This window comes from Triticum aestivum, chromosome 6B, assembly GCF_018294505.1.
Source record: "Triticum aestivum cultivar Chinese Spring chromosome 6B, IWGSC CS RefSeq v2.1, whole genome shotgun sequence".
NCBI lineage: Eukaryota > Viridiplantae > Streptophyta > Magnoliopsida > Poales > Poaceae > Triticum > Triticum aestivum.
The window spans coordinates 282,359,984-282,432,072 of record NC_057810.1 but is presented as its reverse complement, the minus strand read 5'-3'; the positions used below and the strand labels follow the sequence as shown (position 1 = coordinate 282,432,072).

Here is a 72,089-nt window from a genome sequence, read left to right as displayed (position 1 = left end):
CGCACTCACACGCACGCATCGTGCCTGAGAGCTCAGAGGAACTTCCCGCAACCGATGCCCCCGACCCGTCGCGCGCCATCGCCGCCACCGCGAGTTTCCCCTCCACCGTCACGTCTCCTTCCGCCCGTCGCCGTCTTCCCTGCTCCGTCGAGGCCGCCAACCACCGGCACCGAAGGCCGGCCCCACTCACGGCCTCCTCATCGCGGCTCCTCTTCCTCCGCACCTCTGCTTCATCCTCGCGCCTGCCGGCCCGTCCGGCCACCGGACCTCGTCGGCAGGGTCCCGCCGGCCCCGCCCCGAGTGGATCTGGATCGGGGGCAACCGATGCCCCCGACCCGTCACGCGCCATCGCCCCACCACCCCCGACGCCGACGTCTCGGAGCACCTTCGCCGGACCTCCCCGCCGGCCTGCTTCCCCTCCGCCGCATCGTCTCCGTCCTCCTCCTCGCCCCCCCGTTGCCCTGGACCCTACGCGCCCCCCGTGAGCACCTCTCCTCCTCCTTCCCCTGGTTCCCGCTCGACGACCGCGGCCATAGCCGTCGTGCGCACGCGCGCTCGCACTCCCGCCGCGTGCCTCGCCTCACCTCCCCTCCCTGTGAGCTGCTTCGGCCAGCCCCGCCACTACCTCCACCACCGCGCCACCCGCGGCCCTCCGCCGCCTCTCCTGGCCGACGTCGTGGGTGCCGGCGGCTTCGTCCATGGCCTCGCCCGAGCAGCCTCTGGGCTCGCCTCGCGCCAGGCGCCCCTGCGCCCGTTAGCCCGCACGCCCGCAAGCCCTTGCGCCCGCTTAGGCCCCTGGGGCCAATGACAGTCGGGGCCCAAACCCCCCCCCAGAACGATTTTTATATAAAAAAGAATAAAAAATGATAATAAGTAATTAAAATTATTAATTAATCAATTAGTTAATTAAATTAATTAACTTAATTAATTAGGTTTAATTAAACTAATTAAAATCTATTACCCTAATAACCTAGTTAGACTAAATTAACTAGTTAGTTAATGTAACAGCCAATGACAGGGGGCCCCACCCCTTGTTGACCAGTCAAATGTTGACTGGTCAACTGGGACCCCTGGCCCACCTGTCAGCCTCTGGTACACTTCTGTGTACGCAGAGCTGGGTACACCTAGCATTTAGCTATTTAATTTGAATTAATAATGATTTTGGAATATTGCTTAAACTTGGAAAAATCATAATAAATAAATCGTAGCTCGGATGGAAAAACTTTCTACATGAAAGTTGCTTAGAACGACGAGACGAATTCGGATACGCAGTCCGTTCGCCCGCCTCACATCCCTAGCATAGAAAACCTGCAACATTTCACCACCGGTTCATCTGTCCGAAAATGCGAAATGTCGGGAATACTTTCCCGGATGTTTCCCCCTTCGCCGGTATCACCTAATACCACGTTAGGTCACCCCTAGCACCGCATATTGCCGCATCTTGCTTTGTGTTACATTTGATTGCTCTGTTATTTATTGTGTTCCCCCTTCGTTACTTCTTTCCGATAGACTCTGAGACCGGTGCCGATGTACATGTGTTCGACTACACCGAAGATGACCCCTCCTTGCCAGAGCAACCAAGCAAGCCCTCCACCCACCTTGATCACCAGATATCACCTATTCTTCTCTATACTGCTTGCATTAGAGTAGTGTAGCATGTTACTGTTCGGTTACTCCTATTCTGTTGCATAGCCTGACATTGTTGCTACATCTGTTGATACCTTACCTGCAATCCTAAATACTTAGTATAGGATGCTAGTTTATCATCATTGGCCCTACATTCTTGTCAGTCTGCCTTGCTATACTATTGGGCCGTGATCACTTGGGAGGTGATCACGGGTATATACTATACATACATACATACTATACAGATGGTGACTAAAGTCGGGTCAGCTCGTTGAGTACCCGCAAGTGATTCCGATGTGGGGGCTGAAAGGACAGGTGGCTCCATCCCGGTAGAGGTGGGCCTGGGTTCCCGACGGCCCCCGACTGTTACTTTGTGGCGGAGCGACAGGGCAGGTTGAGACCGCCTAGGAGAGAGGTGGGCCTGGCCCTGGTCGGCGTTCGCGGATACTTAACACGCTTAACGAGATCTTGGTATTTGATCTGAGTCTGGCCATTGGTCTATACGCACTAACCATCTACGCGGGAGTAGTTATGGGTATCCGCGTCGTGGTATCAGCCGAAGCCTTCTTGACGTCAGCGACGGAGCGGCGCGCGCCGGATTGGACCGGAACGCTACTCTTGTATAAGAGAGGCTAGGTCTGCTTCCGGCCGCCCTCGCAACGTGCAGGTGTGCAATGGGCGATGGGCCCAGACCCCTGCGCGCATAGGATTTAGACCGGCGGGCTGACCTCTCTGTTGTGCCTAGGTGGGGCTGCGACGTGTTGATCTTCCGAGGCCGGGCATGACCCAGGAAAGTGTGTCCGGCCAAATGGGATCGAGCGTGTTGGGTTATGTGGTGCACCCCTGCAGGGAAGTTAATCTATTCGAATAGCCGTGATCTTCGGTAACAGGACGACTTGGAGTTGTACCTTGACCTTATGACAACTAGAACCGGATACTTAATAAAACACACCCTTCCAAGTCCACAGACAACCCGGTGATCGCTTTTCCACAAGGCGACGAGGGGAGGATCGCCGGGTAGGATTATGCTATGCGATGCTACTGGAGATGCTACTTGGAGATGCTACTTGGAGGACTTCAGTCTACTCTCTTCTACATGCTGCAAGACGGAGGCTGCCAGAAGCGTAGTATTCGATAGGACTAGCTATCCCCCTCTTATTCTGGCATTCTGCAGTTCAGTCCACCGATATGGCCTCCTTACACATATACCCATGCATATGTAGTGTAGTTCCTTGCTTGTGAGTACTTTGGATGAGTACTCACGGTTGCTTTCTCCCCCCTTTTCCCCCTTTCCTTTCTTTTTGGTTGTCGCAACCAGATGCTGGAGTCCAGGAGCCAGACGCCACCTGTCGACGACGACCCCTACTACACCAGAGGTGCCTACTACTACGTGCAGCCCGCTGACGACGACCAGGAGTAGTTAGGAGGATCCCAGGCAGGAGGCCTGCGCCTCTTTGATCTGTATCGCAGTTTGTGCTAGCCTTCTTAAGGCAAACTTGTTTAACTTATGTTGTACTCAGATATTGTTGCTTCCGCTGACTCGTCTATGATCGAGCACTTGTATTCGAGCCCTCGAGGCCCCTGGCTTGTATTATGATGCTTGTATGACTTATTTATGTTTTTAGAGTTGTGTTGTGATATCTTCCCGTGAGACCCTGATCTTGATCGTACACGTTTGCGTGCATGATTAGTGTACGATTGAATCGGGGGCGTCACACTATACTTTGTGTGATAAACACGGTGTACGTATGGAACATGGTTTAGATTATGAATATATAGTTAGTACATCAAATGTACTATTATTTGGAATGAACATCAAGTGTATTCAAAAAATAGAATTCGAGTTCATGTAGTACACATAGTTCATATCTATCTCTATAGTAATCATGTGGTGTGTTATTAAGGTAATACACGAATGATGGTTGAAGTTGGCAATAATCATGATTGTAGATTCTTATTGAAATAGAGAAACGAATTCAAATTTGGTTCGAATTGCAGTGGTAGTATAGACATTTGGAATGCACTAAAATGTTGGTATGAGTAGGTCGTTACATGCATTATACAACAAGCAAAAAATAATAATTGGACATAACATGAATGCATACTCCCTCCTTCCATCTATATAGGGCGTAATGAGATTTTTAAGACCGCCTTTGACTATTGACAAGGTTAATAGTACTCCCTCCGTTCCTAAAGATTTGTCTTTCTAGAGATTTTAACAAGTGACTACATACAGAGCAAAATGAGTGAATCTATACTCTAAAATATGTCTATATACATCCGTATGTGATAGTCCATTTGAAATCTCTGAAAAGACAAATATTTAGGAACGGAGGGAGTACATGACATGCACAGTGTGAAAATTATATCATTGAAAGAACCTTTCACAGACGAATTTAACAGTGTGCTTTATGTAAGTTGCATGTCATATATTATTGCCCTAATATTTGGTCAAAGTTAGCATCAAAAAACACATTAGGCCCTATATAGATGGAAGGAGGGAGTAGCTTTGAATAGCATTTGTATAGTAAAACGGGGCAAGACTCTCTCTTTGTGTGGTGTGAATAGTTTTATTTTTTCGTTTTCTTTTTGGTTGAGGGAAGTGCGAATTGATTTGGTACGTATAAGTACAATATTACTACACGTTAGGCTTGTCCCTAAAATTCAACCCGCGGCTTGTTATATCCCGAAAATTCAGATATCGTGCTCCCAAAACTAGTGCCTTCACAACCCGCGCCTTGCTATCCCGAAATTACAACGCGCGCGAAAAATCCCTCCAGCTGCCAAATCCCGACACGTGAAATCCCCCTTCTAACCCTGAGCCGACAGGGCTGCTAGTTCAAATCGGTGGGGGTACTTTTGTAACACACCCTACATTTTGGACAAGCGCGTCCCTAAGTCATGCTTCACCCCCTCCCATCGCCCCCTTTTCGCCATTCGAAATCCCAGGCCGCCATAACCTCTCCGCTCTAGCCACGAAACCCCACCCTCCTCCGTCCGCCACCTCACCGCTGCCCAGCCGGAGCCTCTTCCCTGACAACATCGTCCACCGCAACAACTCGACGTCCCTCATCCACCTCCCCGGGTGAGGATCCATCGTCCATTTTGTCGTTCCGCCGGTTCAGCCGCCCCGTCCTCCACCTCCAAGGAGCTTCTCTGACGATTGCCTCATCTATCACGGCTGCTCCATCCCCACAGTGCCGCCTTAGCTTGCTCCACCGGAACCGCAACATCCTCATCGACTCCTCGGACGAAGCCGAGGCCTACTCGGCGCCACCAAAGAGGTTGTACACTCATCGCATTGCACCTTCTCCTTAACTCGACCTCCCAGCGCCAACGGTGCTCCATCCTGCACCCCCATGGAGCGGCTACCTTGAAGCCGGCGCCGTGGGCGACATCTCCATGGCGGCTCTCCCCCAGTGCGAGGCCCCTTCGGCGGTGGCATCCATACCAGCCGGATCTGCTGCTGCTACTCCGGCTCTCGCTCGCTCGCGCTGCTGCTGCTGCTTCGGCTCTCGCTCGATCGCTCGCTCGCCCAGCTGCTCTCCCCCTTGCTCATGCTGCTGCTCTGCTCCAATTTAGCCACACTTCAGTCGACTGAATCAACTTTTGGGTCAGTCAATTTTCAGGGGTTGGGAGGCTCGCCGGAGTTAAGAAAGAACCACCCGCAGCGGGGCGAGGGCTCACCGGAGAGGTACCCTACTATCTATCTTAGGGTTCAGGGTGGGGGAGCGGGGAGCCTAGAGGGCTGGCCGGGGCGGCAGTGGGGAGTTATTTCAGGGCGGCGAGGTGGCGTTGGGGCCGGCGGTTCGGCCGGTGGTGGCTGGCGGCTCAGGGGGGCAGGTTGAAGATGAACTGCAGGCCCTCCCTAAACTACATGTCAAGTGCCTCTCTGCTACCAGTGCGTTCATTTTCAACATTAGCGTTCAGATTCTGCAGTAAATTTCAGTTTCGACAGTTAAGTTCAGAGTCAACAGTTTTTACCTCATCTGTTGTAGTCAGGTGGTTTTTGGTGATGTAGATTTTACATCTATTTTACATCATCTATTGGAGATTCTATTAGAATCCCACTTTAGATTGACGATGTTTTCTTGTGCTGCTTCAGCCTTGACGTCTTACGGCTCACCAGAGCTGCACCAACGACAAAACGATCCATCACAACAGAGCAGTGCCCTGGACGCTGTCTACAGATTCCTTAGATCTTCCTCCACACCTCTGACAGCCACCTCTGCCTCAACTGCTTCAGTGACCAACCCAATGATGCTGAGGTCTACACGGCTACGGCAAAGAGGTTGTACACTTGTTGCATCACTTATTACTACACATTCACGTCGATCCAGTAGGGCTATTTTGGTTCAACAGAAAAACATAGCAATAGGGAATTTTCCAATTGCACTCTACTATTCAATTATTCATGCATTTTGTTGAAAGGAATGAAGCAAAACATCCACCTGGACCTACTTTTCAAAATCCTATGCATGAAAACAAGACCAAGTGCATTAGTGTCAGAATAACATTCTACCTGTACACGCTTTCATATGGTTTCACTTTATTTTGGCCATGTTTCTTCGCATTTCTCTGCTCTTCCAATTCCTGTAAACCAAACACCCAAGTTGACAGAAATCCTGTGTTTACAAATGCTCTGATGTGCATTCCTATCCTATTCTGGTGTTTTTCCTATCCCTGCGTTTTTAGAATCATGCAAGCCAAATGAGCCCTTACAGAATTACTTGAGTTACAGGTAGGTGTCGAAGGGAACTTTGTGTGGTTTGTCCTGCTCCTGCCGCGACGTCGTCCACCTCACCTGAGCTGCTCCATCGACAAAACCATCCACCAAACCAGACATCACCACTCCTGACCGTCTTTCGCCGCCTCAGATCTCCTTCCGTGCCACCGGCACCTACCACAATGGCATCACCATCATCGACTCAGCAGATGAACCTGAGGAGTACACGGGTCCACAAGAGAGGAGGCACTCTTTTGTTTCTGCTTATGTTATGCATTGCTTAAAATTACCTGCTACTTTATCGTCCTGTTCAGCTCTTGGACTCCCAAGTCAGGTCCAAATTAATGTTCAAACTTGAGTTCTAAATTAGTTGTGGGGCACATATCGAGGCAGCAATGAATAGTACGTCTGTCTAATATCTGGTTCACCTAGGGTATGCCTATGTTGTTCATCTTGGGTGGGAAACAAATAGTAAAGCAATCATCATCTGTCTTTTTATTAAATTAAAGCAATCATCAGCCTGCTATCATTATTTTTGGATTCATCCACTGGTTGTTACCATCACTCTGAATTTCTGCATGCTCTCCTTACATAATCTCACCATATTTTTTTTCGTATGCATGTCAGATATTGTACACAGTCATGCTGAACATGTAGAGAAAAACAGAAGAGTTTTGCGCGGCAATACAATGTCATGCAGACATCGCTCCATGGTGGGTTCAATGGCAAACCCTCCCCACCCCTCTCCAGATTGTAATCCAGAGGAAGATATCTATTCCGAGGCGGATTCAGACGCCGCTGACCACTCCTATTTACCCCCCAAGGTGTTTGCTCTACCTTGGCATGATGATGTTAGTCATATCATGCATATGTTGCCTTGCAGTGCCTACTTTTGACATCATATATGTCATCTGCTTAGTTTAGACATGTTCTGTAATGCCACCTGTTTAGTTTCTATATCATATATGGGAATTATGCAATCTCATGTCTTTTAGCCAGCCATAATATATGTGAAATGTGCAATGCCATCCTGTTTAACCAGGCATCATATATTTGAATGATATCTTGCCCATCCTTTTCTTCATTACATTTCCATTTGTTGACAATGTTTGTACATTAAACTACTCTTTCTGTGAATCAGCCATTTGGGTGGGAGATGGAAAAATCTGGAGTGAAAACAAGGCCTTCAGAGCAGACAGTGCTACCTGTCGAAGCAGATCTCTTGTTGGGTCCCGATAGCTCCTCAGAGATGGATTCAGAGACAAATGATCAGTCCTATTCCCCCACTGAGGTGTATGCTCTAACTTGGCACGGTTATACTGCTCATATCATGCATATGGTGTCTTGCATTGCATAGTTTAGACATCATATACACAATATTCAACACCATGTTCTTAGTTCAGACATCATATCGAATGCCCTCTGTTTAGCATATAAATCACATATGTGAATTAAATGATGAGATCCTGATTACTTAGATAACATGTAGGTGAATTATGTCATGCAATCCTGTTTAGTTATTCATCATATCTTTGAATTATGTTATGCTATGCTATCTAGTTTAGATAGACATCATATATGTGAAATTATGTCATGCTATCCGTTTTAGTTAAACAATATACATGTCAACTATTTCATGCCCTCTTTTTTCCACACTATCTATTGCATCTGTCTCTCATACAACGTCTGTACATTCAACTATGTTTCCTATTTATCAGCCATTTGAATTGGAGCGGGTGATGCCAGTATCTAACATACTAAAAACACGGTCTTCAAATAAAACAGTGATACCTCTTGGTGGAGATAGCACCCCGGTTGTACATGCACAAGAACCAGCCCTACCACACATAACCCAAACTCTCGCAGATTGTACCCCTACTGCGATGGACAGAGAACCAGCTTCACCCAATCTAACCCCAACCCCAGCCGATAGTAACCCAGTTCCCGTTGACACAGCACCATCTCCACCACAGAGCTCCCAAACAAGAGCAGTTAGTAAGGCAGCTCTAGTGCCCAAGGGCCAATACTATCACGGCGAACCCCAACTCCACCAGTTAGTACTCCTATTCCTGTGGAGGAAGCACAACCAGCTAGTCGTAGTTTAGCATCTATCGCATTTGATGTTGTTAAATCATATGTGTGTATCTTCCCATCTTGGAAATATTATACTGAAGATGAAGGAAAATGCCAGTTGCAGGTGTTTGTCCAGGAGTTATGTGTAAGTAATGTTATTCATGGCAATTACTTTGCTTCGTCCCATACATCCTACCTCCATGATGGTTATAATATAGAAAATTTTCCCATTTTTATCTATAGAGAAGGACCGATTTGGAAACTCAGGATGAGGTAACCTGTGCTAATACCTCTGCTATCTTCAAGAATGCTTTGTGGCAGTATCGGAATTACCTGAAGAAAACGTACTTCACCGGCAAAGAAACTCATCAAATTCCCTTACGTTCTCCTGAGACACATTTACTGGACGATGACTGGGAACGCCTTGTTCTGTACTGGTCCCGAACCAAGAATGTGGTAAGGTCTATGAGCTCATTTTCTATTTTTAAGTATTATATTATTACGTCTTACTGTACTCTGTTCGTGTAGAACAAGTGCCTAAACCTGAAGAACAACTTTTCTAATTTAAGATTCCATTGCTATCATAGTTCAAAAAAGCGCTAGGCGTTAATTGTGCATTTTGCCACCGCCTTGCGCTTTACTGACCAAAGCGCATGCTTATGCGTAGTTACAGATTAAGCGTTGTTATGCGCAATGCATTTTGCCAACGCCTAGAGCCTAGGCGCGCTTAAGCGCTTGCTTAGGTGCACTTTTTTTAACTATGATTGCTTTGCTCTTGTATCACTGTATTTACTCATACAAACTTATTTTTAAATTGAAGGATCCAATCGAAACTTGAATGGCACAGCAGGTATGTTCACGCATGTTTCTTTAACAGGTTTGCTCTTATCAATAGCTCTGTTGAATTTGATTGTTTATATAGATGACTATCATATCATGCACATTACTAGCATCACAACAGGGCCAATAGTGTTGTTGTACATGTAGACCCGTGGTACCCATCTGAAATCTTGTTGTGCCATGTAGTTTCCCATGCTTTGTATTCTTTCACTGCTGCTTTGTCTTGAACTGATATGATTTGAATCGTGTCTCTATTTTGATTTGGCAAGACAATGTAGTGACCATAGGACATAGATATATGTTTGTTTGATGCTTTTATTATGTACTAGTACTTGGCAATAGAAGACTTGGTAGTTTAATCTTGTCCACCTTACTAATGAACTGGTTCACCGAAATGAGTTTCATATACTAGTACATGCTAAACTTTTTATGTGTCTGCTTGTTTCTTCTTTTAGAATGCTGACAGAATATTGGGGAAGAGTGCCTTATTAAGCAATGGTAAAGGAAGTAATGCAGATAAGGTTCAGGATAGTGACACATCCTTGTTGGTCTCCAACAAAGCTGATAAAACAGCTAAGGAAGACTATCTTGAAGACAGCGAGACAACCTCAAAGTCCTGTCTTGGTTTAGTGTTCGAGTTACTGGCCACTACCGCTTGCACAAGCTATTCAAACTCACTATCTAAATCAGTTCGATTTCTTGAGTCTCAACTACAAGCTGAAAGACATCGATCAGCTATGCTGCAACAAGAAGCAGAAGGACTGCAGAAGTCCCTGGAGCATTCAGATGCATACTTTCTGGTGCAACAACAAGCATTGGAGGATTTTAGCACAAAACAGGACAAAGCTAATAAACTTGCTAAGCTTATTGCCAGCATGGTGGATACCCAGGATAACGTTTCTTGAGCTCTTCTGAAGTTGTTTCAGTTATGCTCTTGTTTTGCTGCCGCGTTTATTTGCACTGGTGGCCAATTTTGACGGCCAGTGTATGTAATATGATGCTTTGTTCCCTATATTTGCACTAGTGGCAAACTTTGATGCCTAGTGGATGTAATATGTGTAATAGCGGTAATAGGCTAGCGTTAATTGCTTGCTTATTTATTTCCTTATTGTCTTGTTTAGTTGTTTGCTTGTGGTCATTGCAGTTCTTTTTCTGTGTTTTTCTAGTGGCCACAATAGCCTATTTTTGGTAACTAGGCCAAAATAATCATGGCAACACACGGACTATTGTAACCATGAGCCTCTTGCAGGCCATATGATCCATGGGCCTTCTATATGGGCCTTAGGATTCATGGGCCTTCTATGGGCCATAGGGTCCATGGGCCTTCTACCGGTCGTACGATCCACAGGCCTTCTATGGGGCATACGATCCATGGGCCTCATACGGGCTGTAGGATCCATGGGCCTTCTACGGGGCGTATCATCATTTCGCCAATCATGGGCCATACTATTCGTGGACCATAACGGGCCGTTAATAGGGCGTATTTGATAACTCTATGAAAACAGCACAACGGGTTTTTTTGACATGAAAACAGCCCAACGTATTAACGGTCCACAAACGGACCGACTGTAACGACGGGCTGAATTTAGCCCACAAGCAGAAAATGACAGTAACGGGCCGTATGTAACCGAATGCTGCAAATGAGCCCAAGAATCAATGGGCCCTGAGAAGGCCAAAAGATAACTTGGGCTGGAAACGGCCCAATGGAATAACGGGCCGTTAATAGGGTGATACAATGTTCATTACGGGCCAGTTTCACCACGGGCCGTTAATGGGCCAAGCGTTACAAAGGGCCTCATATGGGCCGAAAGAAGTCATGGGCCAGAAGTTAAAACGGGCTGGAATCATATTGGACGGCCCAGATGACGCTACAGGGCCTAAGTCAGAGAGGTCGTAATGGGCCCTGGGTTAGCGGGCTGTAAATGAGCTATATGCGAACAGGCCTTTAACAGGCTTTCCGTGGGCCGACCTGCCACCTTTTGACCAAGTCAAACGGGTCGGCCTTTTCACAGGAATGGGCCTTTGTTGGGCCGTGTCATGTGTCGCCGTATCATAGGCGCCTTCAGTCCAATGAGTGGATGACATATGTCCCAACGGTGAGCCGGCACGTGTTTCCTCCAGCCAATGATGATTTTACACGTGGAAAATCCCCATTGGTCGGGGCTGTTAATGGGTTATCGGATCCAAAACCGGACCCGATAGCTTAACGGCGTTCCGTTACGGTGGATGCCATGTGTCGGTCACCCTTGACGAAAGCACTTCTGTGACGCGCAATTTATCGGCATGGAAGTGGACACTTCCGTGATGATAATTTTGGTAATGTCATGGAACACTTCAACGACAGCACATGTATGACTATCTTGATTCTATCATAAAATCTTCATGGATGTACATGCATGACAAAAAACGTGACCTACTATGACAAACACGTATCATCATGTAAGTGTATTTTTTTGTAGTGGTCTCATCGTAATCAACCCCTTGAACTTGTCGAAAACCTTTTGCGACAAGTCGAGCTTTGTAGACAGTGACATTACCATCAGTGTCCGTCTTCTTGAAGATCCATTTATTCTCAATGGCTTGCCGATCATCAGGCAAGTCCACCAAAGTCGATACTTTGTTCTCATACATGGATCCTATCTCAGATTTCATGGCCTCAAGCCATTTATTGGAATCTAGGCTCATCATAGCTTCTTCATAGTTCGTAGGTTCACCGTGGTCTAATAACATGACTTCCAGGACAGGATTACCGTACCACCCTGGTGCAGAACATGTTCTGGTTGACCTATGAGGTTCAGTAGTAACTTGATCTGAAGTTTCATGATCATCATCATTAGCTTCCTCTCTAGTTTGCGTAGGCATCACGGGAATGATTTTCTCTGATGTGCTACTTTCCAATTCGAGAGAAGGTATAACTACCTCATCAAGTTCTACTTTGCACTCACTTATTTCGAGAGAAACTCCTTCTCTAGAAAGGACCCATTCTTGGTAACAAAGATCTTGCCTTCGGATCTGTGGTAGAAGGTGTACCCAATTGTTTCCTTCGGGTATCCTATGAAGATGCACTTCTCCGATTTCGGTTCGAGCTTATCAGGCTGAAGCCTTTTGACATAATTGTCGCATCCCCAAACTTTAAGAAACAACAACTTAGGTTTCTTTCCAAACCATAGTTCATACAGCCTCGTCTCAACGGATTTAGATGGTGCCCTATTTAACATGAATGCGTTTGTCTCTAATGCATAACCCCAAAATGATAAAGGCAAATCGGTAAGAGACATCATAGAACACACCATATCTAATAAAGTACGGTTAAGATGTTCGGACTCACCATTACGTTGTTGTGTTCTAGGTGGCGTGAGTTGTAAAACAACTCCACATTATTTTAAATGAAGGCCACACTCATAACTCAAATATTCACCTCCACGATCAGATTGAAGAAATTTTATTTTTCTTGTGACAATGATTCTCTACTTCACTCTGAAATTCTTTGAACTTTTCAAATGTTTCAGATTTGTGTTTCATTAAGTAGATATACCCATGCCTACTTAAATCATATGTAAAGGTTATAAAATAACGATACCCGCCGCGTGCCTCAACACTCATCGGACCGCATACATTGGTATCTATTATTTCCAATAAGTCATTAGCTTGCTCCATTGTTCCGGAGAACGGAGTTTTGGCCATCTTTCCCATGAGCATGGTTCGCAAGTATCAAATGATTCATAATCAAGTGATTCCAAAAGTCCATCCGCATGGAGTTTCTTCATGCGCTTTAGACCAATATGGCCTAAACGACAGTGCTACAAGTATGTTGCACTATCATTATCAACTTTGCATCTTTTGGCATCAAAATATGTGTATCAATGCGATCGAGATTCAACAAGAATAGACCATTCGTCAAAGGTGCATGACCATAAAAGATATTATTCATATAAATAGAACAACCATTATTCTCTGACTTAAATGAATATCTGTCTCGCATTAAACAAGATCCAGATATAATGTTCATGCTCAACACTGGCACTAAACAACAATTACTTAGGTCTAAAACAAATCCCGAAGGTAGATGTAGAGGTGCCGATGGCGATCACATCGACCTTGGAACCATTCTCGACGCGCATCGTCACCTCGTCCATAGCCAATCTTCGTTTATTCTGTAGCTCCTATTTCGAGTTACAGATATGAGCAACCGAACTAGTATCAAATACCCTGGCGCTACTACGAGCATTAGTAAGGTATACGTATCCGACGTATCTATAATTTATGAAGTATTCATGCCATGTTTACAACAATTTTATATGGCTTTGGTATGTTTGATTAGAACTAACCCGAACAAATGTTGTTTTCAGCAGAACTACCGTGGTATCATTTTTTGTGCAGAAATAAAAGTTCTCGGAATGGGATGAAAATTAATGATGATTTTTATGGACCAAAATAGACCCTCGAAGCACAAGAGTTGGGCCAGAAGAGTCCCGAGGCAATGACAAGGGTGGAGGGGGCGCCCCCTTTCTTGCCGCTGCCTCATGGACCCCCTTGACATGAGACTGACACCAAATATTCCTATAAATACCAAAACCCCCAGAAAGAAACCTAGATCAGAAGTTCCGCTGCCGCAAGCCTCTATAGCCATGGAAAATCAATCTAGGCCCTCTCCGGCACCCTGCCGGAGGGGGCCATCATCACCGGAGGCCATGGAGGAGGAAGCCGAAAGGGGCCATCATCACCATGGAGGCCAAGGACCAGAGGGAGAATCTCTCCCCATCTAGGGGGAGGCCATGAAGGAGGAAGCACAAGGGGGAGACCCCCTCCCCCCATCTCTCGGTGGCGCCGGAGTGCCGCCGGGGGAACCATCGCCATGATGATTGTATTCATCAACATCACTATCTTCATCACCTTCCTCATCACTTATAAGTGGTCCACTCTCCTGCACCCCGCTGTAATCCCCTACTTGAACATGGTGCTTTATGCCACATATTATGATCCAATGCTGTGTTTCCATCCTAAGATGTTTTGAGTAGATTTCTTTTGTCTTTGGGTTGATTGATGATCTAGATTGGTTTGAGTTGTATGTTTTATTTTGGTGATCTCCTATGGTGCGTCCCGTATCACACACACGTGAAGGATTCCCGCTGCAGGGTGTTGCAATATGTTCATGATTCACTTATAGTGGGTTGCTATAGTGACATAAGCTTAAACCCGAGTAAGGGGGTTGTTGCGAATGGGATAAAGGGGACTTGATACTTTAATGCTATGGTTGGGTTTTACCTTAATGATCTTTAGTAGTTGCGGATGGTTTCTAGAGTTCCAATCATAAGTGCATATGATCCAAGTAGAGAAAGTATGTTCGCTTATGCCTCTCCCTCATATAGAATTACAATAATGATTACCGATCTTGTTCAAAATTGCCTAGGATAATTCCGTACACCGATCCATCATTATTCCACACTCTTTATTTATAATACATAGTAATATATTCTAACCTTATGTTAATAGCACCTATTTTTATATTTTAGCTCTCCGATATCGTGCAAAGCTATCCTCTTCATACCCACAACGTAGTTTTATTTCTCGTTTCTAGATGGAAGCAAACGTTTGGTGTACGTAGAGTCGTATCAGTGGCAGATAGGAATTGAGAGAATATTGATCATACCTTTAGCTCCTTGAGGTTTTTACACTCCATACTTATCACTTCCACCTTTGGAAATTGCTACGATGATTCCTTGCACTTGGGGATTATCAAGCTCTTTTCTGGCGCCGTTGCCACGGAGCAATAGCATGGGGTTGATATTCTCGTGTGTGCTTGTTTCCTTTCTTCACTAAGTAGATTTTGTTTTCCCTTTTGTTTTTATTTTATTTACTTGCGGGTGAAACAAACATTTTTTTAAAAAAATAATACAAAATACAAAAAACACTTGCCTCTTATGCCTAAAAACTTTTTTCAAAAAGTGAGGTGATTGGAAGGTTATGCATTGGAAAAGTGAGGGTCGACCTTGAACACTTGTGTTCATTCTCATGGAAACAATGTAGAATTTTTCATGGAAGTTTCTCAAAAATAATTATCCCCTTGTATATATCCATTGTATTATAATGTTCCAAGTTTTGGCTTTAGGATGATTACATTGCTTGTTTGCTTTGTGCGGTGCAAAAACAGAAACTTTTTCTGTAGTAATTGAATTTACATTTTTTTACTAGAGCATGATAAAATCTTGAAAATTTTACACAACACTTCTATGCAAATTGTTTATCTCTTCCTAATTATTTATAAATTTTGGAGTTACAGAAGTATACGAAATTTCTAGATTGCTACAGACTGTCCTGTTTTTGACAGATTCTGTTTTCTATGTGTTCGCTTATTTTGATGAATCTATGGGTTGTATCAGGGGGTATGAACCATGGTGAAGTTGGAATATAATATATATAATGCTAATATAAAATTGGAATGAGTTTACAACGGTACCTAAAGGTAGTGATTTGCTTTATTATACTAACGGATCTCACAAAGTTTTTTTGTTAAGTTTTGTGTGGATGAAGTGTTCGAAGATTGATGAGTTATCGATATGAGAAGAATAAGGAGAGGCAAGACAGGCTTGGGGATGCCCAAGGCACCCCAAGTAAATATTTCTCAAGCATTGAAGCTTGGGGATGTCCCGGTTGGCATCCCATCTTTCTTCTTCAACAATTATCGGTATACCTCGGTTTTTCCTTTATTCACATGATATGCGTCTCTTATGTCTATTTTTCTTTTATTTTATTTTATGCACCATGCTAGTATAATATAGTCCTTCATAATTCTTCATGTGCTTCACTAAAATCTTTTGAGTATGGCTTTATAGAATGCTTCGTGTGCTTCACTTATATATTTTGAGCTTGGATATTGGTCAATCTATATTAACTGTAGAATGCTCTATGAACTTCACTTATATCTTTTAGAGTATGAATAAAATTATCATCGGAATTGGGCTTGGAAGAATATCATTAAAATATCATGCATAGCTAAAAAGGCATTAATAAAAAGCGCTTGTTGGGAGACAACCCAATATTTATCCCTACTGTTTTTTTGTGTTCTCATGATTATGATACTGTATTAATCATGTTTTATATCTTTTTTTTCAATAAAGTGCCAAGTAAGACCTTTGGGATGATCTATGGTGGTAGTTGATTTGATCTTGCTGAAAAACAGAAACTTTTGCGCTCATTGCAAGAATTTTAAAACATCACGGAAGCATGATTTGGATCTGAATTTTTCACACAAGATTCATATACAAATTTCCTAGGTTTTCCTAATTGTTTAGAATTTTTGGAGTAACATAAGTATGGTTGTTGTTCAGATCATTACAGACTGTTCTGTTTTTGACAGATTCTGTTTTCAATGCATAGTTTGCTTGTTTTATAGTTTTTATGCCTCATATTGCTCAATATAAATTGTATAAATGATTTGGTACAGTAGGCATTGTGTGAGAACAATTATGAATCTTATCTTTACAGTACCAAAGTGAATAATTTGTCTTTATCATACTAACCCATCTCATGAAGTTCCGTTAAGTTTTGTGTGATTGAAGTTTTCAAGTTTTGAGTGAGATGTCGATATGAGGAGAATAAGGAGTGGAAAAGCCTAAGCTTGGGGATGCCCAAGGCACCCCAAGGTAATATTCAAGTAAGACTCAAGTGCCTAAGCTTGGGGATGCCCCGGAAGGCATCCCCTCTTTTGTCTTCAAATCTATCGGTATACCTTACTCGGAGCTATATTTTTATTCGTCACATGATATGTGTTTTCCTTGGAGCATATTTCATTTTACTTGCTGTTTGAATATAATCATTGGATCTGAAATCTTCAATGAGATAGAGTCCTCCCATAGCTATTTAACTATTTGACTACTCATTGATCTTCACTTATATCTTTCTGGAGTAGTTTTGTCATTTACTCTCGTGGCTCACTTATATCCTATGAGTAAATGGTTAAATGAATTGAATACCATAAATCTAAAATTATATATGTTTTATATGCTTATCCCATGGGGAGTAATGACTTCACATATAAGAAGTATAGGTGGTAAATTTATTGAAAGTTAGCAAACACCGCATTGGTCACATGAACAATTCATGAAAGAATACTGAAGGAAGAGAGATTTCACATATAAATATACTATCTTGTACAACTTCTATGATTGTGAGCCCCACCAATTATTTTCAAACTTGAGAAAATTAGTTGAAATTGGACAAGGAAGACAACGTAATGAGTTATGTTTGGGTATATTTGTATATTTGTATAGAAGTTATATTGTTATGGATCCTCCAACATGTGGTGCTTGCTTAGGATCTTTTGCTAGACAAAAAATTGTACTAAGTAGAGATACTACTTGTGCTTCAAAAAACCCTTAAACCCTGTTTCTTGCCATGAGTGTCCACCATATCTACCTATGGATTGAATAATATCCTTCAAGTAAGTTGTCATTGGTGCAAAAGGCAATAAAAATTGCTCCTAAATATGTATGATCTTTTATTGTAAGGGAAAATAAGCATTGTACGAACTTGTGATGGTAAAGAAATAAAAGAGACGGACTGCATAATAAAGGTTGCTATCACAAAGGGAAATACAGACAGACATTCCTTTGCATTAAGGGTTTGCACATCCATAATTAAAAAGCGCATGACAACCTCTGCTTCCCTTTGTGAAGGGCCTATCTTTTACTTTCATGTATTTACTTTTATGCAAGAGTCAATAGTATTCTGTCCTATATCAACCTCAATTAGTTGGCAAACATCATGTGGTGGGGAAAGATCCAAGCATATATGGCCATTCAAATATATTTGCTCATGAATTATTATGTTGACAATTATCTATATGATAAACAAGTTGGGAAGCGAAACATTAAGCCCCTATCTTTCTCTGTGTTTGACGGATGCTATTTGTTCTAAAAATATGCTTTGAGTGTTAGCAATCATGGAAGACTATATGGTAGTTGAGTATGTGGAATTTGCTAAATCAATGCTCTTACATAGACCCTTCCTAAAAATAAGATGAATTGCAATTGTTTGGTGACTGAAAACATAGTTTGTTAGTTTTCAAAAAAGTTTATGGTCTGTACTTTAACATGTGAATATATTGCTACTTGATCATGAGAAGTTTTATGAGATGAGCTACTATTTATGATATATAATGATACTTTAGAAAGTGTTTGGGACTATCATTGATCAAATTTATGCACTATGCTAGCATTCACACTTGATAAATTATTTCTTTTATCATTTACCTACTCGAGGACGAGTAGGAATTAAGTTTGGGGATGCTGATACGTCTTTGATGTTTCTATAATTTATGAAGTATTCATGCCATGTTTACAATAATTTTATATGGTTTTGGCATGATTTGATTAGAACTAACCCGGACTGACGTTGTTTTCAGCAGAACTACCGTGGTGTCGTTTTTTGTGCAAAAATAAAAGTTCTCGGAATGGGCTGGAAATTTACGGTGATTTTTATGGACTAAAAGAGACCACATAAGCACAAGAGTTGGACCAGAAGAGTCCCGAGGCAACGACAAGGGTGGAGGGCGCGCCCCCCTGTCTTGCCGCTGCCTCGTGGACCCCCTTGATGTGAGACTGACGCCAAAAATTCCTATAAATACCAAAACCCCCAGAAAGAAACCTAGATTGGAAGTTCCGCCGCTGCAAGCCTCTGTAGCCACAAAATATCAATCTAGGCCCTCTCCGGTACCCTGCCGGAGGGGGCCATCATCACCGGAGGCCATGGAGGAGGAAGCTGGAATGGGCCATCATCACCATGGAGGCCAAGGACCAGAGGGAGAACCTCTCCCCATCTAGGGGGGGCATGGAGGAGGAAGCACAAGGGGGAGACCCTCTCCCGCCTCTCTCTCGGTGGCGCCGGGGGAACCATCGCCATGGTGATCGTCTTCATCAACATCACGATCTTCATCACTTTCCTCATCTCTTTCAAGCAGTCCACTCTCCCGCACCCCGTTGTAATCCCCTACTTGAACATGGTGCTTTATGCCACATATTATGATCGAATGATGTGTGGCCATCCTATGATTATTTGAGTAGAGTTCTTTTATCTTTGGGTTGATTGATGATCTAGATTGGTTTGAGTTGTATGTTTTATTTTGGTGCTGTCCTACTGTGCCTTCCGTACCGCGCACACGTGAAGGATTCCCGTTGTAGGGTGTTGCAATACATTCATGATTCGCTTATAGTGGGTTGCTAGAGTGACATAAGCTTAAACCCGAGTAAGGGGGTTGTTGCGTATGGGATAAAGGGGACTTGATACTTTAATGCTATGGTTGGGTTTTACCTTAATGATCTTTAGTAGTTGTGGATGCTTGCTAGAGTTCCAATTGTAAGTGCATATGATCCAAATAGAGAAAATTTGTTAGCTTATGCCTCTCCCTCATATATAATTGCAATAATGATTACCGATCTTGTTAACAATTGCCTAGGATAATTCCGCACACCGATCCATCATTATTCCACATTCGCTATTTATAATACATAGTAATATATTCTAACTTTATGGTAACAACACCTATTTTTATATTTTAGCTCTCCGATATCATGCAAAGCTATCCTCTTCATACCCACAACGTAGTTTTGTTTCTCGTTTCTAGATGGAAGCAAACGATCTGTGTACGTAGAGTCGTACCAGTGGCAGATAGGACTTGAGATAATTTGATCTTACCTTTAGCTCCTTGTGGGTTTGACACTCCATACTTATCACTTCCACCTTTGGAAATTGCTATGATGATTCCTTGCACTTGGGGATTATCAAAGGTACATATTATAACATGTATATTAAATATACCTTTGTTCACTTTGCCATCCTTCTTATCCACCAAGTATTTGGGTCAGTTCCGCTTCCAGTGACCATTTCCTTTGTTGTAGAAACATAGTTTCACGCTTGGGTCCAGCTTTGGGCTTCTTCACGGGAGTGGAAACTTGCTTGCCATTCTTCTTGAAGTTCCCTTTCTTTCCCTTGCCCTTTTTCTTGAAACTAGTGGTCTTGTTAACCATCAACACTTGATGCTCCTTCTTGATTTCTACCTCCGCAGCCTTAAGCATTGCGAAGAGCTCGGGAATTGTTTTTGTCACCCCTTGCATATTATAGTTCATCACGAAGCCTTTGTAACTTGGTGGCAGTGATTAAAGAACTCTGTCAATAACACTCTCAACTGGACGATCAATTCCCAGCTGAGTTAAGTGGTTATGATACCCAGATATTTTGAGTATGTGTTCACTGAGAAAACTGTTCTCCTCCATCTTGCAGCTATAGAACTTGTTGGAGGCTTCATATCTCTCAACCCGGGCATTAGCTTGAAATATCAACTTCAGCTCTTGGAACATCTCATATGCTCCGTGGCGTTCAAAACGTCTTTGAAGTCCTGGTTTTAAGCCGTAAAGCATGGCACACTGAACTATTGAGTAGTCGTCAGATCGTGCCTACCAGATGTTCATAACATCTACAGTAGCTCCTACAACAGGTCTGTCACCTAGCGGTGCATCAATGAGGATAATATCCTCAAGTTACGGACCCAGTCAGTGTAGTTGCTACCATCATCTTTCAACTTAGCTTTCTCTAGGAACGCATTAAAATTCAGGGGAACAGTAGCATGGGCCATTGATCTACAACATAGATATACAAAACAATTAAGACCAAGTTAATGATAAATTAAGTTCAATTAATCAAATTGCTAATGAACTCCCACTTAAATTAACATCCCTCAACTTATCTAAGTGTTTACATGATCCAAATCAACTAACCCATGTCCGATCATCACGTGAGATGGGGTAGTCATCAATGGTGAACATCTCTATGTGGATCATATCTACTACATGACTCACGTTCGACCTTTCGGTCTGCTCTGAGACCATGTCTGTACATGCTATGCTAGTCAAGTTTAACCAAAGTATTCTGCATGTGCAAAACTATCTTACACCTGTTGTATGTGAACGTAGAGTCTATCACACCCGATCATCATGAGGTGCTTCGAAACAATGAACTTTGGCAACGATGCATACTCGGGGAGAACACTTTTATCTTAAAATTTAGTGAAGGGATCATCTTATAATGCTACTGTTGTTCTAAGAAAAATAAGATGCATAAAGGATAAACATCACATGCAATCAAAATATGTGACATGATATGGCCATCATCATCTTGTGCTTTTGATCTCCATCTCCAAAGCATCATCATGATCTCCATCATCACCGGCTCGACACCTTGATCTCCATCGTTGCGTCACGGTCGTCTCGCCAACTATTGCTAACGCATAGCAATAAAGTAAAGTAATTACATGGCGCTTGGATTTCATACAATCATTAAGAGACAACCCTAAGGCTCCTGCCGATTGTCGATATTACAAAACATGATCATCTCATACAACAACGTATATCACAACACATCTTGACCATATGACATCACAACATACCCTACAAAAACAAGTTAGACGTCCTCTACTTTGTTGTTGCAAGTTTCACGTGGCTGCAATGGGCAACTAGCAAGAACCGTTCTTACCTACGGAAAACCACAATGGTGATAATCAAGTTTTCTGTTTTAACCTTCTTCAAGGACCGGCTGTAGTCAATTTTGATTCAACTAAAGTAGGAGAAACAGACACCCGCCAGCCACCTTTATGCAAAACAAGTTGCATGTCAGTCGGTGGAACTGGTCTCATGTGCGTGGACATGTAAGGTTGGTCCGAGCCGCTTCATCCCACAATATCGCCGAATTAAAATAAGGCATTGGTGGTAAGCAATGTGACCATCACCGCCCACAACTCCTTTGTGTTCTACTCGTGCATATCATCTACGCATAGACCTGGCTCGGATGCCACTGTTGGGGAACGTTGCATGGAAAACAAAAAAAATTCTACACACACGCAAGATCTATCCATGAAGATGCATAGCTACGAGAGGGGAGAGTGTGTCTACGTACCCTCATAGACTATTAAGCGGAAGCATTTATCAACGTGGTTGATGTAGTCATACTCCTTCACGATCCACCCGATCAAGTACCGAACGTACGTCACCTCCGTGTTCAGCACATGTTAAGCTTGATGACATCATCGCCTTCTTGACCCAGCAAGACGGGTGAAGTAGTAGATGAGTTATGGCAGCATGACGGCGTCATGACTGTGGTAATGCAACTATCTCCGCAGGGCTTCGCCGAGGACTACAAAAATATGATCGAGGATGAAGTACAAGAAGAGGGGCGCCGCACACGGCTTCGGGATCATGGTGTGTGTTGCCCCTCTCCCTCCACACATATATATATATATATATATATATATATATATATATATATATATATAGGTGGGGGGAGGAGGGAATGCAGCCTAGGGTTCCCCCAAGGGGGTTGGCGGTCACCCTTGGCCCCTGCCCTAGCCGCGCCCCCTTGCCTTCTTAGGCACGCGGGGGGAAGGCGGGAGGGCCCCCCGCCTTTTTTTTCTCCCATGTGGAGGGGAAGGCAGGAGGGGCTAGTCCTCCCCTTTCCTTCCCTAGGGCCGGCGTCTAGGGAGAGGGTGCGCCAGCCCCTTGTGGGCTAGTGTGTGCCTCCCCTTGGCCCATTAGGCCCATATACTCCCCATAGGTCTCCTGGAACCCCTTCCGGCACTCCGATGAATACCAGGTACATCCCGAAACCTTTCCGGTGACCAAATAGCATCATCCTATAGATCAATATTTACCTCTGGACCATTCTGGAGCTCATCGACATGTCTGTGAGGGACTTCGAACAACATTCGGTCATCAACTCACATAACTCATATAATACTATATCGTCAATGAACGTTAAGCGTGCGGACACTACGGGTTCAAGAATGATGTGGACATGACCGAGAAGCCTCTCCGTTCAATAACCAATAGTGGAACCTGGATGACCATATTGGTTCCTACATATTCTACGAAGATCTTTATCAGTCGAACCTTTATGACAACATACGCAATTCCCTTTGTCTATCGGTATGTTACTTGCCCGAGATTCGATCGTTGGTATGTTCATACCTAGTTCAATCTCGTTACCGGCAAATCTCTTTACTTCTTCCATAATACATCATCTCATAACTAACTCCTTACTCACTTTGCTTGCAAGATTCTTGTGATGTGTATTACCAAGAGGACCAGAGATACCTCTCTGATACATGAAGTGACAAATCCCAATCTCGATTCATGCCAACTCAACAGACACCTTCAGAGATACCTGTAGAGCATCTTTATGATCACCCAGTTATGTTGTGATGTTTGATAGAAAACAAGGTATTCCTCCGGTATCCGGGAGATGCATGATCTCATGGTCGAAGGAATATGTATTTGACATTAAGAAAGCAATAACAATAAATTGAACTATCACATGCTAAGCTAACAGATGGGTCTTGTCCATCACATCAATCTCCTAATGATGTGATCTCGTTATCAAGTGACAACACATGTCTATATATGGTTAGGAAAGCTTAACCATCTTTGATCAACGAGCTAGTCTAGTAGAGGCTCGCTAGGGACACGATATTTGTTTATGTATCACACATGTATTTAAGTTTCCAATCAATACAATTCTAGCATGAATAATAAAGCTTTATCATGAATAAGGAAATATAATAATAACAACTTTATTATTGCCTCTAGGGCATATTTCCATCTGGACCTAAGAGCACATAGCTAGTAGCTAGATGGCTTCTTCTTCTCTCTTCGATCTTCAATACAATGTTGTCCTTGATGTTCTTGGAGATCTATTCGATGTAATCTTCTTTTGCGGTGTGTTTGTTGAGATCCGATGAATTGTGGGTTTAGGATCAGATTATCTATGAATATTATTCGAGTCTTCTCTGAACTCTTTTATGCATGATTAAGATAGCTTTGTATTTCTCTATGATCTATTGATTTGGTTTGGCCAACTTGATTGATCTATCTTGCAATGGGAGAGGTGCTTTGTGATGGGTTCAATCTTGCGGTGTCCTCACCCAGTGACAGTAGGGGTAGCGAGGCACGTATTTGTATTGTTGCCATTAAGGATAAAAAGATGGGGGTTTTACCATATTGTTTGGATCTATCCCTCTACATCATGTCATCTTGCTTAAGGGATTACTCCGTTCTTGTTAACTTAATACACTAGATGCATGCTGGATAACGGTGGATGTGTGGAGTAATAGTAGTAGATGCAGGTAGGAGTCGGTCTACTTGTCACGGACGTGATGCCTATATTCATGATCATTGCCTTAGGCATCGTCATAACTATGCGCTTTTCTATCAATTTCTCAACAGTAATTTGTTCACCCACCGTATGCTTTCTTCAAGAGAGAATCCTCTAGTGAAACATATGGCCCCCGGGTCTAATTTTACCATATTATTTTCAGATCTATGAAACCAAAAACCCCAAAATACCTTGCTGCAATTTATTTACTTTTGCACCTTTACTTATCTTTTAAACCTATCTCTATTAGATCTCACTCTTTCTATTGACCGTGAAGGGATTGACAACCCCTTTTTCGCGTTGTGTGCAAGTGTTTGTTAATTTGTGCAAGTACATCTATTGGGGACTTGTGTGTTCTTCCTACTGGATTGATACCTTGGTTCTTAACTGATGGAAATACTTATCTCTAATTTGCTGCATCACCCTTTCCTTTTCAAGGGAAAAATCAACGCAAGCTCAAGAAGTAGCAGGAAGAATTTCTGGCGCCATTGCCGGGGAGGTTCTACATCAAGCCTACCAAGTAACTATCATAAAGTCTCATCTCTTGCATTATGCCTCTCGTTTTTCTCTCCCGCACTTCTAAAACATTTCCAGAAAAACACAAAAATATTTTCCTTTTTATTTGCCTTCTTTCTATTTTCCTTTTCGTTTGTCTTTATGTCTTACTTGGTTTGTTTGCTTGTTCTTTTGGCATAATTGCATATCCATCCCAAATTAGAAAGCAAAAATTTCATGGATCCTCATCCACTTGCTAATCTTTTTAAAAGATCCAACTATGATGAATCAATTGCTAGTGAGTTGAGTGCACTAGATTATCTTTATGAAGTTTTGCTTGAAATTCGTGCATCTGAAAATTGTGATGAAATGCTAAAAGAGGAAATTTATGAAGTGATTGAAGATAGCTCCTTGAATGAAAATCATTATTGCAATGGTGTTATTATAAGTTCTATTAAAGTCAATTGTGCTAATAATATGCAAAACCCCAATCTTGGGGATGCTAATTTCGATATGTCCACTACTTCTTGCAATGATCATGATTGGGGTGATTCTTCTTATGACCTTGAAAATTTATTTAAGCCTCATGATGAATATGATATTGATAATAGTATTTGCAATAATACTGAAAGTGGGTTTGGAAGAGTCCCAACTTTAGGTAATAATGATCCCACTACTTTGGAGAATGATCAATCTTATGCAATTTTTGATAAAAGTGGGCTCGGAGAGGTCATGACTTTATTTGATGATAGTCCCACTATATTGGAAGAGTGTCAATTTTGCATGCATGAGGATCATGTAGACAATATGTTATGTGATAGCTATATTGTTGAATTTGAATAATCCCAAATGTAATTATTATGAGAGAGGGAAATATGGTTGTAGAAAATTTCATGTTACTAAATTACCTCTCTTCATGTTGAGATTGTCTATGTTTTATTCTTCTTCCTCGCATATGCTAGAAATTGCTTGTCTTCATAAATTGTTTTCTTATAAAATGCCTATGCATAGGAATCATGTTAGACTTAAATTTGTTTGTCACATGTTTTATGATGCTCTCTTTGTGTTTCTTATCTTTCATGTGAGCATCATTAAAATTATCAATGCCTAGCTTAGAGGCTTTAAAGAAAAGCGCTTATTGGGAGACAAACTAGTATTTTTATTTCCTTTTTTATGATTTATGCAATATTACTTCTGTAATAATTGTGTTTTAGTGTTTTAATTAGTGTTTGAGCCAAGCAAGACCTTTCGGATGATCTATGGTGATAGTTGATTTGATTTTGCTGAAAAACAGAAACTTTTGTGTCTAGTAGCAGAATTTTTAAAATTAACTGGAGCATGATAAAATTATTATTTTTTTTATAAAATGTTGATATACAAATTGCCTCTTCTGTCCTAATTTTTCAGAATTTTTGAAGTTATAGAAGTTCGGTAAAGTCCAGATTACTAGAGACTGTTATGTTTTGGACAGATTCTGTTTTTGTTGTGTTGTTTGCTTATTTTGATGAATCTATGGATAGTATCGGAGGGTATGAACGATGAAGAAGTTATAATACAGTAGATATAACACCAATGTAAATTTGGGATGAGTTTACAACAATACCTAAGAGTGGTTATTTGCTTTGTTTCACTAACGGATCTCACGAGTTGTAGACTAAGGCATAGCCTAGTGGTGGGAAGGGGCTGATGCCTTCCCACCCACCCAGGTTCAGGGCATGGTACTTGAAATTTGGGTTTGTTGCATCAATTATACTGTAGGGGGTTCCCTTACAGTCTTTCTATAAAAAAAACGGATCACACGAGTTTTGTGTTGTGAAGTTTTCAAGTTTTGAGTGAAGTTTTGATGGAATACATAATAAGGAGTGGCAAGAGCCTAAGCTTGGGGATGCCCAAGGCACCCGAAGGTAATATTCAAGGACAACCAATCATCTAATCTTGGGGATGCCCCGGATGGCATCCCCACTTTTGTCTTCAATCCATCGGTAAAATTACTTGAGGCTATATTTTTATTCACCACATGATATGTGTTTTGCTTGGAGTGTCTTGTATTATATGAGCCATTGCTTTTTAGTTTGCCAAAATCATCATTGCTATACACACCTTTTGAGAGGGACACACATTAATCATGAATTTATTAGAATACTCTATGTGCTTCACTTATATCTTTTGAGCTAGGTAGTTGCTCTAGTGCTTCACTTATATCTTTTTAGAGCACGACAGTGGGTCTATTTTGTAGAAATTGATGAACTCTCATGCTTCACTTATATTATTTTGAGAGTCTTATAAATAGTATGGCAATTAGCTTAGGTTACGATTTTTTTCCTAATATGATGGGTATTCAAGAGGGATATAATAAAATCTTTCATGTAGATCATTGGATATATGAGAAGTTTGATTCCTTACAATTGTTTTGAGATATAAAGATGGTGATATTAGAGTCATGCTAGTTGGTAACTGTGGGTTGATAGAAATAATTTTGTTAAGGCTTTTGATTCCCGAAGCATGCACGTATGGTCCTACGTTATGTGATGAAGTTGGAGCATGATTTATTTTTGATTGTCTTCCTTATGAGTGGAGGTTGGGGACGAGCGATGGTCTTTTCCTACCAATCTATCCCCCTAGGAGCATGCGTATTAGTACTTTGTTTCGATTGCTAATAAACTTTTACAATAAGTATGTGAGTTCTTTATGACTAATGTTGAGTCCATGGATTATACGCGCTCTCACCCTTCCACCTTTGCTACCCACTCTAGTACCGCGCAACTTTTGTCAATGCATTAAACCACCTTATACCTTCCTCAAAACAGCCACGATACCTACCTATTATGAATTTTCCATAGCCATTCTGAGATATATTGCGATACAACTTGTACCGTTCGTTTATTATGACACATACCATCATTGTCATATTGCTTTGCATGATCATATAGATGGCATAGTATTTATGGCTTGGCCACAATTCATATTTTATATACATGTCACGCTAGACCATTGCACATCCCGGTACACCGCCGAAGGCATTCATATAGAGTCATATTTTTGTTCTAGTATCGAGTTGTAATTCTTGAGTTGTAAGTAAATAAAAGTGTGATAATCATCATTACTAGAGCATTGTCCCATGTGAGGAAAGGGTGATGGAGGCTATGATTCCCCCACAAGTCGGGACGAGACTCCAGACTTAAAATAAAAAGAGGCCAAAGAGCCCAAATAAATAAAAAAGAGGCCAAAGATCCCAAAAGAAAAAAAGAAAAAAAGATAAAAAGAGAGAAGGGACAATGTTACTATCCTTTTCCACACTTGTGCTTCAAAATAGCACCATGTTCTTCATATAGAGAGTCTCCTATGTTGTCACTTTCATTATTACTAATGGGAATTTTTCATTATAGAACTTGGCTTGTATATTCCAAAGATGGGCTTCCTCAAATTGCCCTAGGCCTTCGTGAGCAAGCAAGTTGGATTCACACCCACTTAATTTTCTTTTGAGCTTTCATACACTTATAGCTCTAGTGCATCCGTTGCATGACAATCCCTACTCACGTGCACAATTATCAATTGATGGACATCTCCATAGCCTATTAATTTGCCTAGTTGGTGTGAGAATTTCTTTCTCATTTTTGTCTACTACCATATTCTATTCCACCTATAGTGCTATATCCATGGCTCATGCTCATATATTGCGTGAGAGTTGAAAAAGTTTGAGGCCATTAAAAGTATGAAAAAATTGCTTGTCTTGTCACTGGGGATGTGCATGATAAATACTTTGTGTGATGAAGATAGAGAATGACAAGATTATATGATTTTGTAGGGATACATTTCTCTAGCCATGATATTTTGAGAAGACATGATTGCTTTAGTATGCTTGAAGTATTATTGTTTTTATGTCAATATTAAACTTTTGTTTTGAATCTTATGGATCTGAATATTCATACCACAATAAGAAAGATTACTTGATAAACATGTTAGGTAGATTTCCACATCAAACTGTTTTTATCATTTACCTACTAGAGGACGAGCAGGAATTAAGCGTGGGGATGCTTGATACGTCTCCAACGTATCTGTAATTTTTTATTGTTCCATGCTATTCTCTTATCCATCTTCGATGTTTTATATGCAATTATATGCCATTTTATATCATTTTTGGGACTAACCTATTAACCTAGTGCCCAGTGCCAGTTGCTGTTTTTTTCCTTGTTTTTGTCTTTTACAGAAAATCAATACCAAACAGAGTCCAAACGGAATGAAACTTTTTGAGGATTTTTCTTGGACCAGAAGACAACTACAAAGCTTCTTGTGGGCCCCTTGTAGCACCCCTAACCCTAATTATAGCTCTATAAATACCAAAATATTCCTCGTACACCAGGGGGCACACAAAAAATACTTTTCCGCTACCACAACCTTCTGTTCTGGCGAGATCCCATCTTTTGAGGCCTTTTCTAGCACTCTTCCGGAGTGGGATTCGAGCATGGAGGGCCTCTACACCAACCTTGCTGCTCTTCCGATGATGCGTGAGTAGTTTACCAGGGACCTAAGGGTCCACAGCTAGTAGCTAGATGGCTTCTTCTCTCTCTTTGATCTTCAATACAATGTTCTCCTCGATGTTCTTGGAGTTCTATTTGATGTAATCTTCTTTTGCGATGTGTTTATTGAGATCCGATGAATTATGGGTTTAGGATCAGATTATCTATGGATATTATTTGAGTCTTCTTTGAACTCTTTTATGCATGATTAAGATAGATTTGTATTTCTCTCCGATCCATTGATTTGGTTTGGCCAACTAGATTGATTTATCTTGCAATGGGAGAGGTGCTTTGTGATGGGTTCAATCTTGCGGTGTCCTCACCCAGTGACAGTAGGGGTAGCGAGGCACGTATTTGTATTGTTGTCATTAAGGATAAAAAGATGTTTCTTTACCATATTGTTTGGATCTATCCCTCTACATCATGTCATCTTGAAGGCGTTACTCCGTTCTTGTTAACTTAATACAGTAGATGCATGCTGGATAGCGGTCGATGTGTGGAGTAATAGTAGTAGATGTTGGCAGGAATCGGTCTACTTGTCAGAGATGTGATGCCTATATTCATGATCATTGCCTTAGATATCATCATAACTACGCATTTTTCTACCAATTGCTCAACGGTAATTTGTTTACCCACCGTATGATTTCTTCAAGAGAGAAGCCTCTAGTGAAACCTATGGCCCCAGGTCTATTTTTACCATATTATTTTCAGATATAACCAAAAACACAAAAATACCTTGCTGCAATTTATTTACTTTTGCACATTTACTTATCTTTTATACCTATCTCTATTAGATCTCACTCTTGCTAGTGACTGTGAAGGGATTGACAACCCCTTTTTCGCGTTGTGTGCAAGTGTTTGTTAGTTTGTGTAGGTGCACCTATTGGATACTTGTGTGTTCCTCCTACTGGATTGATACCTTGGTTCTTAACTCAGGGGAATACTTATCTCTACTTTGCTACTTCACCCTTTCATCTTCAAGGGAAAAATCAATGCAAGCTCAAGAAGTAGCACTTACCAACCATGATATACGTAGTCTTCTTCACCCCCCCCCCTCGGCATTGGTCTGACACACCTTCATCTCCATCAGATCCAAGGCCTGCTTCCTGAGATACTCGTCCAAGGTGTCGCATTCGACCTTTAGTTGGTTGTAATGCATGATGTGCTAGTCGACATCTTGTTGGAGGAGAGAGGAAGATTCTTGGGCAGCCTGACCGGACTCCTGCTCTTCCTTCAGGAGCAGGTCGGTCTTCTAGGCCGCTTCCCGGGCAAGCCGAGCTTCTTCCCGAGCATATTGCGCTTGACGATGAGCCGTCTGGAGCTGCATCTCCATCTCGACAATGCACTCCTCGGCAGCTGCAAAAAATACAACAAGACAAAGCTGATATGAGTAACTCCGTGTAGAATGTGAGCAGAAAATGGAAAGTGCCAGCGTGCCGTACCTGTGGCGGCTCTGACGTTTTGCTCATGGCTCGGAACCTTGAGCTCGGACTGGGCCAACAATTCCTTAGCCCTCGCCAAGGACTGTATCTCCAGGGCAGCTTTCTGCACATGACATAAGCAATTGGATGTGCTTTTCGGCTTCCATGAATGGCGACTGGTTGGGGGAGTTGGCGTGAAGGAGGTGATGATGCTGGCCCGAGGTGGACCTTCAAGTCCTACATCTGGGATGTAGAACCATTCCTCCTGCCCGTTCTTGTTTGTCTCCAAAAAATCCCTAACCAAGTACTTGACGTCAGCCACCTTGCTAATGTTTGCACCACCACACTCACACGACTATGACATTGGTCTACAGCTTGACGCAGAGGAGCTTGCACCACAGACCTAGGTGCGGCCGGCAGAACAAGAAAGCTTCACATGACATGATGAAACACACGATGTGAATGATGGAATTGGGAGAGAGGTGGTCGAGCTTGAGGTGGTAGAAGTAAAGAAGGTGTGGAATGGAAAACCTAGCACGCAGATGAGAAAGGGTAAGAAACATACCCGCTCGCCGTGAGCGGGGCAGGAGATGGTCTCCGCTGTGGCAACATTGCTTACGGAGGTGAGCCCGGGGGCACACGAAGGCGATCTCCAATGCCGGCAAGTAACCGACGATGAAGAGGCGGCCCGGCTGGCCGCGCGTCATGGTCGATGACTTCCACTTGCCCTTGGTGGCGGATGACACCTTTGGCATGGGAGCGAGACCCTTGCCTATATCGACAGAGGTGCTTGAGGCCTTGGCGATGGCACGGTGGTGGTGAACGATGGAGCACTGGAGCACTAAGGAGTTTGGGTGCGAGAAAGAAGATGAGAGTGAGGGGAAGAAAGCGTGAAGCTTTCCCTCGTATCGCCCCCGCCCTTATATAAGCAGTGGAAAAAAAATGGAGCGACGATAGGCTAATCCCACCGTGTGGCATCAATTCCCTTTGCATTCCCGCATTAAGGTGTTAAAGACGCACATGGATCAAGGGGTTGCTATTAACCCTTGTGCGGGGATCAAGGTGCATACCCCCTACCGATGGGAACGCGGCCTGAGTGGGCCCCTGACCAACTCCCGCACGCCACATTGACCGTTAGGTCAAGGATGACACGTGGCTAAGTGGGCCCATGGATAAGACTGACATGACTTGTCAGAGCCAGCCAGTAAGACTTTCAAGACGCCTTGTAGGAACTTGTCTCGCTGACCAATGGGCATAGCGGGGAATCTTTCTGGTGTATAGTACGGTCCTCTTTACAACATTTCCAAGACCGAGGTGGTTCACGTCACCTTGGGAGCACCTCGCTAGATGGAGGTCAATTGCATGAAGACATTGTTTGGAAGACATTTCATTGAACCTGTTTCAAGACCGATGACCGAAGACGACATGCAACTCGAAAGAATAGAGGTGCAGCTAAACTTGAGGACTGGCTCAAGGGCTACTGATAGTGTCCTAGCTAACATGCCTCTCATGATAACGTTCCTGGCCCGCTGAGCCGGGCTGAGCACCCCTTTGTCGGTTTCGTCCCGGGCCACTTTGGGAGACCCATGGCGGTATACATGATGTGATGTACAAGAGCCGTGGAGGATTCTACCTCCACCGACGTAGCCGACCTAGTTGTATAAACCCTAGGACCCCCAGTAGGTTTTTGTGAAGAAACATATAACAATCCCTTAGTACTTTGTACTATATATTTACTGCAAAGCATTAAAGGAAAGAGCAGGACATATGGTATTATCTCAGTCCGGAGTTGGGTAAACTCTTGTCACCTTTATCATCATGCCAAGTGCCTAGCTAGATACCCTACTGAGGGATCTATCAGATTTAGCTACATCAAACAAGTTTGCTCTGCTCAAAATGAGGGTCCAGGGTCCACAGCGAGTTTTGCTCATGGCCGACAGCCGGTGGATGCGGAGGAAGAAGACTTCAAAACCCTCAAGGATTTGGATGTAACTTTCTAATTTTGTTGGGTGTTTTTGTAAGTGTTTGTGCTTCTTAATATATGACCTTTGACCTTTTCGCAAAAAGAGATTCTAATTTGTAGCTATGTTCACCTTAGCATTTTCTCTTTCACTGACTCATGCCATTGGCAAAACTAACTGCTGAGACCGCTTATATCAGGCGAGGGGGATATTTGTCTGGGTTTTTAAACACCACAAGGTTAAATATTCAATTTTATAATTCAGGGGGTTAAGTGGCCGATTCATGAAACCTCAGGGGTTATATCAACTTCTTTATCAGAAAGTTGATATTACGCACTAACAAAATGCTGACTAATATGCAGTAGTTACAAATGGATTCTCGGGAGCGAGTTTATCCTACACTAAACCTAAGGCCAACTTCAGTCGATCCCTTATTCGGCTATAGAGGAGTAAAAGTCTCCTCTAAAGTGGGCCTAGCTGAAGACTAAAACCTGTAGAGGAGTAAATAAACTCACCGCAAACTCCTTTTTGCCGGTGGCGGGAGGTATCGACGCCCACCCATCCAATAAGGTGCATCCAGCTCATCTAGTACCACATTCATAAGTCTCTGTATTCAGCAAATCCCCTCTTGTGTAGCAATTTTAAGAAGTCACATCAACTGGCATGCGGGTCCCATGAATTTTTCTCCCAGAATAAACTACTACCTTTCGTCAGAGAAGTACTACCTCCGTCCTGGTTTATTAGTCTCCTTCGTATTCAGTGTCAAATTTTGACCATAGTTTTAACTAACAAAATGTCAATGCATGTCACAAAAAATTATACCATTGAAAACTATGTTTAAATACGATGCAACGATATGTTTTTATGACATATGTTAATATTTTGTTAGTTTAATTTATGGTCAAATTTTGACACAAAATACAAAGGGGACCAATAAACCAGGACGGAGGTAGTACACGCCACATGCATGCTTGGGTCCCCAATTTTTTGTCCTCTCTCCCCACCCAAAATCCATTCATTTTATTTGGCTTTGTAAAATTTTATATCTTTTTTAACCGAAACTCCATTTTTCAGATTTTATGTATATTTGAAATTCTGGCAACTAGACCTTTTAAACAAGACCAATATTGGATGGGCTTTGAACTTGTTTAAATTGTACTATTTCAAAAATTTATTTGAAATAAATTATCACATTATTTTCACTAGTTTTAATATATCACTATTTTGCTAAAATTCAACATGTCAATTTTATGAAATATTGAAGTTTGCTTATTCAAGTGTGTGAAATGATGTGAAACTGGTTATTACAAAATGTGAAACTTATATTTGTCAACAACTGAAACATATTTCACTCAACTTTTTTGAATTTCAAGGAAACCAGTTTTTTGAATTGATGAAATTGAATTTTGAATTAAATTGAAACATAAATGAGTGAAATCCATCTTTTGTAATAAGTGTAATGTATTTTCTGAAACTAGTGAAATTAATGGAATCTATCTTTTGTAATGAGTGAAATCATTTTCTTGAAACGTGTGAAAACATAGTTTTTGAATTGAGTGAAAACTATGTTTAAATACGATGCAACGATATGTTTTTATGACATATGTTAATATTTTGTTAGTTTAATTTATGGTCAAATTTTGACACTGAATACGAAGGGGACCAATAAACCAGGACGGAGGTAGTACACGCCACATGCATGCTTGGGTCCCCATTTTTTTGTCCTCTCTCCCCACCCAAAATCCATTCATTTTATTTGGCTTTGTAAATTTTTATATCTTTTTTAACCGAAACTCCATTTTTCAGATTTTATGTATATTTGAAATTCTGGCAACTAGACCTTTTAAACAAGACCAATATTGGATGGGCTTTGAACTTGTTTAAATTGTACTATTTCAAAAATTTATTTGAAATAAATTATCACATTATTTTCACTAGTTTTAATATATCACTATTTTGCTAAAATTCAACATGTCAATTTTCTGAAATATTGAAGTCTGCTTATTCAAGTGTGTGAAATGATGTGAAACTGGTTATTACAAAATGTGAAACTTATATTTGTCAACAACTGAAACGTATTTCACTCAACTTTTTTGAATTTCAAGGAAACCAGTTTTTAGAATTGATGAAATTGAATTTTGAATTAAATTGAAACATAAATGAGTGAAATCCATCTTTTGTAATAAGTGTAATGTATTTTCTGAAACTAGTGAAATTAATGGAATCTATCTTTTGTAATGAGTGAAATCATTTTCTTGAAACGTGTGAAAACATAGTTTTTGAATTGAGTGAAATCAGTTCTTATACTTACTAGTGTGTGAAAACATATGAAATGCGGCATTTTTTATACTTATGAAACATATTTCAAACTTTTTGAATTTCAAGGAAATAATTTTCTGGAAGAGAGTGAAATTAGTTTTTTAAATATAATTGTAACGTAACTTTTCATTGAAATGAGTGAAATATGTTTTTTGGAATGAGTGAAATCATTCGAAATAAGCGAAATTGGTTCTTTCAAATGAGTGAAATCTGTTTTCTAAAATGAGTGGAATTATGTTTTTTTATGAAACATATTCCAATGTGTATGTCAAGTTTGCTTATTTCAGTGTGTGAAAAAGATGTGAAATTGGTTATTTACAAAATGTGAACCTTACATTTGTTGACACGTGAAAGTTATTTCACTCAACTTATTATAATTTCGGAGAAATCATTTTTTGGAACCGTGTGAAATTGCATTTTGAATGCAACTGAAAGATAAGTAATCATTCAAATGTCAAATGACTGATAACTATTTTTGAAATGAGTCAAATCATTTGAAATTAGTGAAATCCATTATATAATATGAGTGAAATCATGTGAAATTAATGATTTTTTTGGATATAAGTGAAATTTATGTTTTGAATTGAGTGAAATCTGTTTTTTGAAATCAGTGAAATTAAAACTAGTTCAAATGTATCCAAAATTGATCTTGTTCTGAAGATCTTCTCACTATGAATTCAAATATAAAAAAAATTAAAATTGAAGTTTTGATTAGAAAATATCAATCATCCAAATTTCCACAATGAAATTAAATGGAAGTAAGATGGGGGAGAGAGATTATTTTTAGCATAGCATGCAGCCGATCTTCTCCCCAACCTTTCTCACCTGACATAAAGCTGACAAGAGCATGAAAAAGGCCCACATGTATTTCTATTCATCTCTTTTATACACAAAACCAGGGTCCAAATCCCTAAAAGCACTCGAACAGTTGATGCTCTGCCGGTAGCTCCCGGCTTCGGTGAAAAAACTTTTTCGATATACTCACGCGTTATGGGCTGGAGGAAAATGTCTGCCTCCCACTCGCCGCGGCGGCACCAGCCGCGCTGCTCGCAAAGGGCGCGCTCCTTCGCGGCCTCGGTCGCTACGCGCTCGCTGTCGGCTGCTTCCGCGAGGAGTGCAGGCGTCTCGAGGCGCAGGCCAGGAGCGGGGCGGTGGACCTGTCGGACTGGGTCCTCACCGGGTTCTCCGGGAAGTGCCCGGACCTCGCGGAGTACGTCTGGCTGGTGAGATGCACCGGTCCACGCACGTCGGCCGAGGGCTCTTTGCAGTGAAGACATTGCGGCGGGGGTCACTCTGATGACTGCCAAGGCGGTGACCACCGGGAGGGGGGTGATCCTGAATGCGGCAGACAACGACGAGTCGAGGAGGTGGTGGAGGAAGAAGGTCATCGGTGCGGCGATGGCCGTGGTGGACCAGAGCTCCAGGGCCAGCTCCAGCAGCTGTTCCACCTCCAAGACGCCGGCGTCGACCAGATCTTCATCGACGCGGTCCCCATCTTCGTCTACCGCGCAATCCTCGCGCCAGCGCCGGCAACCGCAAGGGCCGCAGTGACCCCTTCGACTGTGTCGTGTGCCTGTGCGAGACCGCCATGGACGACGCGCTCCGGCTGCTACCCACCAGCGGCCACACCTTCCACGTGCCCTGCATCGACACTTGGCCGATGGCTGCGCCGACACGGCCACGGGAGCGCCCGGTACAAGGGATGGCAATGAGAATGAGGTGTCCCCGAAGGCAGATTAGGTCGTCAAGGTGAAGCTTGGCAAGCTCCGGTGCATAGACGACAAATGGCGGTTCAGGCCATCTCGCCGCATGACAAGTGTTCAACAAATGCAGAAACCAAAAGTAAGTTTTACTCCCCTATATGTAGGGATAGGGGATCGGTTAGGTCCGGCCAAAACTTAGTGGAGTAAATATACTCCATTAAGGCTGGCCCCAATGCAGAGAACTTCAGCAAGAACTTCGGGTCCAGCTCAGCAAAAATTCCTTCGTGGCATTGATTAAATGAAGAGAGAGAGCTTTGGAGAAACTTAGCTAGTTCCGGTAACATAGCGCTGCATACGAGAAAAAATTAATGCTAATCGATCCTGTGTGCGGCGGCCGGACGCATCGCGAAGCAACCAAGAAAATCCCCACCCGTGTGACTTTCTCTTCCTCCACGCCTGGGCCTCATCCTTCTCCCTCCCTGCCGCCTTGGAGCTCCGGCGCCCCGCACTCCGTCTTGCCGGCCGGCGGCGGCTCTGGCAGGCGGCGCAAAGCCACCAGATTCATGGCCAAGTCCGGTGCCCGTAAGGACGCCGCGCAAGTCCGGCCATCGGCCACCTCGCCGCCGCCGCAGCACTCCCCCGGCGCCACAGCAAGCTCGTTCGCCAGCCGCTCTCCACAGCTTCTCTTCTACCCCGGCGCCCCGACAAGATCCTCGGCCAGCCCCTCGACACCGCCACACCTGTACCCGCCTCTCATGGAATCCTCCTCAGCCAACCCTACATGGTATAAAATTTCTTCTTTAATTCAATCTTTGGCAATTACAATTTCTGTAGCTCGAGTATGCAGCATTATGTAATTCAATTTGGGTTATAGAGCAGCATTAGGTAATTGTAATCTCTATAGCTCGAGTACCTGATTCAGCATGTGTGCGTGTTGAAGCAGAGAGACTCTGAAGTCTTAGCCTTAATTTCTGTAGCATTAGACCATTGCAATTCTTCAGGTTTTTGCTTGCTGAATCGGATTTCTGTAGCGTTAGAGCTTTGGAGGATATGCAAGTCCCCCGTGATGTGTGTCTGTGTGCTTATTGTGCAAACGGTTTACTACTATATCAGACACTTGAACTTGGATGTGCTTCGCTTGTTTGTTTGTACTTTTTTCTTGCAATGATTAGAACAGACAAAAGTTTCTAATAGCAAGCTTTGGACAATGCTTCTTAATTCTGATATTTACAATATAACAGGAGGCCGATGTATACCTCTGCACCTGAAGGCCTGCTAAGTTTTGGACAATTACCGCCCATGAATCCTTACAATTTTCAACCTCAGCCAATGCACCATCATGAACAAGGATACCAAAATATGGAGAATTTGCACTTTGTTGGTGCTTCCCCACATGATCCCTTTTCAACACCACCGCCACCACCGCACTCTAATGTTTCATCTCAGTCTGCTCCCACCAAAGTTGATTCAAAGAAAAAGAAAAGGAAGGTCAAGAGTGTAGATGCCGACGAATCGGGAGCAAGGACCGCATATCGTCTGCCCTATACACCCGAGGAACATGAGAGACTGGTAAGGATATTCGTTGCTCAAATCCGTTTAGTTGCATATAATTTCTTGTTTGTTGTTGGCCTCAACTGAATTAATTGTGAACAATGTAGGCAGGTGCTTGGCTGGAGTGTTCACTCAATCCCATTGATGGGAACGGAAAGAAGTCTGAGCAGTTTTGGGATGACATTGCTGCTCTATACAATACTGCCACACCAAGTAACCGCAAAAGAGATCGGAATCAGCTCAAGACGGAATGGCAAAGGACCAAGAAAAGGCTCGCCGCTTTCCACGGTGAGTGGATTGCCGTTATGGGAGTGTATCATAGTGGTCACAATAGTCATGACCTGCAAAAAATGGCGTTGGAGAAGTATGAACGGAACTATCACCAGCCTTTCCAACATTTAACTATGTGGGAAAAAATCAAGGATGATTCAAAATGGCTAGCCTCTTATAAAAACATGATGGCAAAAAAAGGAAACATGACAGAGACCGATCTCCCATCAAATATGATCAACTTGGAGGCCGAAGAGCGCCCAAAAGCTGGTCGTGATAAGGCTAAGGCTGAACGTGCTGGTAAAGGAAAGTCGGGAGGGATCTCGCAAGAGCTTGGAGAAAGGCTAGACAAGTTCATCGAGGTTAACAATCAATCGAAGGAGGAGCGCCAAAAGGTGATAGACAGCCAGGTTCTTTTATCAAATCAACAGCTTGAAACCGCAAAGATCAACAGCTTGAAGCATATTAGAAATTGGCTCGGTCAGTTTGTTGTGTAAACCTGATGGATCGTTTATCACTTTTGTTGTCCGGTCAGTTTATTGTGTGCACCGATCAGCTACTCTAAAATTGATGTGAACGTGATGGTTTGCTGTTAGCTTTTGGACTGATCAGCTACTACTATTGTCAGTTACCTTTTATGAATCATCGGTGAAGCTACTCTAATTGATGGACCGATCAGCTACTATTATGCCCGTTACCTTTTTTAATCATTGCTGAAGCTCAATCGTTTGAGTTTTCATTTACACATGAATCGTTTCACAACAGTGTGCTATATATACAAGCGTATGCCTTCTCTTTTCCTCACTCCTGCACACTGCACCACTTCTTTCCCTGTTCAAGATGGCCAGTAGTGAACCAGACTGTTATTAGCGGGTATAAAGGAGCCCCTACTGTTGTTCAAGATGGGAGAAATGTCCATTAGAGTGGAGGGGGCAATTCACTAGCGGGTATAAAGGAGCCCCTACTGTTATTCTAGAGGCGGTTGCATCTCAAGATCTTTGGATATGGCATGCCTTTTTTGGTGTTGCCGGATCCAACAATGACATCAACGTGCTTAACCAATCAACGCTGTTCACTGAGCAACTGAAAGGGCAAGCTCCTCGAGTGAACTATACTGTCAACAAGAAGGAATATCAACTTGGTTATTACCTTGTAGATGGAATATACCCCGAGGGGGCAGCATTCATGAAGTCAATACCGATGGCTTTAACAGAAAAGCACAGGTTGTTTGTGAAACATCAAGAGGGAGCAAGAAAGGACGTGGAACGTGCATTTGGTGTGTTGCAGGCACGATGGTCTATTTTACGGCTTCCGGCACGTTTATATGAACGGGGTGATCTCAATAATATTATGTTGGCATGCATCATTCTACACATCATGATAGTCGATGATGAACAAGAAGAGGCGGGAAATATTCTTGATTTGAATTATGAAGCAGGCTCGTCGATTGCCCTTCCTTCGGTTTTTACTCATGGTGACATGCCAGAATTTGCCGAGGTACTTGAAAGAGATGCTAGAGTTCGTGATCGTCCAACGCATAAGGCTCTTAAAAATGATTTGATTGAGCATATATGGAGAAAGTTTGGGCGCGAATAGATTATATCCAAGTCTTGATCGATGTATTGCTAAATATGTTCTATATATTTCAATAATATAATATTATACTTTATTATTTGTTATGATCAAAATTTGTGTTCTTTTATTTATCCATAAGTATCGGAAAACACAAATTTTGTTGATACATGCCACATATAGATCACAAAGTTGAACTACTACTATAGATCCCACAAAAGCAATAAATAAACCCTCTAAGTTACCACCCATAAGTTACCACCCACTGTGGAGGTAGTAACATAGAGTAGTAACATGCTTACGTGGCATGTATGTTACTACTCTATGTTACTCCCCATTGGGGCCAGCCTTAGGGGATCGGCTAGAGATGCTCTAATAGGCACAAAAACTGTACCAGGCAATGCTTCTCTTACAAGGTTAAGGAACTTCGGTAGAAGACCACAGTCCATTAACACAATAGACTTGACTGCTTTGGTCTGTGGACTGTGGACATGTACTGAACGTGGCAACTTACTTCTGTTAATTTGTACGCCGGGGCTGATGTGGATATGGATAATTGCTCAGACTAGTTATGCAGAACTACCCATGGACAGTGCGACAGTATGAGCTTTCATGATCTTCTCTCTTTCTATAGGAAAACAACTCGTGTACTGGAAAAAGGAACGCCTATCAAAATATTGATGAATAAGCTCTTATCTGAATTTGCAGCATCTTAACCTATATATGTTTCTCTTTTCAAAACAAAGATTATATGTATGTTTCAAGTACTGAAGTTTGCAGCATAATGCTACTTGTTTCTCCTGCTACTGCTGGCTCCTTTTGTGCCTTCAGAAACGCAGACCTCCACAGAAGCAATTAGACTCGTCTCCAGATCATGCCCTCTCACCGCCGATCTCACTTTCCTCAAAATATGCTGCTTCATCACTGCTCTCTCAGCAGACTGGATATTCTCGCACATGTTCAATCCGTGGATATATCTTGACACTGACCCGCTGAAAGACCCACCTGCTTTCTCAAGGGAAACAAGTTTCTCGATGACTTGGGAAGAGAGCATTCTTTGTATGCAGGGTTTGGTTCCGACTGCCACAATGTCCACCAGAAGTTGCACCGTGAGGTCCTTTGTCTTGACGCACTTACGGTCGAGCAGATTGACCAATTTTTCTATAGTTCCTAGTTGTAAAAACCTCTGCAAGACTAGTGATCCTCCCTTTGCATACACGATCTGATGGAGAGCATGGTATGCTGAATCCTGGAGGTCATTGGTAGAGGACTGCATCATGGCAATGAGCTCGTGCACAATATTAAGCTCCAAGAACCTACGGATGTATGGCTCTGCTCCGGTGCAGGCCAATTTCATTACCAGAAAGGCAGTCTGAGACCTCACTTGGTTGTTTTCGGGTTCTCTGCGCTGCAGCAGAAATGCCAACCTATCACACAGATTGCTTCCCAAAAGAAGATCTTGCACCCTAGGATCGTTAGCCCTCTCAGCAAGAGGTAATAAACCTTGGATAGCTTCAATGATATCTTTGCTGTCTGTCTGTAGAATCCTGTGAAGAAGCACCTCAAAATATTGAGGCTTCGGTGATGGGGCTACATTTTGGTCAGATAAAACAAACCTCTCCAAGGCAAGCCGAGCATGCCATGGCAAATGAATCAACAGTCCAGGCCCCATGCACTCTTTAAGTGGCGCACCAAGCTCACAGAAAGTTTTCAGCATGATAATTGCATGATGCTGTGAGATCTCAGAACTGCAACCTAAAAGTACAAGGAGCTTCTTGTCAACTCCTGCTTCGATCATTATCTCGACAGCCATTAAATTTCCCACTTTTATCAGTGATGCTAGAGTTGTGAACACAATTTCATGCCACTCGTCATTTTCTGGAGACAGTAGTTCTGCAATTTTGTCCATGGGAATGCTTGACAAAATTTCGTCGGCAGTTTTGGCACTGACATGCTCAGATACCTTGGCAAGAACAGCAGAAACGTTGGCTAGAGATGAAGAATCCACATAGCCACGAAGAACACATATTAATTTATCAACAGAACCTGCTGTTTCAATAGATTGGGCGAGATTTGCATAGTCTCCTTGGAAAAAGACGACTGTAATAGCTTTAGTGACAGCAACAATAAGAGCTTGTGACCCAACAGAAATTAGCTCCGCTATTCGAGGTCCAAGCATTTTGCTAAAGCCAAGCCTGCTAGCCTCAAATTCAGGTATTGATTTGCATGCCATGAGAGCTTGGGTGGTGCTTCCCAGTAAGATTTCAATCTCCATGAACTCTAGCAAAGAAAAGAATGATCTCATCTTCTGCTCAGCTGGCCCTTTCACGGTCTCTTTGCCAAAAATAAAAAGCCAAGGAGCCACCAATGCAGCATACTCAGGAAATGAATCGGTCAGAAGAGTATGAGCAGCATCATTTGCTTTGTTCTCAAGGTAGAGAAAAACCATGTCATGCATATGATACATCGATTGGTATTCCAGTTTGATGATGAGTGAGCCTTCTACTAGTTTTGAAACCACAATAGGGAATAAACTGTCCTGCACAAGTGCTGACCAGACGGATTCAAGGCATGCCTCTGGAACAGGTTCTTCCCATGAAATAGCTGCGAGAACCATGAAAAACCTTCGTGAATTTTCAGGCATTGCTTCCAAGCTGAACTCAAAAGATCCAAATATGGTCAAGGTGGTCTCAACTTCTTTCTCGTTCACATATGAAACTGGACCTGGTGCACAAGTTGCATATGTGGAAAGGTTGGATATTGCTTTCTCCCATTTTTCCATTCTGGTCTCCTTCCTTAGGGCCTTACCTAAGACAGCAACTGTAAGGGGATGGTGCCCACAACTGTCCAGCAAGTCGTCTGCAACAGGCTGCAAAGTACCAAAAGGTAAACCATCTAGGAACACATAAAAGTAGTCTGTAGCAATAATTTCTAGATTGAGTATATCTTGCATGGCAAAATAAGCACAATTAATAGCTCTAAGTAGATTTGCATGGATATAATTTATTTTTTTGACATGCTGTTAATACAATGAAGCCAATCTTGAAACTCAGAAGATGAACATATGAAAGAAAGGGATGAGACCTAGACTGCAGGATACGTCATGAAGGGAAGTGGGCATTTTGTAAATTAAATTTAACATAGAAAACTAAGAGGCACGGCAATATCGATAAATTCACTAAAGAATTATAAGGAAAATAACAAAGCATACCGGAAGCTCTTCAGCACTAAGCAGACTATGATAGAGAAGAATGCCCTTGCTGATTTTCTTGATGTCATCTTTGGATATTTCTACCTTTTCAGCTTCTGCTATCTCATAAACTGCTTCATCCCTTGTTGTCACAAGATACCGGCAACCATTACCATATAGCTTGGTGAAGCGATCAACTATGTCTTGCTCCCAGACGTCATCGAGTAGTATTAACATACTCTTTCCAACCAACGCGTTCTGAAGTAAGCAACACACATCTTCAAGATCTTTGCTCGTGTCCTCGTTGACAGTCATGGAACCAATCTGCACTAGCAATTTGCTTATCTTCCTAACAAGACGTTTATGGTACTCACTTCTGCTTCCATTACAAGCTGCTCTACTGCACCACCGGCCAAAACTGAGCTCAATTGCGCCATCCACAAAATTACCAGGCGGCTGAGAAGCTATTTGTCGAGCGAGGCACGACTTCCCAATACCAGATAATCCAACAATCAGGACAACTCGATGACCATCATCTCTCTCCAAAATGTCCCTAACATAGCCACACTTCTCTGACACTGGATAGCCCTGCTCAGACTTGACTCTGACCAACGATGGCGTGGCCTTAGCAGTAGACGCTATAGCTTTGCCTACGTTCTCTGTCAACTTCTGCAATTCCAGCCACCAGTTGAGGTCATCTCTGATCAGCTGAATGTACTTCATGAGGGGGTCTCCCACCACCGAGCTCCAAACCACCCTAGCCAAGCCCTTCCCTTTCCCTTTCTTCAAGGCTCGCCTCGCCTTGATGATATTGGCACGGAGCTGATCCATGAGCCTGCTCAAGCTCTGAAACTGGCGCTCCAGCTGCGGGCCGTGCATCTTGTGCGCGTGCTTCTGCTTAGCCTGCTGCACCAACACCTCAAGGTCCGACACGAAGTCCTCGAGCACCTGGAGCCTCCTTGGAGCCTCAGCGGCGTCCGCGGCCGCCTGCTCCAGCGCTCCCACCGCGGACACCATTGCAGACACCAGCTGCGCGGCCGAGGCGATTGTTTGCACGACGTCCATGGCTTCGCCTCAGGGCACCAAAACAACTCCTGATAGAGTCGAATCACCACACCGACGAAGCCTTTTCTTGCAAGAATTCAAGAATCAGTTCCCTGCTGTCGCAATTCCACAAACAAATGGCATGCATGCTCCCGGTCGCAGGTACGGGTAGCAAAATCCCCCTTTCTATCAACCTGGGTATCAGACCTACCGATCATCCGCTTCAACCCAGAAATCATCCGTCCAAAGCCAAACCCCAATCGTCAGTCCGAATTTCCAAAACCGCAGCACGAATCGTGACAAAACATGTGTGAAGTGCAGCAACCAAGAGCACAAGGTCGGAACGAACTTACTTATCAGTGATAAGTGGGGAGCGGTCCGAGAAATCCGAGAGCGTCGACAGAATTATGAGGCAAAGGGTTTCAGACTTGGCAGCAATGATGGAGTTGGTGAGCTCGGCAGCTTCCGAAGAGGCGTTCTTCTTCCGGTGCGCCTTTGCCGAAATAAGTCAACAATGGCAGGTATGGATGGGTTCTTCTTCTGAGGAAGATGCCAACGCAACGCAACAAAAACTGCTGTGGGGACGGGTGAAAGCCAACCTGCTGTGTGTTTTCCGCTTCTTTTTTTTTTTGGAAGGGAGCAGATAAATACTAACCGAGAAGTAAATTAACAAAAAATAACAAGAATGTAGGTGGAATTTGTTGCATTTTTTAGACAACCCATATGCGCGTCAAGATATATCAACGTAGCACTAAGCGCTAACTGAGTCGGCTCCGATGATTGGAGAAACTCCAACGCGGCGATGTAAATAGAGGTATGTTTTGTCTCTTTTTTGTTCGTTTGGATCGGTGTTTTCGATGGCGTTGGCCCCATTCGTGTTTGACTGGCCTGTGCCGCCAACGCGTCGCATTTTGGTCCGCGTGGTCGGCATGTGGCCGGATGTTTGCACAATTATTTGCATAGATATCTACATTGCCCAAAGTTTAAACCACATAATTCACAACCAAATAAAAATCACAGTCTTATAAATGAACAAAATCTTATAGTTCATAACCAAATGAAATATAAATTGCACAAATACATCTAAAAGAAAAGGAACCGATACATCTAATGATTGCCATGGTGAGTTCACATATGCTCAACCAAATCATCTTGGAGTTGAGTGTGAGTTGCGCAATCGGGCATTTCATGATGAAATTGAGTGAACTGTGCAAGCGCTGCCGCTCCTCCATGCTGAGGCACAACATTGAAACCCCTAGTCGAAGATTTCATCCTCACGCTCATGCTTTAGGATCATGTTGTGCATGATTACATAAGCAATCACCACCTCCCACAACTTTTTGGTGCTCCAAGTTCTAGCAGGATATCAAATGATGCCCCATCGAGATTGAAGCACACCAATGCCACGCTCCATATCCTTCCTAGCACTCTCTTGTGCTTGGGCAAAACTCTGCCTCTTCTCTCCTACCAGGTTGGGGATTGTCTTCGCAAGAGTTCTCCATTGAGGATAAATACCATGAACAAGGTAGTATCACTTGTTGTAGTGGTGGCCATTGATCTCAACGTTGACCTCTGGGCAGTTTCCTTCTGCAAGCCTTCAGAACACCAAAGAACATTGAAGCGCGTTGATGCCATTGTGAGAGCCAGCCATGCCGAAAAAAGAATGTCAAATCCAAAGATCTTGAGAAGCCACAGCCTCAAGTATGATAGTGCAAGCTTTGACATGCCCCCCTATACTGCCCCTGCCAAGCAGACTGACAGTTCTTACACTTCCGGTGCATACAATCTATACTACCAACAACCAGGTTGTATCTGCAACATTTGACTCTCTCAGGTACTCCGGCCAAACACTGCTACCACAGCCTTGCAAAACTTGTACATTGACGCAAGGCATGTGGACTCACTCATGCGGACATACTCATCAACAAGATCACCGGGTATTCTGTATGCAAGCATTCAAATAGCTGCAATGCATTTCTTATAAGAGGAAAAGCCAACCTTTCCAAGGGCGTCCTCCTTCATAAGTAATAATAATCATATGCCATTAGCCCTCCTAAATACAATTGAACACATGTTTAGCCATCCGGAAGCGGTGCCAGAATAGCTTGGGTTTGTAGAGTCGGGATGTGCACTGAAAGTAGTCAGACCAGTGTAGGCAATGGCCGCTCTCTCTGTTGCGATTTAATGCCGGGGCATGGCCTGGGATCGAGCCCCTAAACAATGGCCGTTGCCTAGCAATGTGGTCATTGACGACCAAAGTAGCAACCACAAACTCCTCATTGTACGATGACAAATCGTCCGAATCACAAATGGAGTTGTTGAAAAAGAACTCATCTTCACTATCCATTTGTACATTGTAGGTGAAACGTTGGACACCTTGCGGGCGTGGTGGAAGAAGCCAGCCGGTGAAGAGCCCCGTGCCTCTCCTAGGCTGGGCAGCGTACCTGTCAATGTGGAGGCAACCGTGGAGCGAGGCCGCCGGGCATGGAGGGATGCCGGCGGCAACAAAGTCCATGGGGTTGCATGACCGTGGAGGTGCTAGATGGCGGCGAAAATAGCCAACCAACCCCGACAAGAGCGGCCATCAGGTGTGGCGTGTAGCTGGGAGAGGTGTGTGGGTGCGGGTGACAGTGTCCTGAAATAGGGGGTGCAAACAACATCGACCCCTTAATAGTGAGCTGGGCCGAGGACCCCCTGGATCATCAACAACTAGGACAAGACTACCATGCTCCTCCGTGTGCTCAAGATGGAATCCTTCAAAGACTGGGCACATAGTCCAAGACACATTTGAATTATCGGCATGTTTATCCCTAGATGTAACCGACCTCATGTAAACCCTAGGTACCCCCGATCCCTATATATGCTGTTGGGTTTTAGTTTGTAGGGTAGGGAAAATCGTACATTCACATACGATCTCGACGTAATCATCCAGTACTTTGCACTCCAAGTCAATCAATACAATAGAAGTATGACATAGGGTCTTACCTCTTCTAGAGGCCCCCAACATGAGTAAACATCGTTTCCCTTGTTCCTCCTGTTACCATCAAGCTAAGATCACCCGCTCGGGACCACCCTACCCGAGATATGTCGGATTCAACCCCGACATTGGTGGCCCATATAGGTCCCGCAGTGTGGTAAAAAAACCTCGATGGCTCTTTGGATCGACGACAACATTGGCTACGGGAAGACCTTCTTCCCTGTCCAGCTCTTTGTATTCGCCAGCGTCATGCTCTACGCCAATGCAACTGGCCACCTCGGTGTCGTGGTGATCTCACGGCAGATGCCATGGGATGGCTAAAAATGAGAGGGAGGGGGGCGACATGAGGATGCTGGTGGGTTCCAGAGGCGAGGTTGGCACGTGCTAGTGTGTGACATGAGACATACCCAGGTTCAGGCCCCCCCGGAGGAGGTAACACCCCTAGTCCTGCGGAATGGATGATATGCACTAGGTTACAGAGTTGCTCCTGGAGCTGTTCGGGTGGAGGAGGAAGAGGGAACTGGTCCTCTGTCCTGCCTCGTATGTGTGTGTGGGGGGGGGAGTGTGTTCTACTAATCGGGCAACCGGGCTGAACCCCCCTGCATGGATGGGTACCAGGGGGTTTTATAGGTTGCCCCTTGGGGTCATAATGGTAATGTTATAGGGGCACGGGCCCCTAGAGTCATTGTCTAGGAGCCGACGGTGGGGGCCGCTGGGTCTGTCGGGTGCGGGTCTCGCCGGGTCCGCCGGGCGCGGGTACGGCCGGCAGCCCGACATTGTGGCAAGCCACGTCCCACGTCGCGGGGCGACTGGCGCCGCCTAACTACAGGGTTGCATCGCCTAGACACTGCCCGCCCCGGGTGGGGCGCAGGACGCACTGCAGACACGCCCGCCTGGTCCGACATAAAGGGAGGAGCGTTGTAGCCATGCTTGCTTGTCATCAGGTGTTGTCTTCTTATGGTCAGCCGGCATGCGCTAGCCGGCTGAGCCAGGCCGCGGCACCCGACCGGCTCGCACTGGGGAGCCAGCAGGTTGGCTAGCTGGATTGAGGGGCCTAGCTTGCCCCGATGTATTAAAAAGGGATCCGGGTTCCGTTGCCTGCCCGGGGGTCACCCTTCCCCGACAGTAGTCCCCGAAGCTTTGAAGGATCGTCGACCCCAAGAAGGGGGCCTTCACAGCTTACCCTCACCCTCGGAGGAGGTGGTTTTATTGATGAAGTATGCTGTCTAGCCTGGTGGCGCCTGGCGCCCGACGCTGGCTCGCGATCGCCGGGTCCCGACAACACCCGCTGAGTGCCGGCTTTTGAAGCCGGATCACGGCATCCCGGCCTGGGAGGGAAACCGAAATGCCAGCCGAGCCTTGAATTGAGAGAGGGTTCGCGCCTACCGTGGCCCGACGTGCCACCATGTGGTGAACACCAGCGAGCGAGGCCCTGCCAGGCCACGCGCGCGATAGGACGCGACGGCGGGTCAGGTCCCACCACGCCGCACCCTCGGCCCGCTCACGGGGGACTGATTGTGGCATCGGCGAACGGTTGCATTTCTCGATGTAGTTAAGGCACACGGGAAACGTGCCCGCATAGCGCGGGGAAGTGGGATCATGGACGCAATTGATCCTGCTCCACCATGATCCTCCACGGTTATAAATGAGGGGGAGGGGGCGCGACGGTAATGCCCACACACGCACCCCCGCTTGTCGGTGTTCTGGAACAAGGGTACCCAGACTTGCCTGCCTGCAGCCCACGACATGGCTCCATCGACGTCCTAGTATGGCCCATCTTCAGCACCAGCAAGACAAGACCCTCGCGAGGCGGACGATGCCAAGACCTCCGGAGGGAGCGACCTCCCCAGGATAGCTCCCAAGGAGCGGAGATTCCTATGCGGGCGCCCACCTCATGAGGTTGAGGTGACGCAAGCCATGACGACTAAGGCCAGGCGGGCGCAGAGCAGTAGGTTTCCTCTTTGGCGCTAAGGAGGCAAGCGCAGGAGCAGGGTCCCAAGGAATCGCCCAAAGGTTTCCATTCCCGTGCAACGAGACCAAGACCGCCAGGGCGTCAGGACGGATGTCATCGCCGAGCCCACCACGGCGTCACAACCAGAAGCTTTGCAGGCGAAGACCACCTTTTGTCAGGATAGGATGTACTTCTTGCCCCCTTTCAAAATTGGCCATTGTGGGATCCCTTTCGACCTTCTTTGAGGGAAGAGGACCAAGGTCACTATAAATATAGCTTAGCCACCACCATAGGGAAGGATCCGAATCCTAACTAGCTCACACCCCACACAAGAACAGATCTCCTGAGGTTGTTCTTCCTCTGTACTAGTTCATCCTCAGCCCCTCGCGAGGCTAATCCACCCCAAAGCAGGAGTAGGGTCCTACACCGCAAGGTGGCCCAAACCTGGGTAAACTGTTGTGTCCCTTGCCCTTCTTGTTCATCGAGCTAGGCCGTGGGCGTGGTGAATTGGTTGGCTGGAGAGGTTGAGTTCTTTGCACATGCCCCAGAGTTCGAACCTCTCTTGGGTCTACGGAGCCCTGAATCCGAGATTTGGCACACCAGGTAGGGGCGTGTCGAAGATCCATTCTCCGCCAGCCGCGCTCCGCCCATGCCGCGTGGTTCCCATGGCGGGTGCTGCCCCACCCGCCGGGCTGCCAGGTGCGTTTGGGGGCACCACGGGCCTCCGGGTTTTCTCCCCCGCCTTGTGACAGGTGCAGTGGCCGCCGAAGTTTAGGTCGGAGTTTGTCGTCGCGGTATGACGGCGCGGCGGACCCCGTGGAGTTCCTCCGCGTGTACGCGGAGGCCATCTGGGTGGCTGGCGGAGACGACAAGGTCATGGCGAACTGGCTCCCTATGGCTCTCATAGGTGTGCCCCGCTCCTGGATACTTAACCTGCCGGAGTCCTCGGTGGCCTCCTGGGAGGAGCCGCGTGGCATGTTCATCGCACACTTTGTGGTGCCGGCGCCCCATGCCGTCGCGGCCATCCTCGGCGGGTCACAGGTGTCTGCCTCAAGCTGCCACGCCAAGCAGCTCTTCCGGCAGGTGGGGGCCGCCCAGTCATGGCGGGGGGCTCCTCCAGGTTGGGCGGCGCCCAAGGCCAACCTTGTCTTCGACTCCAGGGACCACCTCGAGACCACGGGCGACGCTGATCCACTCCCCAGGCTCTGCACCCCCACCATCTACAACCGTTACCGTCACTAGGACCCTCATTGACGGCGGCGCCGGTCTCAACATCCTCTCCGAGGAAACCTCCGGCCTCCTCCATGTGCCTTACGACCGGCTCCTCCCCACCAAGCCTTTTTCAAGGGTAACTGACGGCTCCACCCTCCCACTGAGACAGATCTGCCTCCCCGTCACCTTTGGTACGTGCGACACTACAGCACCGAGCTCATCGACTTCGACGTCGCCCGCACATGTATTCCGTACAATGCCATTCTTGGGTATCCATCCCTCGCCAAGTTCATGGCAGCGGTCCACCTCGGCTACAACATCATGAAGATGCTGGGAAGCAGCGGCGTCCTCATGGTGGCGAGGGACACCAAGGATGCGCTCATGGCCCTCAAGCTCGCTTTCAAGGCCACGACGGCCACACGGCCAGACACGGGGGGCGCTCTGGAGGTCCTGGAGGCTGCGCCAACGAAGAAGAAGCAGTTGTTGTTGGGTTCTACGGTAGGGTGTGTCAGCTGCAAATTAAAATTTTCCTACTCGCAGACCATCCAGGAACATGCTACGGGAGATGGATCACAGTTCGTTACCACTAGACGCGCAGTGCCGTGGAGCGGAAGAAGAGTTGGGGCAGCGCGTCCGCGTGGATCGTCTACTCCTCGTCCGATCTCCCTCGAACAGCCGGTCGTCCGATCCCACGTATGAATTCACCGGAGCGGCGCAAGTGCACCGCCTCTAACGGTATCCGCGCGTGCAGGAGGTACACCGTGCGGCGGACTGCTAGGTCCGATCGCACAGTCGGCAGCGAGTGGAGGTGGCTATTCGCAACACATGCAAACCCTAGTCGTAGCCAAAGCGATCAACCGCATGAGTGTGCCGCACCTCCACTTTATATAGGCGTCCGTTGGGGGCTCAACACTTGGGCCTCGCACGGACCCTAAAGCCCAAAGTCTACTCGATCACGTTCCTAGTCCAGTTCGGATCACATCCGACCAGTGTCCTACGAACCGACCTTGTAGGTTCCTTCCCTTAAGCGCGCGACCCCTTAGGTTCAAGTCAGCTTGGTCACAGTTCGGATCACCTCCGAGCTGCACGGTTGGTAGCGACCTCTAGCAAGGCGTGCCGACCACCAAGCAGACTATGAAGCTGGTTAGGCGAACCTGTACAACATGTCACACTTCTGTTTCCTTTGCCGCACGATATATGTTGTCGGGCTCAAGGCGAGACTGTCATCCTTGTTCTAGCCCGACCTCTTTCTCGTTCCAGTGATACCGACCACAAACCGGATTATCTCATAATCCTTGTCGCATGGCCATGCTTATCCTGGTCGGATCACACGAGGGGCCCAGAGTATATCTCTCCTGATCGGAGGGGCAAATCCCATCTTGCTCGACCATGTCTCGTAGCATGGGACTGGACAAACCCGAAACCTACCTTTGTAACTACCCAGTCATGGAGTAGCGTTTGGTCGGCCCAAAGCAAGACTGTCACCATCCCGAGTACATACGTCAACTCAGGTCTTAGGACATAGAATGTATGTTGTACTAGAGACTCACAGATGACATATCGCTGCGTCTCATAGTTGGGTCTGTCCGGCTCGGACCTTATCTTGACTCGTGTCTGACTACGTCGAATCCGACCAGACCTTTCCAAGTCCATATTATCCGGTTAGCATGCAATGGTTCATGGCTAGTGAGGGAGTCCTGGACTAGGGGGTGTCCGGATAGCCGAACTATCATCATCGGCCGGACTCCAAGACTACGAAGATACAAGATTGAAGACTTCGTCCCGTGTCCGGATGGGACTTTCCTTGGCGTGGAAGGCAAGCTTGGCGATACGTATATGTAGATCTCCTACCATTGTAACCGACTCTGTGTAACCCTAGCCCTCTCCGGTGTCTATATAAACCGGATGGCTTTAGTTCGTAGGACGAACAACAATCATACCATAGGCTAGCTTCTAGGGTTTAGCCTCCTTGATCTCGTGGTAGATCCACTCTTGTAACACACATCATCAATATTAATCAAGCAGGACATAGGGTTTTACCTCCATCAAGAGGGCCCGAACCTGGGTAAAACATCGTGTCCCTTGTCTCCTGTTACCATCCACCTAGACGCATAGTTCAGGACCCCCTACCCGAGATCCGCCGGTTTTGACACCGACATTGGTGCTTTCATTGAGAGTTCCTCTGTGTCGTCACCGATAGGCTCGATGGCTTCTTCGATCATCATCAATGATGCAGTCCAGGGTGAGACCTTCCTCCCCGGACAGATCTTCGTATTCGGCGGCTTCGCACTGCGGGCCAATTCGCTTGGCCAACTGGAGCAGATCGAAAGCTACGCCCCTGGCCGTCAGGTCAGATTTGGAAGTTTGAACTTCACGTCTGACATCTGCGGGGACTTGATCCTCGATGGATTTGAGCCACAGCCGAGCGTGCCGCACTGTCACGGCGAGCATGATTTATCTCTACGGCCGGACAGTACCCTGGAGGCCGCACTTGAACCCGCTCCGATCTTCAATTTGGAGCCGGCTGCGCAGATCGAGGACGGATGGCTAGACACCGCCTCGGGGGCTGCAACCTCTACGGCGATAGAGCCAAACACTGACCTTGTCCCTCATGAAGCTCGTGACTCCGAGGTGCCGGACTCCTTGCCGGACTCCGAACCTCCCACGCCCCCTCCGATCGGATCTGATTGGGCGCCGATCATGGAGTTCACCGCAGCGGACATCTTTCAACACTCACCTTTCAGCGACATCTTGAGTTCGCTAAAGTATCTCTCGTTATCAAGAGAGCCCTGGCCGGACTGCGGTCAGGACGGTCGGGATGCGGACGACAAAGAAATTCAAAGCGCACCCACCACCCACTTGGTAGCCACTGTCGACGATCTAACCGACATGCTAGACTATGACTCCGAAGACATTGACGGTATGGACGACGATGCCGGAGACGACCAAGAACCAGCACCCACCGGGCACTGGAAAGCCACCTCATCATATGACATATACATGGTGGATATCCCAAAGGATGGGAATGGCGAAGGAACAGTGGAGGATGACCCCTCCAAGAAACAGCCCAAGCGCCGGCGTCAGCGGCGCCGCTCTAAATCCCGCCACAGCAAGAATGAAGATTCCGGCACCGGAGATAATAATACACTGGACAGTGCCGAAGATAACCCACTCCAGCAAGATCCAGCGCAGGAGGATGGAGACGCCAGCCCTCATGAGAGAGCGGCAGAAGAAGAGGTAGAGGATTATATGCCTCCCTCCGGAGACGAGGCAAGCCTCGACGACGATGAATTCGTCATGCCTGAGGATCCCGTTGAACAAGAGCGTTTTAAACGCAGGCTTATGGCCACGGCGAACAACCTCAAGAAAAAGCAGCAACAACTTAGAGCTGATCAAGATCTGCTAGCCGATAGATGGACTGAAGTCCTCGCGGCCGAAGAGCATGAGCTCGAACGCCCCTCCAAAAGCTACCCTAAACGCAGGCTGCTCCCCCGATTAGAGGAGGAGGTGTATGAACCCGCATCACCAAGAGACAATACGGCTGATCGACCACCCCGTGGTCGCGACAGAGAGGCCCCTAGGCCCTTCACTAGAACCGTACCCCGGCATCGCTCGAAAAGCACAAAGCCACAGGGGAACGCTCCGGACTTGCGAGATATATTGGAGGATAAGGAAAGACAATCAAGATCTATCTATGGATCGCGTGGGCACCCCATGATATGTGACGACAACTGTCGCGCCGGACACAGTAAGTCCGGCCGGGCCGAACAAAACAGATAAAGCTCTTTGGAGCTCCTTCGCGATATCGCCCAGTATAGAGGCGCCGCACACCCACTATGCTTCACAGATGAAGTAATGGGTCATCAAATCCCCGAAGGGTTTAAACCTGTGAATATTGAATCTTACGATGGCACAACAGACCCCGCGGTTTGGATCGAAGACTATCTCCTTCACATCCACATGGCCCGCGGTGACGATCTTCACGCCATCAAATATCTCCCCCTCAAGCTTAAAGGACCAGCCCGGCATTGGCTTAACAGCTTGCCAGCAAAGTCAATTGGGAGTTGGGAAGACCTGGAAGCCGCATTCCTCGATAACTTCCAAGGCACGTATGTGCGACCACTAGACGCTGATGACCTAAGCCACATAATTTAGCAGCCAGACGAATCGGCCAGGCAATTCTGGACACGATTCTTAACCAAGAAAAAACAAATCGTCGACTGTCCGGATGCGGAGGCCCTCGCGGCCTTCAAGCATAATATCCACGACGAGTGGCTTGCCCGGCACCTGGGAGAGGAAAAGCCAAAATCCATGGCAGCCCTCACATCACTCATGACCCGCTTCTGCGCGGGTGAGGACAACTGGCTAGCACGCAGCAATAACCTCAGCAAAAATTCTGGCAGTCTGGATATCAAGGACCGTAATGGCAGGTCGCGTCGTAACAAAAACAAACGCCGCATTAACGGCGACAATAGTGAGGATGCGGCAGTCAATGCCAGATTCAGAGGCTCTAAACCCGGTCAGCGGAAAAAGCCATTCAAAAGAACTACTCCGGGTCCGTCCAATTTGGACCGAATACTCGACCGCTTGTGCCAGATACACGGCACCCCCGAAAAGCCAGCTAACCACACCAACAGGGACTGTTGGGTATTCAAGCAGGCAGGCAAGTTAGTTGCCGAAAACAATGACAAGGGGCTGCACAGCGATGACAAGGAAGAGACCCGACCACCGAACAATAGAGGACAGAAGGGTTTCCCCCCACAGGTGCGGACGGTGAACATGATATACGCAACGCACATACCCAAAAGGGAGCGGAAGCGTGCACTCAGGGATGTATACGCGATGGAGCCAGTTGCCCCGAAGTTCAATCCATGGTCCTCCTGCCCGATCACTTTGACCGAAGGGACCACCCCACCAGCATCCGCCATGGTGGATTCGCCGCATTGGTCTTAGACCCAATCGTCGATGGATTTCACCTCACCAGAGTCCTGATGGATGGCGGCAGCAGCCTGAACCTGCTTTATCAGGATACAGTGCGCAAAATGGGCATAGACCCCTCAAGGATTAAACCTACCAAGACGACCTTTAAAGGCGTCATACCAGGTGTAGAAGCCAATTGTACAGGCTCAGTTACACTGGAAGTGGTCTTCGGATCCCCGGACAACTTCCGAAGCGAGGAGTTAATCTTCGACATAGTTCCGTTCCGCAGCGGCTATCATGCCCTGCTCGGACGTACCGCGTTTGCAAAATTCAACGTGGTGCCGCACTACGCATACCTCAAGCTCAAGATGCCAGGCCCTTGAGGAGTCATCACGGTCAACGGAAACACTGAACGTTCTCTCCGCACGGAGGAACATACAGTGGCTCTCGCGGCAGAAGTACAATGCAGACTCTTAAGGCAATTATCGAGTCCGGCCGTTAAGCGGCCAGACACAGCTAAGCGCGCCTGGAGTAACCTACAACAAGACCACCTGGCACGTTCCGAGCATGCGTAGCAGTGCGGCCCCAACCCTAGCCCATGTAAAACATCAAGACAGGTCCTTCGCGTACACCATTACGCTCTGAAGATACCATGGGCATGGGGAGAGGGGCGCGACCACGATAGGCCCAGACTGCGGCTCAACCACACCAGGGGCTCTCAAGTGTGTCGTTCTTTTTTTCTTTTTCCTTTTTATTTTTACCCACAGGACTCCATTCGTCAGAGGCCCTGTCCGGCAGTAGACCTGCCGAACTCATGATGCAACAGGCAGGGAAGAAGAAAGGCTACAACGAATATCCAGGTGGTCTCCATTACGAGCATTAAATCTGTTTTATACACCATTCTGCAGCCTACCCCTGGAGTGGGACATGTTTAACAGTCCCATTCCTTGCTTATCGCACCATTTGTATCGTTCTGCACTTACAGCAGTCTTTCTTGAATAAGTAATGCAGCACATTTTTTTGCTTCCAATTGCATTTCTTTCCTATACATACATTCATTTATGACATGTTGCATCCGTACATTTTGGTACGACTAAATACACCAGGGGCTTATGTTTCCCGCATCATGGTGTGACAAGTCCGAACACTTTCACAAGTGCGGCACTCCGAACTTATAGCATTATATGCATCAGCTCCGAATCATGTCTTGGGTCAATAGTTGGGTTTGCCCGGCTCCCATGTTTTGGTACCTTACATTCCGTTGTATTGGCTAAGGTAGCACTGGGAGAACCACTGCGATTGCGCCCCAGTTAAGCTGGGTTAACGCCTCAGTGGAGAAAGCTAAAACTGACCGTCATGATGAGGCGAGAGCCGGTCGCTGTTCGAGAGGTTTTTTTTCGAGTCCCTAAAGACTTATGCCGCTTAGAGCGAGGAACCGACTCTGTCCGGCCCAGGCGTGGATAGCGCCCTGAATTCGGTCTTCCGAAGACTAGGGGCTTCGCCGAAATTTAAAATTATAGAATTCTATGGCTAAGTGAGAGTGTTCAAACATTATAAGTCCGGTTGCCTTGTTCGCTGTGTTGAGCGCCTCCCTAGATGGACCCAAAAATGGGAACAAGAGTGCTCAAGTTTATCCCGAACACCCCAGCACTCGTGGCATAGGGGCTGAAGCCGACGACTTGCCATCTCTCAGATTTGATAAACAGCCACACAGAAGGTAATATTTTAAATTAACAAGCGTTGCTTAGCGCATATGAACTAAGTTTTCAGTGCATAGGATAACAAAATGCGAGTCTACTCAAATATTACATCTTTGGAGCACTCACCCGCAATAGTGCGGGCACCCTTAAGGACACTCTTATAATACATCTCGGGCGTGCGGTGCTCCTTGCCCTGCGGTGGCGGGTCCGTGACAAGCTTCTGGGCATCCATCTTGCCCCAGTGCACTTTTGCGCGGGCAAGGGCCCAACGGGCACCCTCAATACAAGCGGAGTACTTGATGACTTCAACCCATGGGCACACATCCACCAACCTCCGCACCAGGCCGAAGTAGCTCCCAGGCATGGCCTCCTTAGGCCACAGCCGAACTATGAGGCACTTCATGGCCTGTTCGGCCGCCTTGTGGAGCTCGACCAGCTGCTTCAGCTGGTCACTAAGGGGCACCGGATGTCCGGCCTCAGCATACTAAGACCAGAAGACCTTCTCCGTCGAGCTCCCCTCCTCGGCCCGGTAGAATCCGGCAGCATCGGACACGCTGCGAGGAAGATCTGCGAATGCTCCTGGAGAGCTCCGAATTCGGGTAAGCAACAGGTAATTAACACTCACATGCTTACTTTGCATGAAAAATGCCTTACCCGCTGCTATTTTCTTCAACGCCTCGATTTCCTGGAGGGCCTTGTAGGCTTTGGCCTTAGCGGCTTTGACACTCTCAAGAGCCGTTGCAAGCTTAGACTCTCGAGTCTTCGAGTCACGCTCCAGGCTCTCATGTTTTTTCACGAGATCCTGGAGCTCTTGCTGTACCTCCGCCAGCCGCGCCTCCTGCTTCTCTCGCTCGGTGCGCTCCATGGCCGCATTGTGTTTGGCCGCGGCCACCGCCTCTTTCAGGGTCGCCACCTCGTTAGTGGCCCCTGCAATACCCACATTATCCTTGTCATTCTTTTTGCAACCAAAATCCTTTTCTGTAAGGTACAATTTTAATAAGGTGTTACTCACCTTCCTTGTCCTCGAGCTGCTTCTTGGCACGGCCGAGCTCGTTCTCGGACCGCTCGAGGCTTTCCTTCAAAGTATTGACCTCCGCAGTCAGTGCGGCAGAGGTCAGCAGCGCAGCCTGCAATCCCATATTGACATTTTTTTATGACTCCTGCTTATATCTTCTTAAGATCCTCAGTCCGGCTTTTCTTTCCGAACACCGAACCGAGCATCAGGGGCTACTGTCTATGCGGTACTATTTTACATATATCAAAATTCTTACCTCAAAGCATGTTAGAAGGCTGCTGCAGGCTTCGATCAGCCCACTCTTGGCGAGCTGCACCTTCTGAATCACCGCACTCATAACAGTGCGGTGTTCCTCTTCGATGGAGGCGCCATTAAGCACCTCCAGCAAGCTATCCAGCGCCTCCGGTTGGACGGAGGCTGCCGGTGTCACGGTCTTGCCCTTCTTACAAAGGGGCCGCCCGCCAGACTCCGGAGCCACTATGGGATCCGGAGCCGAGTCCGGTGCAAAGTCCGGGAGGTTGTCCTGCGACACCTCCGGGGCCTCCTCCTCTCGGCGGGTCCCTTCCCAGGATCCCACCTCGGCATCGTCCGTGTCATGGGGGGTGGAGGCGGTCGGAAGAGAATCCATATCCGACGCACCTAAGGACCCGCTCGACGAAGCGGGAAGATCGTCCTTGGGCGGACTGCAGGGTTGTATGCGGCATTAGAAAGACATTGTGCGGCAAAAAAGAAAAACCATGAAGTTATTTGGGAGTCCGGATACTCATGATCTCGCCAGGGGCTTGGCCCTTGGAGGCCAGTCCTCGTCGTCGTCACTGGCGTTGGCAGAGCAGTCCGGGGGAAGAGTTTTTCCCTTCTTGGACCCTTCGCCCCCCCTCGTTGGGGAAGCCACCCTTTTCTTCTCTCCCCCCGCTGGGGGAGAGGCTTTCTTCTTCTCCTCCTCACCTTGGTGAGAGGAGTCGGCCTCGGAGTCGTCATCCGATAGCACTTGAAAACGGGAACTCTTCCGAGTCCCCGTGGCCTTCTTCTTGGCCTTCTTCTCCGGCACCACGTGGGGTGCCGGAGCCAGCATCCCCATTAGGCGGGCGTCCGCTGGGTCCTCTGGCAATGGGGCCGGACAGATAGTCTGTTCGGCCTTCGCCAGCCAGTCCTGTCAAAGGAAAAGGGAGTTTAGATCCCGCATAGAGTCAAACTATGGAAAACAAGTGTCCCGTAAAGGACAAAATCGCTTACCTCGTCAGCCGGACGCTGCGAGCTGAATCCGCGATCTTCGGTAGCGGATGCGGGAGCCTCGGCGCCCTTAAACAGCACCTTCCAGACATCTTCGTACGTAGTGTCGAAGAGCCCGCTCAAAGTCTGGTGCTGCGCCGGGTCGAACTCCCACATGTTGAAGCCCCGTCATTGGCACGGGAGGATCCGGCGGATGAGCATGACCTGGACCATGTTGACAAGCTTGAGCTTCTTGTCCACCAGCTTTTGGACGCAGGCTTGGAGTCCGGTCAGCTCCTATGAATCACCCCAAGTCCGGCCGCTCTCTTTCCAAGAGGTGAGCCGTGTGGGGATGCCAGATCTGAATTCGGGGGCCGCTGCCCATTCAGGGTCACGCGGCTCAGTGATGTAGAATCACCCCGATTGCCACCCCTTGATGGTTTCCACGAAAGTGCCCTCAAGCCAAGTAACATTGGACATCCTGCCCACCATGGCGCCTCCGCACTCCGCTTGGCTGCCCTTCACAACCTTCGGCTTGACACTGAAGGTCTTGAGCCACAAGCCGAAGTGGGGCTGGATGCAGAGGAAGGCCTCGCACACGACGATAAATGCCGAGATGTTGAGGATGAAATTCGGGGCCAGATCATGGAAATCCAGGCCGTAGTAGAACATGAGCCCCCGGACAAAGGGATGAAGTGGGAAGCCCAGTCCGCGGAGGAAATGGGGAAGAAATACTACCCTCTCATGGGGCCTGGGGGTGGGAATGAGCTCTCCCTCGTCGGGGAGCCGGTGCGCGATGTTGCTGGACAAATATCCGGCGTTGCGCAGCTTCTGGATCTGCCCCTCCGTGACGGAGGAGGCCATCCACTTGCCTCCCGCTCCGGACATAGTTGGAGAAGGTTGAGGTGAGAAGTGCAGACTTGGGCGCTGGAGCTTGAGTTCGCGGAGTTGGATAAGCCAAGGAGGAAGAAGGCGTAGGTAAAAGGGTTGGATCTTTATCCCCTTATATGGGCGGACACAAACATGCGTCCCCACCGGCCTGATAAAACTCGCTTATCCCCCAAGTGCCGCAATCAATGGCGCGGTTGGGTTACCCACATCCGTATTGATGGGAATCCCGGAATAAGGGGAACACGATCTCTGCTTCGACAAGACGTGCCAAGGAAACCGCTTCGCTAAACGCGCTGAGGTGGTACAATAAAAACAATTCTAGTAAAGGCTTGGTAGTGGTGTGACGTCACGCCACAAAATACGTCAGCAGATTGAACTTGTGTCATATTATTCTCTCTACGGTGGTACGTGGAATTTATTTTTGCAGAGCTGGACACTATCCTGATGTTCACAATCTTCTATAAATTATTCAGAGGAAGAACCCGCCTTGCAATGCCGAAGACAACATGCGCGCCGGACTCGTCGTCATTGAAACCTGGTTCAGGGGCTACTGAGGGAGTCCTGGACTAGGGGGTGTCCGGATAGCCGAACTATCATCATCGGCCGGACTCCAAGACTATGAAGCTACAAGATTGAAGACTTCATCCCGTGTCAGGATGGGACTTTCCTTGGCGTGGAAGGCAAGCTTGGCGATACGGATATGTAGATCTCCTACCATTGTAACCGACTCTGTGTAACCCTAGCCCTCTCCGGTGTCTATATAAACCGGATGGCTTTAGTCCGTAGGACGAACAACAATCATACCATAGGCTAGCTTCTAGGGTTTAGCCTCCTTGATCTAATGGTAGATCCACTCTTGTAACACACATCATTAATATTAATCAAGCAGGACGTAGGGTTTTACCTCCATCAAGAGGGCCCGAACCTGGGTAAAACATCGTGTCCCTTGTCTCCTGTTACCATCCGCCTAGACGCACAGTTCGGGACCCCCTACCCGAGATCCGCCGATTTTGACACCGACAGCTAGTGAGACCTAGCCATCGACCGTGTCATATGCTAGTCTAGTCGGCTGCGCGTCCACACAGCCCTTTCGACTAGGGACCTTTTAGGACAGTCATCATACAATGCATAGTCCCACAAACAAGTCACGTACTTGCTGATACAAATCATTGATAATGTCCAATGATTATCTTTATTCATAAACACATAGGAAATATCATCATACATGATTGCCTCTAGGGCATATCTCCAACAGTCTCCCACTTGCACTAGAGTCAATCAAATAGACATCGAATGCCCATAGCTCTAACGTGCCCCTCATGCTTGTGTTGTGGAAGTGGCTTAGTCAACGGATCTGCAACATTTGCATCCGTGTGAATCTTGCATAACTCTACATCACCATTCTTTACGATCTTTTGTATCAGGTGATATTTCTGATCTATGTGTCTGACCTTGTGGTGATTCCTCGGCTCCTTGGCTTGTGCGATGGCACCAGAATTATCACAATAAAGGTCCAACAGTTTCACCGAGGATGGGAAAATACCAAGATCATCTAGAAAATGCCGGATCCAAACACCTTCCTTTGCAGCTTCACAAGCCGCAATGTATTCGGCTTTTGTGGTAGAATCGGCCACCGTATCCTGCTTGGAACTCATCCAGTGCACTGCTCCTCCATTCAGGACGTACACGAATCTGGACCGTGATCGACAATCATCTCTGTCGGTTTGGAAACTAGCATCGACGTAACCCCTTACGACGAGCTCCTCCTCACCTCCATAAATTAGGAACATCTCTTTAGTCCTTTTCAGGTACTTCAAAATAGTTTTTACCGCTGCCCAGTGACTCTCACCTGGGTTGGCCTGGTATCTACTTGTTAGGCTTATTGCAAAAGCAACATCAGGCCTTGTACATATCATGGCATACATGATGGATCCGATTGCTGAGGCATATGGAATCCTACTCATCCTGCTTCACTCATCAGATGTTGAAGGACTCTGAGTCTCGCTTAGCCTTATACCATGTGAGAGTGGTAAGAACCCTTTCTTCGCCTCACTCATGTTGAACCGCTTCAACACTTTATCTATGTACGTGCTGTGGCTTAAGCCGAGCAGCCTCCTCAATCTATCTCTATAGATCTTAATGCCTAAAATATATACTGCCTCACCAAAGTCTTTCATCGAAAACTTGCCATTCAATGACTCCTTGACCGAGTTTAGCATCGAAACATCATTTCCGATCAATAGTATGTCGTCCACATACAAGATCAAAAACACTATCGAGCTCCCACTTAACTTCTTGTATAAACAAGAGTCCTCTTCGCTTTTGATGAAACCGAGACCAGTGACGACCTCGTCAAAACGAATGTTCCAACTCCGAGATGCTTGCTTCAACCCATAAATGGATCTCTTGAGCTTGCATAACTTACTAGTGCTAGTCGGATCGACAAAAGCCCTCGGGCTGTATCATATGCACGTCCTCGGTTAAATTTCCGTGAAGGAAAGCCGTTTTGACATCCATCTGCCATATCTCGTAATCGAAATATGCAGCTGATCCTCACCGATTTCAGCATCGCTACCGACGAGTAAGTATCGTCGTATTCAACTCCTTGAACTTGTCCATAACCTTTAGCGACAGGCCGAGCTTAGTGGATCTGAACATTTCCATCCACATCGGTTTTCTTCTTAAAGACCCATTTGCAACCAATGGCAGTTACTCCAGGTGGCGGATCAACCAAGTCCCAGACTTGATTCTCATCCATGGACTTTAACTCGGATCTCATGGCCTCCAGCCATGCCTCAAAATCTGGGCTCACCATCGCTTCCGCATACGTGGCCGGCTCGTCGCTTTCTAGCAACAATACATCATGCACTCTGCGCAATCTTGCCGACCTCCGTGGTTCCGGTGCCGCTTCCACTACATGTTCCCTAACTAACTCCGGTATGATCTCATCACCAGTCGAGCCGTCCCCGAGTGGTCCTCAAATTTCTTCGAGTCAAACCGCCCTCCCGACTGAGAAACTCTTTCTCAAGGAAAACCCCGTTCCGAGCAACAAACACTTTGTTCTCTTCCCGGTTGTAGAAGCTATATCCCAAGGTTTCCTTCGGATATCCCACGAATATGCATTTATCCAACTTGGGTGTAAGCTTGTCTGACATAAGTCGCTTGACAAATGCGTCATGACCCCAAACCTTTAGAAAAGACAAACTGGGACTCTTCCCGGTCCACATCTCATGTGGTGTCTTGTCTACGGATTTTGATGGTACCCTATTAAGTGTGAAAGCCGCAGTTTCTAGAGCGTATCCCCAGAATGACAAGGGTAAATCCAATTTGCTCATCATAGACCGGACCATGTCCAACAAGGTCCTATTCCTCCGTTCCGACACGCCGTTTCTCTGTGGCGTACCCGGAGGTGTGAGCTGAGGTACTATACCTCGACTTTTCAGATGATCATCAAACTCCTGGCTCATGTACTCACCTCCACGATCAGATCGCAGAAGCTTTATAGTCTTGCCGAGCTGATTCTCAACCTCGTTCTGAAACTCTTTGAACTTCTCAAAAGTCTCCGACTTGTGCCTCATAAAATAGATATATCCATATCTACTCAAGTCGTCGGTAAAAGTCACGAAGTACTGATAGCCACCTCTGGCAGTTGTGCTCATTGGACCACACACATCACTGTGTATAAGCTCCAACAGCTCGTACGCCCTCTCACAACTCTTTGCGAAAGGAGACTTAGTCATCTTGCCGAGCAAGCATGATTCACATGTCTCGAACGACCCGAAGTCGGGCGAAGTTAGGAGCCCATCATCATGGAGCTTCTTCATGCGTTTCAGACTAATGTGTCCAAGCCGGCAATGCCAGAAGTATGTCGGATTTATCTCATTAGGCTTATGCCTCTTGACATTCATGTTATAGACCGGTTCCTGTTCTAGATTCAATATAAATAGCCCATCAACAATGGGTGCATAGCCGTGGAACATACCATTCAAAAATATCAAACAATCATTGTCCTTTAAATTGAATTCATAACCCTGACTCATCAAACATAAGGAAGAAATAATGTTCCGACTAAGTGCAGGAATGTAATAACAATTATTCAATTCCATTATGAATCCGAAAGGAAGCTGGAGCTGCATCGTGCCGACCTCCAACGCAGCAACTCTTGCTTTGCTGCCGACCCTGATGTCAATCTCCCCTTGTGCCACACGCCTAGTTCTTACCAGCCCCTGCATCGAGTTGCAAATATGAACAACCGATCCGGTATCAAATACCCAAGAGCTACTAGGTATGTCAGCAAGGTAAATGTCTATAACATATGCAACAAGTGTACCTTTGCCTGAAGAAGCATTTCCGGCCTTCTTGCCATGCTCTGCAAGCCACTTGCTATAGTTCCTCTTCCAGTGACCGGTCTCCTTGCAGTGATAGCAAACAGTCTTCGAGTCTGGTCTAGACTTCGGCGCAGCGGCAGAGGTTACCATCTCTGTGCCCTTTGCCTTTTTCTTGGACCAACTCTTCTTGAACTTAGCCGATTTCTGCACCATCAACACTTGATGCGTGCCTTTCTTAATATCCTGCTCTGCCACCTTGAGCATCCCATGCAATTCAGTGAGCTTCTTATCCATGCCATGCATATGATAGTTCGAGATGAACGTCCCATAGCTGGGTGAAAGAGAACCCAGAACAACATCAGTAGCCAGCTCATCCAAGAGCGGGAAGCCCAAACGATCCAAAGCTTGCACATATCCGATCATCTTGATCACATGTGGGCTCAGTGGATCACCTTCCTTCAGCTTGCAATCCATCAAGGATCACCAGACGTTGAACCTTTCGGTCCTAGGCTGTCTCTGAAACATGCTCTTGAGACTCTCGATCATATCGTAAGCCTCAACATTTTCGAAATGCTGTTGCAAATCGGGCTCCATACAAGCCAGCATCAGACAGCTGATCTCCATTGATTCATCAACGAGTTTCTGGTAGGCATTCTTAGTTGTGGCATTAGCATTATCGGCAGGTTCCTCTGGAAGTGGATCCTCTAGAACATGTTCCTTTTTATCATGCTCGAGAACAATTCTCAGATTTCTATACTAGGTGGTAAAGTTTGTTCCATTCAGTTTATCCTTTTCTAGAATTGTTTTTAATGCAAAGTTGGGTTGAGCAGGTGGTGCCATTGATCTACAACAAAAAATATGCAATCACTAAGCAATGTGTTTCTGTAGAGTAATTCTAGCCTAAACAGAAATACTCCCACTGAAGTCAGCATCCCGCAAACTCTCAGTGATTCAGGATCTGACTAGCGCATGTGACTAGCGAGCTTTAGCATCACTGCTAGCCAACATACCTATCCGGTAAGCAACTCCTTGCTAATCGTATCTCTATACGACTCCTGTCGGTCGGGAAGTGTCAGTGTACAAAAGTAGGGGCCTAGCTTTTGACCCCTTTACTTGTGCACGGGCAGTCAGAGCCACCTGCCACGACCACACATAAGCAAGGCAAGAGAGGGAAGCCGGAGAAGAGCCAAGGCCATAGGGACAAGTGTAACGCCCACGATGCGGCTATATCCCTCACGTGTCGAGGCACGACTTAGAAGCATAACCGCATTGTAGGTTTTGTCGCAAGAAGGGTCATCTTCACACAATCCCATGTAATGAACAAGAATGGGATAAAGAGAGTTGGCTTACAATCGCCACTTCACACAAAACATAAATAGATTCATACATCATCAAAAATACACTCATAGACTGACTACGGTCAAATCCAAATGAAAAGAAGATAACCCCAAATGCTAGATCCCCGATCGTCCCAACTGGGCTCCACTACTGATCATCAGGAAACGAAACATAGTAACGACCAAGGTCCTCGTCAAACTCCCACTTGAGCTCGATTGTGCCACTTGCACTGGTATCCTCGGCACCTGCATCTGTTTTGGTAGAATCTGTGAGTCATAGGGACCCAGCAATCTCACACCCGCGAGATCAAGACTATTTAAGCTCATGGGTAGGAAAGGGGTAAGGTGGTGGAGCTGCAGTAAGCACTAAGCATATATGGTGGCTACGATATGCAAGTGAGAGCGAGAAGAGAAGCAACACATCGGTCGAGAAGCTAGAAGTGATCAAGAAGTGATCCTGAAACTACTTACGTTCATGCATAACCCAAACCGTGTTCACTTCCTGGACTCCGCCGAGAAGAGACCATCACGGCTACACACGCGGTTGATGCATTTTAATGAAGTCAAGTGTCAAGTTCTCTACAACCGGACATTAACAAATTCCCATCTACCTCATAACCGTGGGCACGACTTTCGAAAGATAATACCCTGCAGGGGTGTCCCAACTTAGCCCATCACAAGCTCTCACGGTCAGCGAAGGATATACCTTCTCCCAGGAAGACCCGATCAGTCTCGGAATCCCGGTTTACAAGACATTTCGACAATGGTAAAACAAGACCAGCAAAGCCGCCCGATGTGCCGACAAATCCCGATAGGAGCTGCACATATCTTGTTCTCAGGGCACAACAGATAGGTCAGCCTACGAGTAAAACCAGCCCTCGAGTTGCCCCGTGGTGGCCCCGCAGTCTGCCTGGTTCAGATCAACACTCGAAGGAGCACTGGCCCGGGGGGCTAAAATAAAGATGACCCTCGGGCTCGCGAAAACCCAAGGGAAAAGGTATAGGTGGCAAATGGTAAAACCAAGGTTGGGCCTTGCTGGAGGAGTTTTATTCAAGGCGAACTGTCAAGGGGGTCCCATAAATCACCCACCGCGTAAGGAACGCAAAATCAAGGAACATAACACGGGTATGAGGGAAACTAGGGTGGCAAGAGTGGAACAAAACACCAGGCATAAGGCCGAGCCTTCCACCCTTTACCAAGTATATAGGTGCATTAATTAAACAAGAGATATTGTGATATCCCAAAATATCCATGTTCCAACAAGGAACAAACTTCAACTTCACCTGCAACTAGCAACGCTATAAGAGGGGTCGAGCAAAAGTGGTGACATAGCCAAACAACGATTTGCTAGGACAGGGTGGTTAGAGGCTTGACATGGCAATATGGGAGGCATGATAAACAAGTGGTAGGTAGAGCAAGCATAGCGATAGAGCGAGCAACTAGCAAAGCAAAGATAGAAGTGATATCGAGGGTATGGTCATCTTGCCTGCAAGGTTCTTAGAGTTGTCGAAAGCTTGATCCTCGTTAGCGTACTCAACAGGTTCCTTGTTCACGTATTCGTCTCCCAGCTCTACCCAAAGCAAGAACACAAGCAATGTAACCACAATAAATCACAGTGCAATGCACAAGCAACATGATGCAATACATGACATGATATGCGAGATGTGATGTGCAATGCGTATGCGTGCTCCGGAAGGAAAATGATGAACAAGGCATCAACTTGGCAAACCAAGTATGCCGCTGGAAAGATGAGATGATTTCGGTTGAAATCGATATAAAGATCACCGGAATCGGATGCACGGTTTGCAAATGGCAAGCAAAACAAGTATGTCACAATTCTGCGATTAGCAGCATGATGCTACATAGCATACATCAAGAAACTATGCTACGGCACCCCAATATATCAACAAAGCACATGGAAGTGATCTACAAGAGATGATTGACAAAAGATGAACACTGAGCTATGGCTAATTCACACATTAACAGGTTCAAACAAGCATGGCAAAAGTACTGAACATGGCAGAAATAGCATCAGGAAGCAATGTTTAGGGGAAGCAAACATCATGCTACAGGAACATATCATAGAAACGGAAGGCGTGGCATGATACTACTAAATGTATAGAACAAAAGTCCCTTACTGACCATGAGCCAAAAAGGATCAGAAGATATGATGGCACCCATGTAAACATAGCAAGTTTCGTTAACAGATTCAGGAAACAGAGCATGGTATTAACAGCATTATGAAATCATCTTTGCGATCTTGATTCACTCATCACAAGCCATTGCATGACAAGATAAGCATAGCACCAGCAAGAATACATGTTTATGAAACTAAACATGGCAAGAACAAGTTTATAGCATGCAAGTATCAACTACAACAACCTTGGCAAAATTGAATAACATGTAAACAATCTGCCAGGAAACATTTTATAGCAAAAGTAGAGCAAGAAAATGACATGATAGACTACTCCATAATTTCAAAAAGGGGCATGAATGGATATAGCATAATCATATGTTCAAAACATCATTACTGAAGTATCTCAAAATATGGATGGATCCCTCTGTAGCATCAAGTTTACATGACATCAAAATAACAGCAGAACAGGGACTGAAATCAGCAACATCACGAAGCCTAGTTTGCATGCTTGTTCTAGTCACCACATAAATCACAAAAATACATGGCAAGCACCTTTGTAAAGAAGACATGGCATATCCCAAAACACATGTAGATCTCATGCTCATAAGGTCCACACATTAAATGTAGCGAAAATGACAAATGACCAAGTTCTGTTAACAGACAACAGATTACATCATATAGAACTTTTGCAACGATGATTCAGGCATCAAGATGAACTCAAATGAACATGGAGCAATGGAACAAAATGAAGAGCACATCATGGTGAACATTTTGATATATCATGCGCATGAAACGGAGCTACGGATGCAGAGTTATGATGCAATGAACAGAGCTTCGGAATGTATAAAAAAAGACTCGGAGGTATTTCGGGGTCAACCTAGGGTTTGACCCGATCTGGATCCGGGCACGTGGATCGAGGCGGGGCAGGAGCTGCTCGCAGGAGAGGCGCGGCAGTGGCCGAAGAAGGCTCGGGGGAGGTCGCCGGGGTCAGGGCCGGTCGGATCTGGCGCCGGTCGGCGGCGGGAGCCGCGTCTTGGGCGCGGGGCGCGCCGGGTCGGGCGGCGGCGACGTGCCGCGGCGGGGCTACGACCGGCGGCGAAGGGCGGCACCGGAGTGGTGGCGGGTCAGCGGAGGCGGCGGCCGAGGGCGACGGGTGGTGGCGGATCCGCGCGCGGGCGGCGGAGGCGCGGGCTCGGGGCCAGGCACGGGGCTGCGGCGTATGGGCTCGGGGGCCCGCAGCGGGCCTGGCGGGGACGGTGGTGCAGGGCCACATGTCGTGCTGCGGTTGGCCGGGCGGCGGCGGGCGGACGTGTCCGGCCATCGCGGACGCGTCCGGCGGCGGAAGGGGAAGGGGGCTAGGGTTTGGACCGAGAATTTCGGGGGAGAAGGCATATTTATAAGTAGAGGGAGTTAGGAGACTCCAAATGAGGTGCGGTTTTCGCCCACACGATCGTGATCCGATGACGGAGAGCATGGAAGTGAATTAGATGGGTTATTGGGCTGTTTTGGAGGGGTGTTGGGCTGTAACCCAAAAGAGGCCTTTGCCGTTACTCGGTTAACCGTTGGAGTATCAAACGACCTCCAAATGGCACGAAACTTGACAGTCGGTATACTGGTGCTATACCAAGGCCACTTGACAAGCCTCAGTCCATTCCGAGAACGTTTAACACCTACTCACGAAAAGAGACAAGAGGGGTGTGCCGGTGCATGTGGGAGTGTCGGATTGCAAAACGGACAACGGGGAAAATGCTTGGATGCATAAGACGAACACGTATGCAAATGAGATGCACATGATGACATGATATGAGATGCATGACATGAAGAAAATGCAAAACGAAAGACAAAAACCCAACCACGGAGGGAATATCATAACACATAGCCAAAAATGGCAAGAGTTGGAGTTACAAATATGGAAAGTTGCATCCGGGGTGTTACAACAAGCAAAGCAAAATAACAAAGGACCAAGACCACAAAGGTTGCACGGGCAATACAGGTTTCCCCGGCAAGGACCCTTGCCGAGGGCAGCCCCAGCAGTCCTGGCAAGATCCTTGCCGGGGCAGCTCGTGCACACCCGGTGAGCGAGCCACCTTCAAGCCCATCGACGCTGAGCAGTCGCGTTGGGAGAGGGTTCGGGAGGCGCCTCCGTGGTGGCATGCAGATCTTTGTGAAGACATACAGCAATCAAGATCAAATGGGGATAGGAGAGCAACCGTCCCTACCAAAGAAACCCACAGGACCCCCCGGCAAGATCCTTGTCGGGGAAGCCAGCACACCGCGGCAAGACCCTTGCCGGGCCACCCAGCAAGACCATCAACAAGCACCCCGGCAAGGCGACTGCCAGGCCTGCACCAGCCAAGTTCCTACCGCCGTTCATGCGCAACCACCGACCCAACCATCTGGGCAGGCACCTGCGTGGCAGCATGCAGACCTTCATGGAGGCTCCACCACTGCGCCACCTCAGCTGCCTGCCTGCCTACATGGCGCTGCATGCGTTGCTGGCCGGGGCGCGTGTCGAAGCCAGGAGGGTCGGCGACGGACGGTACGGGCCTCACCCCCATCCCCCAATAAAGTGACGGACACCTAAGCCCCGCATTTAATGCGTCTTGTCCTGTAATATTAGCGATAACCTTGCAACGCTGTAGCACTTTCCACCTCCTGTGTGCCACTGTGGTAGCCCCTTTCGCCTACAAAAGGAGGCCCATGGCATACTGAGAAGGGATTCGGCTCTTTTGAACCTCGCAACACCTAGAGCTAGTTTGAGAGCTCAAGAACACCAATACAACCACCAAAGCAGGATCGTAGGGTTTTACGCATCTTTGCGGCCCGAACCTGGGTAAATCCCCTGTGTGCCATCCCCTAGTCCCGCTCTTCTCACGATTCCGCGCCCCACAACCGCAGAAGGGATTCCAGTGATCCCATAGGTGTCGTTTCCCACCGACATCTTTGGCGCGCCAGGTAGGGGGTAGCGCTATTGCGAGAATCTGGTCTAGCAGTTGGCCTAGCTGCTCTTCATCACCATGGCTCCTAAGAAGAAGACGACCACGACGATCGGTTCGTCCGGGACCGAGTTGCCGGCACCGGTGCGGACCAGTAGCGGGCCAGTCGCGGAGAGAACCCGTGGCGCGGCCCGCGAACATCCACATCACCCTGGCGGTTCAGGCCTGGCGAGTGGCGCCGTTCGTGCGCCAGGCGACGAGCCACCAGTCGCGGGCTCCAGAGCTGGGGTCGGGCCCCTTGCAGGAGGCGTGGGGACCTTCAGGGGTGCCGCCGTCCCGCCAGGCGGCAGCACGGCGACCTCCAAGACGCCAACACCGACGCCCACGACGCGCTCCTCTCAGGTTGTGCGTGATGAGCAACGTCACCCTGCCGGTGATCCTGCGCGCCGCCCTGGGAAGAGTCTCGTGCGCCCATCACATGAAGAGGACGGCCAGCATGCGCACCGAGGTGCTGGTGGAGGTGGCGAACGGCTGCGGAGCCGTGACACAGCTCCTTCTAACATGGTTAGGAGTCGAGGCGCATCGCGGTCCACCCAGGTTTCGCCGCCACCCACGCCAGCGGAAGCCCTAGCGCGCGCACAACTGCTCCTCGATTTTCCTCCCGCCGCGGAGAAGCTTGAAGAATGGAGGGCCACCGTCCGGAGCCTCGTCGGCATCACCCACAATGACGGGCCGCGGCTGGCGGAACCCGTCGGCTGTTGCTCCGCCGGGCTGCCACGTGCTAGCAGAGACCACGCCGGAGGCGATGCGGCCACGATGTATTCACCACCTCCACCCCGACCGCCTCGGGCGTCGACCCATCGTGGCCACGCTCGTGATGATATCTCCATCACGTTGTCCGACCCGCGAACCAACCGCGATCAGCGCCAGGTCCTCCGGGAGCAGGCTCACGAGGATGCTCGAACTACGATTG

General features: G+C 46.4%; 2 protein-coding genes across 2 annotated transcripts; one reads left to right on the top strand and one right to left on the bottom strand.

The window, feature by feature from the left end:
* Positions 1–37,237: 37,237 nt before the first annotated feature.
* LOC123136933 (uncharacterized) lies at positions 37,238–39,297 on the top strand. The gene is made up of 3 exons (XM_044556449.1): positions 37,238–37,660; positions 38,118–38,445; positions 38,535–39,297. The coding sequence occupies exons 1-3, from the start codon at positions 37,245–37,247 to the stop codon at positions 39,192–39,194; spliced, it is 1,404 nt and encodes a 467-aa protein (XP_044412384.1). The 5' UTR covers positions 37,238–37,244; the 3' UTR covers positions 39,195–39,297.
* Positions 39,298–40,411: 1,114 nt separating this feature from the next.
* On the bottom strand, positions 40,412–45,036 carry LOC123136932 (uncharacterized). Its single transcript, XM_044556448.1, has 3 exons — positions 44,857–45,036; positions 43,481–44,724; positions 40,412–43,138 (listed from the first exon to the last, which is right to left on the bottom strand). The coding sequence occupies exons 2-3, from the start codon at positions 44,522–44,524 to the stop codon at positions 41,057–41,059; spliced, it is 3,126 nt and encodes a 1,041-aa protein (XP_044412383.1). The 5' UTR covers positions 44,525–44,724; positions 44,857–45,036; the 3' UTR covers positions 40,412–41,056.
* Positions 45,037–72,089: the final 27,053 nt, after the last annotated feature.

What these genes read in the sequence shown, in the direction of transcription:
- LOC123136933 (XM_044556449.1), top strand. Translation starts at nt 37,245, where the DNA reads ATGCTAATCGATCCTGTGTGCGGCGGCCGGACGCATCGCGAAGCAACC. An exon ending in TCCTCAGCCAACCCTACATG is followed by an intron (nt 37,661 to 38,117) that starts GTATAAAATTTC and finishes ACAATATAACAG; the next exon opens with GAGGCCGATGTATACCTCTG. An exon ending in CCGAGGAACATGAGAGACTG is followed by an intron (nt 38,446 to 38,534) that starts GTAAGGATATTC and finishes TGAACAATGTAG; the next exon opens with GCAGGTGCTTGGCTGGAGTG.
- LOC123136932 (XM_044556448.1), bottom strand. Translation starts at nt 44,524, where the DNA reads ATGGACGTCGTGCAAACAATCGCCTCGGCCGCGCAGCTGGTGTCTGCA. An exon ending in TTAGTGCTGAAGAGCTTCCG is followed by an intron (nt 43,139 to 43,480) that starts GTATGCTTTGTT and finishes GGTACTTTGCAG; the next exon opens with CCTGTTGCAGACGACTTGCT.